This window comes from Vicia villosa, linkage group LG1 (genome assembly GCF_029867415.1).
Source record: "Vicia villosa cultivar HV-30 ecotype Madison, WI linkage group LG1, Vvil1.0, whole genome shotgun sequence".
Lineage (NCBI taxonomy): Eukaryota > Viridiplantae > Streptophyta > Magnoliopsida > Fabales > Fabaceae > Vicia > Vicia villosa.
In genome coordinates this window covers 114,966,413-115,038,501 of record NC_081180.1, presented here as the reverse complement: position 1 = coordinate 115,038,501, position 72,089 = coordinate 114,966,413, and the positions used below count along the sequence as shown (strand labels likewise).

Sequence of the window (72,089 nt, the reverse complement as noted above, 5' to 3'; positions counted from 1 at the left end):
AAAAACAATGTAACAATGTAACAAATTTTATTTTATTTTATTTGTATTTAGTTTTTGTGGAGATTTTTTCTAATTACACTTGCAACATCCTTCTTGCGCAACTGTAGGAGCTAATCCATCAAGTCGGGAGGATCAAAATAAGCGACAAAACTCGCTCTCAAGAGATTTAACGCTGCTACGTATTCAGAATAAGATTCAAACTCATGATATCTGATTAAACTGAAAGATGTCCTTTTATCTAATTGAAATGCTCTTGGATGGAATTGAGCTATTCACACACATTATGTATATTTTAAAAATTGTAGCAAATCATATGGAATTAGTTTTGCTTACAAATTTATGAAATCTGAGTCTCTTACAGTCACCAAAAAGCCGCAATCACACAGTCACGGTGTTTTTAGCCGTTAGATCTTACTCATACAGTTCGGTAAAAATAGATTTCTTTTTATTTTACAATTTAAAAATTACCAATTTTAAATTTGAATCGTCTGATTTTAACCAGACGGTTATCGGAGCTTGAATGCGTGACTACAAGGAACAACAATTGCAGTGAATCTCAGTCCCAAATTAATGAAACTATGTCAAGGACCTCATTCTGTATTGGCAGTCCCCACAAGTTTTGAACACCATGATTGTAGCCACAACCTTTCCGCCCTTACACTAACCATTTCATCCATGTCTATGTGTGAAAAGGAAAAAAAAATGTTATTTTGCTAAGGCCCTCACAATCATTGTATCACAGTTCTTTCTTTGCCTCTTTTTGCTCTGACATTAACTTATATCTACATTATTAATTTTCCATCTGGTGAGACTATACTTGGAAACAATTTGTGCAGCCTGTAAATACAATTCTAAACACATGATATTTTTTTAAATAGTGAAGGTAAAGTAAAGTAATGCCTCAAATTAATGTTGAGGATCAGGGGAGGAGCCAAGGCCCAGCTAGCCCGGGCAAGTGTCCGGGCTCAACCCCTATTTTCTATGTACTCTCCACAATTTAATAGTCGATTTTTAGATAAAATCAGGGACAAAATTAGTAAAAATAGAGTGTGAAAATTAAAACAGGTAAATAATTAATGGTGTAAAGTTTTTGCCCAGGCTGTATAAAATTTCTGGCTCCGCCACTGTTGAGATCAAACTATAAACAATTTATAGATGAAAGGCCTACAAGTGATTCTTCACACGACAGTTTCATAATTGATAAATAAAACTTTAACATAACTCTTCTTAATGATAGAGTTATAAATCATTACCCTACTCAGACATTATGTCCAATTTTATATTTGGCCAATTCAATAAAGAACGAAATAAAACCATTTAAATAATTTGGGATGAATATCTCTTTCCTTCGGCTAATGCTTAGAATGTGCATAATTTCTCATTAAATTTGAATTTTAGTGGACTTTTAGAGATGAATGAAAATTATAAAATAATTCAACTCCCAAACATAGCATCAGAGTTAAATGGAAATTATAAAATAATTCAACTTTGTATCCGGATCAAAATTTTACTCGCTATTTTCCGTCATTTTACATTCCAATTTATACTTCAATCTCCTCACAAAAGTTATAGGGTCTGTTTGTTTCAGCTTTAAAAAAATGGATTTTTTTTTTATATTTTTGAAAATAGATTTTGCAAAACCGTTTTTCAAAATATTATAAGTTTTTTTATATTCGTTTTTTCTAAAATGAAACACTAATTTTGACATCCTGGAACATAAACATAGTTAATTGAAGACCAAAACTTTATCAAAATTGCAATTCTTTCAAAAAGTTGTATTTCAAAATTGATTTTTATGAAAATCTATTTGAAATAGCTTCAAAATTAATTGATTTTTTGAAATTTTGATATCCAAATTTTTTTCTCATAAATAGATGAAATACCTAAAATCGCATTTTAAGAATAACTATTCAAACAAAATTTTCATTTAAAGCTTTTATAAAAAGTTTCTTTGTAAAATTTTTTTTCACAAAATTTTGTAACTCTATAAAAATCATTTTAAAAAAAAGACAAAACAAACGGGCCCATAATTTTGGAAGCGCTTTCATTTCCTGCTAATAAAGTAAGATAAAACAATATGGCCATTTCTACCTCAATAAAATATGACAAAGAAATATGACCATTTTCTATTTTCATGACTTTTTTTAATATAGCAGGACAAAAACAATATGATTATTTATACCACAATAGTTACATTTAGGTAAATTATATTTAGGGGTCATATTAGCTTGACAAATATTACTAAACGTCATAGCATTGTTTTGTTGATTCATAACTAGATCAACTTTATTATAGGTTTCTTATTTGTTACTTAAAATGAGTTTCAAGTTATCTCTCTTTGTTAAACTTATCAAGTGTGTTATGTAAGTCATGAATTTTATTTTCTAAAAGGTTGCCTTTTCACATATGATATGTTCGCCAGAATTTATATAAGAAGGGGAAGAAGAGTTTTGAATTAAAAAACTTTGTTTTTCTCTAAGACAATCTATTTCCTCTAACATATTTTTATTTTTCAAGAGAGGATATAGTTGAATTAGAGACAGAAACAATGTTATTTAATTTAGCTGAGTCACTATATAATTTAGCTGGAACTAATATGCGGTTAAAATAGAACTTAGGCATGTATAAAGCACTAGTTAAAAGGAAATTGGGGTAAAAGAATGGTCCCTGCAAAATTGGTAGTAACTAAAGAATCAATTGGAGATTTTAAGGTAATAGACTTAATGCAATTAAATAATTTTCTGGTAAAACATACATGGTCAGTTGTACCAATGTCTACAATAAAGGATTCAGGTCTAATTATGTTAGGAAAAGTGCATATAATACCTGTTTAGGGGCTGTATTTAGTTGTGATGTGCTTCACACTATTAGAAGTCAATTGTGATGATTGTTGAAGTAATGCTAATAAAGCTTTATTTAAATCTAGAGTTAAATCTAATAATCTTGTTCATTATGATGTTCCTTATTGATCTCAGAGTGAGAGCTATTATCTTGATTGTTGTAATGAGCTAAGTTGTTGAAAGTACCATGTTATTGCCAATGAGGTGGATAACCATGCTTCTTGAAGAGTGTATTTAAGATTTGATTAGTTATACCACAATGTGTGAAAATTCTTCTCACTCTTCCTCGACCACCGGACTGTCTACTTCCCTTAATACTTTTGCCATGAAAAGAATAACTGCCTCTACTATGAGATTCACTAGAAGGAAAGGCTTAGATCTTGGATTCATCTAGAAGAGTGGCAATATGTCTTTTTTGTTGAACAAGCAAAGAATACATTTTGTAAATGTTGGGAAGAGGATCCATTAATATAATATGAGATATAATAGTTGAATATTGCTCATTTAAACCCTTCAAGAATCTAATGGCTTGATTAGAATATTTGTAACCTCGAAGATTGTTAATTGCTAGGCAAGAAATGGCACATTCACAAACAGGAGTGTGACAAAAATTATCGAATTCTTGCCATAACATTTTCAATTTTGTGTAGTAAGAAGAGATGAAGCAATCGCCTTGTTTCAAAGTACAAATATCTTCTTGAATATCTGATATTCTTAATATGTCACCATGAAAATTTTTATCTTTCAACTTCTTCCCAATGTTGGATGCAATTTCCATCTACAAAATGCTTTGAGAAATTTTAGGTTCGAGTTAGCTGTTTAGCCATGATATGATCATAGTATTGCACCTATCCTAAGCTATCGAATCACGATCTTCATCCGGTAGTCTTGCCAAAGCTCAATTGATGATATGAAGTTTGTTCTTGGACCTTAAAGCCATTGTCATGAATCTGGACCAAGAGTGATAATTTCTAGCATTCAGTAGGGAATAACTAGAATAAGAGATGGATTTTCATTGAGATGCAGAAATAGGATTTTAAGGTATCATTTTGATAACCTTTATTAGGGTTTGAAGATTGAGGAACATCATTGTTATGGTGTGATGAAAAGTGACCATTGTTGGTGCTAGATGACCTTTGAACATACATTATTGAAATGCTTAGTGGAGATCAAATGAAAGAAAAAAAATAAGGAGATTTGTGAAGCAAAGCAAGAAAATGCAACATCGATGATGAATTCGAAACCATAAGTCGATGATACTATGTGAAAGCTCAAAACATGAACGCCATTATACAAGAAGAAAGAAATAATTCAAAGAAGATAAAAAAAGAATTCAATGAAACAAGAAATTACATTTCACAAATCTCAAATTTACAACGCTATTGACTATATATGGTGTAATGAGCTAGTTACATCCACTAACCAACTCTTAACCTTTGCATAACTAACTTGTAAGAGTTAGTTATAACTATCTAGCTAACAATTACAATGTATTGAGTTAACTTGGTACATAAGTAACTTCTCTAATCCTCTCATCTTCATGCTTGATAGAGAATAGAGTAGGAAAGGTCGATATACAAAAGTTATCTTCTTTTTTTTTTCTTTTTTCCGAATCCATGAAATAGTAAATTTTAGCAACAAACAAGATCAAGACAATATGAAACTCAACTTAAACCAAACTTGAACTAAACTAGAGATGAACCGAACCGGAATTAAAGATGAACCGATCCGTAACTAAAGTTGAACAAAAAAGAAATGGAATGAAACAAGTTAAATGGAACCAATAAACTCATGTAGGATCCATAATGAAACCCAAATCTGAATGAAATTTACATTAGGGGACAAGAATTCACCTTTACATTATAATTTGAAGTTATGTAATTTAATTTTTTCATGATTAACTATGTATTTAGTGTAAATTAAATTAAATATTTTATATACTTATAGTTTATAAAAAAATTTAATTTATTAACGAAACGTTTGGGCTCGAATGATAAATGAGACTATGCAAAGGACGATATTCGGGAAATACTAAATTTGATTCCTGACAGAAACAACGCTTGGTCAGTGCACGTGCCTCCGTAGCACGAACCAGATTAATCGATTTATTATGTAGGTCGGAATCAGTGCGAAAAAAAAATTAGTTTATTTTGGCGATCATCCCAAATTTTTTAGTTTGACTCTGATGGTGATCTTTATTCACAAAGAAAACAATACCATAAACCTCTTGGATCCTCTGAAGATGCATAAGCATATATCACTCTCAGCATAATCAATAAGATATGGAATTACTTCAATGATTTTGTTGTCAATGCAATTAATGGTAGAATTGTAGTATTATGTATTCCATGTCCCTACTAGTTTTGAGCAAGGAAAGTGGGGTCACGTGTTCTCTACACGCCATGATTGTAGCCACAATCTTTCCACCCTAACACTAATGATATCCATATTAACTTTCACTTCATCCCTATGTTTATGTGTGAAAGGTAGAGAATGCTCTTTTGCTAAGCCCCTCACAATCATAGTTTCCACAGTTCTATCTTTGCATCTTTTTGCTCCGACATGAATTTATGTCTACATTATTAGTTTTGTATCGTATGAGACTATAATTGAAGACAATTTGTGCAGCCTGTAAATACACCTCTAAAAACATGATCTTTTTAATAGTGAAGGCAGATTATATGACACTATAGCACCTTCACAACAAATATGATTTAAGAGAGTTGATAAGATGATTAACTTGAAGACAAACACTTCAGCTTTTCAAACTACTTTTCAAGTTTGTATGGGAAACAGTTGGAAGGCCATTTATGTTTTTGTTAAACTACTAAATCGATATTGCAGCCTTAAGGTCGGATACTAAAATTTCAAAAAAATAAATAAATATTGTGGTACAAGAAATCTCAAGAAGCAATATCAATAGACCTTCATGTTTGCCTCTACAATAGCCACACCCTCTCATCAATGAGATATTTTAATTTCAAGTGAATCGTCGAAGAGACGATTCTTAGATGGCTAGCCTTCGACATTCGGTAATCCACTTGTACATGGATTTACAATCGACTACTAAGAATTGGGTCTTCATTATTTTTCGGGTTTCATTTCTCCCAAAAGACATCATTAGCTTGATGTATTCCTATGGTCTCGTCGTCGACCTATTGAATCTTGGATGTCGCTTCCTTTGTAAGGGATGAGACTCAAACCTAATTTTTCTAAGAGATTGGTGTACATGATGTTACACAAATTTCTTTATTCCACCAAAATCCTTTGCACATTGAAATTGACCATAACGACCCTTATCAACAACGAGACACGAGAGATCGGAATTCCATTGACTAGCTCCTTATCATAGAAAGAGATGGACTTATGCTCATGCAACATCATTTCTCCTAATTTCATCTTTAGCGAGTTACATGAGAGTCTTTTGAAATGGATAACCCTTTTGATACTATCCCTATTGTGACTAGCGTGGTTTATTCTATGGACATTTGGCTCAGCTGGTCACTTCCATTATTTGTTTTCTATGGACATGTCTGAGTGTTGATAAGGAGTGTCTCCCATGGCTGTTCCAAATCTTCTTTGGTGTTCAATAGGATGGCTAGACGTTCCCATTCATTGAACAACGCTCTGCCCATGGTGTAAGCGATTGGCCATTTGTTTTCTTTTTTATCGTTAAAATGTTTCTCTTTTTTGCTACTAGCGTTATTTTGCTTCATCTTCTCAGCCAACTATCATCTGCCGACCTCTTCTTCTTGGATCTGACTTTTTCTCGACGGACAAATTTGGACAACCTTCCCTTCCTAATTAGATCTTCGATAGTATCTTTCATTTGAACGCACCCGTTAGTCTTATGATTGTTACACAAATGAAAGAAACAATATCTAGATTTGTCCACTCTGGAACATTCTCAAATAAGTTTCAGTGTTTTGTCTTTCTCTTTTTAGAGCTCCGAGTTGATGCATTCTTGTAGAATTTACTCGATCAATGTGTTCAACGGAGTGTAGTCATTGTATTTGGACGAGATTACCTATTTTCCTTCTCGGTTGGTTCAAGATTATTTTTTTAACTTCGCTTATGTTATAAGTTCCCTGCTTGCTTCATTTCCCCTTTTACTTGTCTCTTCTATCTCAACCCGTCATTTATATATTACCTTATTGGACGCTAATTCTTTCTCATATTGTACATACTTCTTAGCCCCCCATTAATAGGATGTTAAAGTTTTTGGCACCTTGATCCCAATGCTCTCATAGAATTTGGATCACGTTTGGAGTCTGAGACTTAGCAAGTGAAGGTTCAAGAAACACAAGAAAGGGGCTTTGAATTGGATTTATGATATAATACCTTTTTTGGAAAACCTAAAAACAAGAACAACACTGATAAAAACACACAATTATTTTTATATTGGTTCACTTTTAACTAAGTTAATCCAATCCACTTGTCAGAATGATTTCGCCTTCTCACAAGGACTTAATCAACTAATCAATCAAATTACAACCTCAAAGACCAATTGTCAAAGAATTCTCGAGGATACACACTAAACTTAATCCCTCAAGAAATATCAGATTACAAACTCAAAGACAATATGTCAATGAATTCTCAAGGCTATAGACTAAACTTAGTCCCTCAAGGAATTTAACCAAAGGTTAAGATACAAATAGTCTGTTTACAAGAATACTTCTAAACAAGCATATACACAAAAAAAAAAGAACTTTATACTTTACACTTAGGAAAATATACAAGAGATAGCTCTAAGTGTAGTGAGCGTTATAATTGTTGTTTCTCTTCTTTTTCTCGTTGTGTTATGTCACCGACACTATCTTAATTCTTCAAAATTTCATGTCCTCTTTAAATAGATGATGAATAGTATCATTAAGGATGTGTTGATGCTCAGTCTGTTCTGTATTATTGTCTAATGTTTGGCTAAAACATATAATAGCAGCAAATGGTCAAAATGTGAATCTTGCAAGTTTAAAATGAACAAAACAGGTATAAGCAAGATGTTAGATGGAATGTCATGACATTAACTCATGACATCGCGCCTGCAGAATTGGAAGGAAGATTCAGTTTGTATTTAACAGATACAGAATATTCTATGTGAATATTATGTAATCCTATGTGGCACATATTTAAAGCTCAAAAGAATAATTGAAGAATCAGATCAGAAGATTGAAGATTCAGGAAGAATCAGATCAGAAGATTGAAGATTCAGCAGTTATTAATTTAGGAGATAAATTAGGAAACTCATGATTGAAAGACCTTATTTGTAGCAGAATATTTTCTACATATTTGTAACAGCAAGAGTGCTGCGATTTGTAAGCCCAAATCCAATTTGGGATCAGGTTATAAATAGGAAACTTTGTAACCTAGTTTGAGATAGAAAACCTAGTTTTTAACGATGTAGTCATTAGGGTTTCTATAGGTAGACCACCCAGGTTGTGGGATGGCTGCCATGTCCTTCTCGAAACCTGTAGGTTAGAGAAGTGATTGTCCTCACTCAAAACCTGTAGGTAAGAGTTGAGTATTGTAAACTTGATTGAAGCTGTGAAGCAAGATCAAGTATGTGTTCATTGTTAATTGTGTAAATAGGTGTTGCAGGGTTGTAACAGTTAGGTATCACTAGGGAGTGAGCAGAGGTTCTCTTGTCTTGGATGGAGTTCTGAGATAAAGGTTGCATTGGGTAGTGACTAGGTAAACCAGAGGTTGTTTATCTGTAAACCAGAGGTTGTTTATATAAAATAGTACTACTGATAGTGGAATCTTCTTCCTGGCTTGGTAGCCCCTAGAGTAGGTAGTTAGATCGAACTGGGTTAACAATTAATTGTGTTATTTATCTTCTGCATTGTTTGTTCAGTTATGAATGTTATGACTTTGTTTATAACATCAGGTTCAGAAGTGTTAGCTGTTCCTAAACATAACCATGTAAAAAGTATAATCTGGTTATGTCTACTGAACGTGTGTGATCCCAGGTCTCATTGACTCTTATATAGGAGTAATTAAATAATGGGGGATCCTTCTATTCTGCTTGTGCTACATTAATAACAGATCAGATGTCTTGACATCGGGATTGACATCCGAGTCTGTCATACCAGAATTTTCAATTGGTATCAGAGCAAGCATCCTGTCTGTTTCTGGATGAGATCCATAAGGGATAAATTCTGGTTGTGGTAAAAGTAGAAGAGTGTTTGAACAAAGAATGTTCATATTGTATGGTCCCTTGAAGTGGAGGATGGACTTATATGATTAGACCAACCTGACCTAAGAGCTGTGATGCTGGAATAAGGAGTGCTAAATCCAAGGACTTCATGCGGGAGTGAAGAACTTGAATTTAAAAACAAATTCGACCGGTATCTATGAATAGAGAAGAAGCTCATCAAAACCTTCATGCGGGAGTGAAGATATTGATAAGGTAACCTCTGTTGTTTATGATTTTGTCGAGTCAGGATTTTGGTTTGGTCTAGTCAGTTGCTTGGTGCAGAAGCAAGCATTGTGCAAGGTTGAGTAACAATCAATCTGTAGTTGTCATGCTTACTACTAACACTTAAAGTAAGCATTGTGTGAATTCTGTTGAGGTATGACTATTTTCCGCTGCATAGTCTCTGAGAAACCCTAGGGTTATGAAGGTTCAACAGAATGTATGGCAGGTATTGACAGCGAAAATCAAAGTGTCAAAGATACTTGAGTAATCTCTCAAGTCCACTCATAATGACATGGTTTATTAGAGCTGATGAATGTCAACTGGTCAATGATAATCATAATTATCTACAAATGTGTACCTTGAAATCTTCAAGGTTGAAGTGTTCCTAAAAGGAGGAACAAATGTTCTACTAGACGTTAGGACATTAAAAAACTAGTATGCAGCTACCAGCTGAAGAACAGATGTTCTGGTGCTAAACTAATGTAGTGTGAGAACATTGGTTTGGAACCTACTCCTGGTCTGGAAGAGGAGACATCTGGCTAAGTTAATCAGGACACGATTAACATGTGCTCAGTTCCACTAAGAAAACTCATGAAGGTATTCCTTTCTAATCCTTTGTGTTGTACTTATAAAGAGCCTATATCTGTGAGTTTCCTCTGATCAACGAAACCAGATAAGTATTCATAACCATAGAGTAGTTGTAGGAGTCGAATACTGTGTCTCAATCACAGTGAAATATGGTTAAGAATTTGTGCTGCCCTAGTTATTATCCAGAAAGGGTAGTGTTATTTGAAATCAAGGAAGTCAGATGAATCTGACAAAAATAGTGTCATGCTATATCTAAGTCTGTTCCAGAAACCTAGTTGAGGGAATCTTCTCTATAGGTACAGACCATGGCATCCTTCATCTCAAAATCAGAATGAATGTCTGAAGAAAAGGTTATTGAGATGCTGGCTACTTTATCCCTTGATGTGTCTGGATACTGCTGATTATTGGATTATTCTGTTACTAACCTGAGTGTTGTCAACTGGACTTTAAAGATGTTAACCAAGAACCATGAAGGATGATGTCATATCTAATGTTACAACATCATCTCAAGATCTTCCGTCTTTTTGTTATTTGCCAAGAAAAGAAAGTATAAATGTGAAGAGGTAATCAGTCAGAATGACCTAGTGTGAGTAGCAAGTTCTAACTGAAAAGCTGGTAAGTACTTTGACGGGAGACTTAGTACTTATTAGGTTTGGAACCTGGATGCTGGACTGAGAAGAAGTTCTTCTAGCCATGAGTTCCCAATTATCTTCACACATCAAAGAAGAAGGCAAGAGTCTCTGATGTGGGATACTGATTCTGTTAAATATCTTGATGGGAGCTGGATATTTACAAGGTTTGTATAAAACAACTCAGACGTGTATATTGAAGATCAATTTATGGTTATACAATCATAGTTTCTTCTATTTCAAGTTACAGAGTGTGGCAATCTGGATCTTCTATAGCAAGCAAACTGAGGTTTCTAAACTTGGAAATTCCAAATGAAGGGAACTTCAAGGACGAACATCAAAGATGTCCTAAAGTTGTATATCTCAGGGGGAGTAAAAGAGTATGAAGATCAGTAAAGACAATGTTTTTCTACTTCTATCCTTTTGAAAAGTCTTTCAAAGACTAATCTTGAAGAAAGAAGAACAAAGTCACACAAAAAACTCAGAACATAACTCAAATCATGTCTATTATCAAAGACCAGCAAAGAATATTCTTTGCATTATCATCTGACGACATGAATTGATGGTGTGTATCACTTGTTCTGATCTAAGTGCATGATCCAACCTATGCACAAGTCTGCCTGGTGCAGTTCGTTCTCAAATAACATTTCTTGATGAAGACTTTGGTTGAAGTCCAGGTATGTTGTTTAAATTGCTCAGGATTATAAAGTCTTTTCGTTTTGTTTGAGTCTTGTTTGAGTCTCTCATGTTCTTCTTTCGAATATGAGAAGTGTCTAAAGTCTAGGTTATGATTGTCTAATTGAGTCAATCATAGGGATTAAGGGTAGTGTTCAGGCATTGTTAAGTCTGAGGTCATTCTTTACATCTGTTTGGTAAAGAATAAAGAGTCTTGTTTCGAGTCGTGAACACAATTTGTTTCTTGTGTTCCAAGTCCTCTATAGAGAAGTGTTATCTCTATGGATAGTCAGAGTTTGTTTGAGTTCAGATGAACTTATGTCTTAAGTGGTATCAACATCACAAGGTACATATTTCCTGGTAGAAGGACTGGGAATATATAGAAGTTTGAAAAAGTAACATTATTGTCTAGAGTGGCAGTTTGGGCATAATGTGGATTAGAATGGGTAGGTTATGATCTGGATATAAGTAATGTGTCCTGGCAATACATGATTACTTTCATGATGAAGACTTCACTTAGTGAAGATGACTATGAAGACAAAAGTTCTATGATCAGATCAACACAGCTAAGGATAAAGGAGAATCTCTTATGTTCAAGGAATATGTTAATCAATGTGTGAGATTGAAAAACACCTTATCAAGAAGGATTTCAAAGTGTCTTAAGCAGACCATGATCTGATTCAAACATGGTAGGGTTATACTCAACAAAATTCAGGGAGTGGCAGTTCTGTTTGTTGAGATTGTGGCAACCTCTCTGTGTGTGCTTCTAGTATCAAGAGGTCATCAGTTGATCGTTTCTGAAGGAGATAAGTTCTTAGGCAAGAGTCTGTTGAAAAAAAAAAGAGATGAAACTTGTGGATAATACTAGTAGTACAAATGTCAGACACAATGTTATGACATTCTACTTCTGGTGTAAGTATTTAGTGTAAGGAACAAATTTGCTATAGTGAGTGTGTTCAGCAGGATTGTTGAACAGAGGGTGCGGCTCTTGAAGATATGAAGATGAGTCATATATTTTCCATTCATCATTTCAAGCTTATTCCATTGGGGAATCTCAGACTATCTCAGATAGGGGGAGTAACTTCTTTTGTCAAGAAAAGTTTCTTGGTTAAAAATACTTTTACATCATGAAGAAAATGTGATACGTTCAAGCTAACCATGTGAAACTGGTAACCATTATTCCTTCTCTACACTATGAGGTAGCTGTGTCCTAACAGTCTCAAGGTGTCCAGAACAACAGAAGTCTTTGTCTATAACTAGTGAGTAAGTAGGGAGTCTGTTAATTGGTCCAAATGATGCTCTGTCTTAATCTTTTACGGAATCTTGGGCTATGTGCTTGAAGGAAAGAAAAGTGACAATGTCTGACATAATGTCATGACATGTTTAAAGACATTGAATCTTCAAAGTCAAACAAGGAAATCTGAATTGAAGTTTATCTACACATCAGCGGTCGGTGTAAAGTACAATCAATGACTATGCATGCACTTGTAATTCAAGATAACTCCTATCAGAAAAACAGTCAAAAACTGCTTTGGAAAGAGTAATAGCTTTTGGAACTGTTTCCTAATTAACCGTTTGACCTTGAACAAGACCAAAGACCATCGTTATTTCCTATAATCTCCATTTGCTATATAATAGCATCTCCGTGAATTGCAGAAATCAAACTCTCTCAAAATGTCGTTCGTATGCGTTCTTGTGAGTCGAGTCTGGGTTTGGTATTGTGATGGGTTGCTATACTAAAACCTCCTCAGAAAAAGAAAAACACGGGCTGGGGATGTTGATGGTCTCTACCATGGGTTGTTCTGCAATAACAACAAAGATGTTCCACTATATACAACCTTCAGTATAGGAATCATTTTTGTTGTGATTTGTGATCTGAGTTATAAACACAAATTGTGATTTGTGTTCTGAGTTACGAGTAATAACAGCGAGAATCCAGTCTTGGTTCCCTTGAGAACTTGAGCTAGGAGTGGATTTCTTGACATAGACAACAAGTATCTCCCAGGATTAATCGTTATATTCAATTGCAATATATGACATAGTGTCGATCTTTGTCATAATATGGCTAAAAAGGGGGAGAGATACTGATGCTAATTTTGCTAAAAAGGGGGAGAGATACTGATGCTAATATGGCTAGAAAGTTGAAGTTGCTGCTGACTGTTACAAGAATAGTTTTAGCCAAAATAAGCCAAAGGGGGAGATTGTTGATGCTCTGCCTGTTATGTATTATTGTCTAATGTTTGGCTAAAACATATAATAGCAGCAAATGGTCAAAATGTGAATCTTGCAAGTTTAAAATGAACAAAACAAGTATAAGCAAGATGTTAGTTGGAATGTCATGACATCAACTCATGACATCGCGCCTGCAGAACTGGAAGGAAGATTCAGTTTGTATTTAACAGATACAGAATATTCTATGTGAATATTATGTAATCCTATGTGGCGCATATTTAAAGGTCAAAAGAATAATTGAAGAATTAGATCAAAAGATTGAAGATTCAGGAAGAATCAGATCAGAAGATTGAAGATTCAGCAGTTTCTAATTTAGGAGATAAATTAGGAAACTCATGATTGAAAGACCTTATTTTTAGCAGAATATTTTATGCATATTTGTAACAGCAAGAGTGCTGCAATTTGTAAGCCCAAATCCAATTTGGGATCAGGTTATAAATAGGAAACTTTGTAACCTAGTTTGAGATAGAAAACCTAGTTTTTAACGATGTAGTCATTAGGGTTTCTATAGGTAGACCACCCAGGTTGTGGGATGGTTGCCATGTCCTTCTCGAAACCTGTAGGTTAGAGAAGTGATTGTCCTCACTTGAAACCTGTAGGTAAGAGTTGAGTATTGTAAAGTTGATTGAAGCTGTGAAGCAAGATCAAGTATATGTTCATTGTTAATTGTGTAAATAGCTGTTGCAGGGTTGTAACAGTTAGGTATCACTAGGGAGTGAGCAGAGGTTCTCTTGTCTTGGATCGAGTTCTGAGATAAAGGTTGCATTGGGTAGTGACTAGGTAAACCAGAGGTTGTTTATCTGTAAACCAGAGGTTGTTTATATAAAATAGTACTACTGCTAGTGGAATCTTCTTCCTGGCTTGGTGCCCCCAGAGTAGGTAGTTAGACCGAATTGGGTTAACAATTAACTGTGTTATTTATCTTCTGCATTATTTGTTCAGTTATGAATGTTATGACTTTGTTTATAACATCAAGTTCAGAAGTGTTAGCTGTTCCTAAATAGAACCATGTAAAAAGTATAATCTGGTTATGTCTACTGAACGTGTGTGATCCCAGGTCTCATTGACTCTTATATAGGAGTAATTAAATAATGGGGGATCCTTCTATTCTGCTTGTGCTACATTAATAACAGATAAGATGTCTTGACATCGGGATTGACATCCGAGTCTGTCATACCAGAATTTTCAAGATGAAATTGGAAACTTCTTCAATTTCATAGTTGTAATAACTATATGATGTTGAGTTGTAAATCGTCGAGTTCTGTTGGTAGTAGCATATTTGTCCTTTTATATGAACATTTGATTTTTCCGCTTGAATATACTATCTCCAATATTATTCTTTCAATTATTATTCTCTCGATCATTGACTTCGTATTTGAGATGATTTGAAGCTTGATTAGAGTTCAGAGCCATGAAGATTAGACTTTAGGGTCTGGTGAAAATTAGGCTTGAGTTATCAGAGTAAATCCAAATTGTTTGTTGCAGAGGCGTTGTCTTGGTTATTCAGATGATTGACTATCAAATGAACACTTCTTCATATTTCAACTTTGTTTGTCCAAAATTCAGAGTCTCTTTGTCCAATGTCTACTTTGTCTAGATTCTAGAGTATGCTTTGTCTAGCTTTGTCCAGAGTCCAGAGTCTGCTTTGATTATCTTAAGATTCTGCACACTTAATGAAACTATTAGTTTACAAAATTGTTCTTTATACTTTGTTATCATGAAAACTTAAGGATTGTAGATGTAGAACCAAACTTGTTCCAACAATCTCCCTCTTTTTCATGATGACAAACACAAGTATTTTGATGAACAATTTTTACTTAATAAATAATCAATTAAAACTCAGAATTAGGTTTGTAAGCCCCCCTGAGTTTTAGACCTTCAGAATTTTCTTAGCTTAAATATACAGAGTGAGGTTTGCAAGCTCCCTTTGAGTTTAAGACTAAGGAAAATTATGATTTTGCAGAAAATTCAATAAGCACAATAATCTTATAAACTAATCCGCAGAATTCTCAAATGTTTTGGGATTTATCATAGGATAAAAATGAACCAATATCATATCGTTTCTTTTTTTCTCCCCTTTTTTCATCAATAAAAAAATAGAAAGATAAGATTGAAAATTACTAATATTGATTGAGAATGAATAGAAACACTTCATTAATCAGTCAAAATTACACGATGTGTACTAAAAATATAACAGTATATGAGAAAAGATAGTTTAGAGGAAAAATTGGTGGAGATATGAAGGGAAAAGGAATTTCCTAGAGGAGAAAGTGATGGTGACAAGAAGGGAAAGGAACAAAAGCTAATGAGTAGAAGGTCCAGTTCCATAAGCAATATTTTTGGACTTCCACCTTTGACCATCAGAGCTTTAAGCACCACCAAGCTTCAAGTCCTAAGATGTTACAACAACATCAGGTAAGCCTGCTTATGTACCTTCTTAACTATTCCTTCCTAAGAGAGTAGTTCTGACAATAATGGGTTAAATGAGTTCATAGAGCATGTCAAAGTAGTTGTTCCACTGTTTATAGGAGATAATTCTTTGAAGATCAAACCCTTGTTCCTTCAGTTCTTCAAAGTTGGAAAAAACTTCATTAAGTGAACAAGAGGTTTGCATCGCCTTTGAAAAATCTGGAAGATATTTATGTGGTTTAGGGTTAACTAACTTGAAGGAGAAAATAAGAATTTTTAGAGAAGGCTTGAACAAATAAAAGAGTAGGATATGAGGAGTGAGTAATGGATATGTTGTTTAAATATATTGGAGAAGAGGAAGTGTAAGAGGTTTTGAATGAATCAAGGTTCGGAGTTGAAATGAAAAAGAACTCAATCATCACCCTGAAAATCAACAAAAATAACTTTTACAACACGGCACGTTTGATAGAAGTCAATGGCGGAGCCAGAAATTTTAGGCAATCTGGGCAAAGATTTTACACCATTGATTATTCATCTGTTTTAATTTTCACACCTTATTTCTATTAATTTTACCCCTAATTTTACCCCTGGTTTTATCTAAAAATCGGCTATAAAATTGGGGAGAATACAAAGAAAATAGGGGTTGAGCCCAGACGCGTGCCCGGGCTCGCTGGGCCTTAGAACCGCCCCTGATAGAAGTGATCATTGTTATTCTATGAATGAATGATGACACGTAATTACACCGTTTATTTGACTCGATTTGTGCATGTTTTATTGTCACTTTCTCTACATACTATGACTATTTATATACATCTCTGATTGGCCTTGAACTTACACAACTTGAATTATATTTGATATTATTAGATTATATTATATTTGATATTATATTAATAATATCAATCTCAATAATATCTCAACAAATCTCAATAATATCTCAACACTTACGAATACATGCGATTATATTTTTGACGCTGTTGCCGGAGACCAATTACGTAAAATATTGTAACTCCGTTGTTACACCGTCTTCACTACGGCACACCTCCTCTACGTACTTGGTGGTTATAATTATTCTGTAGAGTTAGAAAAGAATAGTTTTCAGTAACATAGGACCACTGCCTGAGCATGTTCTTTAGAAAGAGAAGCTGTAAAGTCTGTAAATTTGGTTTAGATAATCAATTGATTATTTTAAGAAACAAATATGATCATACTCATAATTATAGAATGAGATGAAGGACACTTTCAATTTCTCATTACCTGCTAAAACCAAAACAAATTGATGGTCTCATTATGACCACCATATCAATGCAATATATGATCATGATTGTCCCAACTGTTGTCGCATGTAATTGTGGTACTCATTAGTGTCTAAATCATGATCTGAAATTTATTTAATTCGTGTTAAATTTGGGATGACACAATGTGCTAGTTAGCCATCATCAATTGCTTTACACTATATTTAAGAGTTTATTTCTCTTTAAGCCCAGACACTTTTGAATAAATATGTGTTTAGTGTTATGTGTACCGGCCAACAGTAACACATGTGATTAAATTTTATTTATTTATTTTCTTAAATAGTCACAGATAATGATGTGTAGTGTTATGGTTCATAAATATATACTCCTTCAGTAATAATTTATAAGTAAAGAATACTACTCCCTCCGTTTTTTATTATAAGTCGTTTTAGACTTTTCACACAAATTAAGAAAAATAATAATTGTTGTATGAAAATTAGAAATTATGAAGGGCTCATTTATGAAGGTTTTTACAAAATTATCCTTCATTAATGACATGTGGAAGATAAATTTATATAATTGAAAGGAGAGAGAATAATAAATATTTAAGGATATAATAGGAAAAGTAGCATTAACTATTCATTGGAATTGTAAAACGACTTATATTTAAATACAATTTTTTTTTCAAAACGCCTTATAATAAAAAACGGAGGGAGTATCTTTTTATAAATTAAATAAAAATAATAATTTATTTTATTTGACGATTTTATTCTTAAAAATATATCTTTTCTAAGTTAAAATAAATACAAATTATATTTAATTTTGTTTCTCTTATTTTTTCTACGAACAACAACTAATTAATTTTTTTACATCTCCATATAAATTATTTAAAAATATTTAAATTTAAATTTTTTAATAAATATGAAATATTTATTTATTTTCTTATAAATTGATACAAATGGATATTTTAATAAAACTACAAAGTGTATATTTGTTTTCATGTTTAGAGTCTTGAGAATTAATTTGGGATGATGCGTAGAATTGGTTCTAACGTGTTTGGTTTTTCTAAAATAGAATGTACCAGCGAGAATTCATTTTACTTGAATATAAGTGTATGTTTGATTTAACTTTTGGAAAAATCAAAAATAATTTTAAAAGTGTAAAATAAATTTTGAAATGATTTTGAAGTATTTAATTAGTCTAAAATAGAATTGATTTTATCTCCAAAATTTATTCTACTTACTAGTTAGAATTTATAACTTTTTAGTTCAAACATAATTTTTACTTTTAAGTTTACAGTTCAAGTCAATTTTGTATAAAGTTGTCCAAACAAAAATTATTTTACATTCAACTCCCTTTTAGTTATAATTAATTTTATATGATCAATTATTCCATCATATAACCAATGTTTGGTTTACCATGGATAGGAGTGGGAATAGAGCAGACTAATTAACAGGACCTATAATCTAGCCTACACAGGCCAAAGATAAGTCTGACTTTTTTATAAGCCTATTTAGATAAATAGGTCAGGCCACAGGCCACATGTTATTGTACTTTTGATTTTTTAGTCTATTTAAACATTAATTGAATTGCTTATTTACATAAGTTCGTGTGGTATTAACTTTTTAAGTAGACTAATAGGCCAATCAAACTTTCAAAAAGGTTAAACTCAGGCCAAAAAATAAATCTTTAATATGCTACAAATCAGACTTAGACTTTAAATTTTTTAGAAGGTCGAGCTCAGGCTTGGTAAAACCTAGCTCGACCAGCCTATTCCCACCCCTACATATGGGAAGACTTAAAAATAATTTTAAAAGTGTAGAATTGATTTTGAAATAATTTTAAGGTGGTTGAATTTTATTTTTTTTAAATATAATTGATTATATCAGTAGATGCAATTTTATTTAAATTAGAATTTGTAGCTTTTGGGTTTAAACATAATATGTTTATATTACAATTTATTATTCAATTCATTTTTATATATATTTATCCAAACATAAATTATTTTATCTTCAACTCACTTTTAATTATAATTAATTTTACATACTCAATTCATTTAAAATTAATTTTTTTAACATAGATAGAACCAAACACACGCTATGTTTGATTGAATGTGTAGAATTGATTTTGAATTGAAATTGATTATGCTTTTTATAATTAATTTACTTCAAATTATGATTTTTACCCGGTCAAAATTACTTTTGTAAAAATTTATCTAAATTAAATTTATTTCAATTTATCTACTACCAAAATGATAATAATTAAATAAATTCATTCATTATTAATTTTTTAATATTAGCTAATTAAGTGAGTAGCTTCACTAGCTATAATTACAAATCCCAAAAGCACTGCAACCGTTCAGAATTCCAGCAATATCTTAAGCCATAAATTGATAAAAATATAAAAGAAATATAAAAAGTCTATTTACTCACACTACCTTTCACCGAAAAGTGAAAGCACATACACCTGTGTTTCCTTGACTTTAGATTAATAAATTTATACACACACTCATAAAGTATGTTTTCAGAATCAACTCAAATCCTATAGAACTGCATGAACTATGTGACTTTCAATTCTCCACAACTTTCCACAGATTGAGAAGAAAGAAGTGGTTCTCAATTCTCAATATAGAATCTACCAAGAGAATGACACATTAGTTTTCTTTTGGAATGAGTGGTTGACATATTCACTTACTTAAATTAGTGGGGTGCAAAGGTATCAAAATTTGCCAGATTTTGTGGAATTATGGGAGTTGTCAGTGTTGGAGAATTTAAGCCTAGCATTCCTGGGAAGAGGACCTTTCGTCCAAGTTCAAGCATAAGGCATGCCACTGAATGGTAATATCATGTTTCTTTTATGTGTTTTACTTTTCATTTTTGTATCTTTAAATTGACCGCGAGTTTGACAGAATCATAATATATTACTGTATTTTTTTTTTTGAAATTATGATGTCAAAAAAGATTTTGTCTAACTCACTCACTGTCAATTCGATTATGATTTTGTAATAGTTTAGACAAACCTGCATGGCCGTTGTTGTACACCTTCAAAGACGACAATAGATATCTAAGTAACATTTTATATACATTGGATGAAAAAAAATTTTGAGGTAAAGAAAATAATTTCAATGAGGATGGAATGAATAGAAATTAGCAAAATGAAGAAATTGATCTAATGACCCACCAAATAAACTTTAAAAACAAATTTTAATTTTATATTTTTTGTATTGTCTTTATCACATACCTAGAGGCTAGATTTTGATCTTAAGATTTGATCAAATAATTGGAATCAAGTTCTTTAAGGTTAATGCTTAGTGGTTTCATTTTTGTGGGTCTTACTCTTCATTTAATACAATCGTCCCATTCCTAGTTGATTCACAAGACACCAGCTGGAAAACTTTTTTTGTCTTGTTGTGTTGCTTATGTCTTAGTTGCATCATGTCTTGTCTACTACTCCATTTGTTTGAATTTTCCGACACAAATCGTACGAATGTTATATAAGTGTCAGACTATGATATGTGTCGGACAGCGAAACATATTCAATTGTAAAAGTCAACACATGTCAGACACTAAACACGTCTTTAAAGAGAAGTACTAGTGATACCGATAATTTTAAACTTTGTAATTTGCTAATAAGTTAAGATGGAACGTGTGACATTGACTTTCATGTACTCATGCACACTCTAGACAGAACCATATAGTACGGTGCTTCGTGGTAAATGTCAAATTCCAACATGTCTTTTGTCAAAATGCTTATTAACATTTGTCTGCAATTATTTGCATACTTTAATTATCTTTTGGAGTTGAACTCGCCTACTAAAAGAAAGTGTTTTGGATGTACATAGCCTTAAACATCAACATGACAATACTTGTGTGGCACAAATACTTTCCCTTTCTTATCTTTCATTGTAAATCATCAATGATTTGATTTATTGGGTTACAACGTTTCACTCTAGTGTCATAGTAACAAATAACCTATCAATCTTTTATACTTTACCTTTCTTATCTATCATGTAATAATCAATTATACTCAACCATAAAAACCATTTTGTCGAGTTAACTTGTCAAATGTATTGTTAAGAACTCCGCATCACACAATATCTAAACATATATTTGTAAGTGGAGGAGAAATCTCATCTTATAAGTCAGTTTTGTAAAAATAATTCAAGTCATCTGTAGCACAGACACTTTTAAACCACATATCCTAATATATACTAATATGGTATCAGAGCTTAATTTAAAAAATCTGTTGAGCCACATATCAGATTTTCGCTATTAGACCACCCACTATTTAGATCCACACTTCAAATATATGGCACTGAGATAATCTTAAGGAGTTAATGTAGTCACACTCAAATGATGTATTTAATGAATTGGGGCCATTCACATATACCTATTTGACCTTGCCAGGTTACATTGTTTTTCTGTTTGTGGTTAACAAAACACATACATAGACCACCATCTTATACATTAAATTGCATATACATTTTCTGCGTGAAAACACTCTTCCAAGCTCTCTACTATTATAATTTCATTTTTGTAATATCTATATATAGCTACTTAACTAGTTTCTACTCTACATAAAATTTTCCATGTCTAGCATATGCAATTACTCAGCTAGATTTGTCTCTTACAGGCCAATTTCTGATGTCTCTAGTGATCTCACCATTGAAATTGGAGCTTCAAGCTTTTCACTTCACAAGGTAAAGTATGCATGAGTAACCATTTTAATATTAAAATCATGCAAATAATGTTTTAATATTGAAGTACTAATAACTTTTTTTCAACTGTTTTTTCGACAGTTTCCTCTAGTTTCTCGTAGTGGAAGAATTCGAAAACTATTGTTAGAATCAAGAGATTCGAAGGTTTCGCGCATAAGTTTCCCAAGTATACCCGGCGGTGCAGAGGCATTTGAGCTAGCTGCGAAATTCTGTTATGGAATCAACATTGAATTCACTCTCTCCAATGTTTCTATGCTAAGATGCATAGCTCATTTTCTAGAAATGACAGAAGAGTTCGCCGAGAAAAACTTGTTGACGCGAGCCGAATCATATCTCAAAGAGACAGTACTCTCAAACACAGCAAACACAATATCTGTTCTTCACCGTTGCGAAACTCTGCTACCTATTGCAGAAGAGATTAACCTTGTTAACAGATTAGTCAGTTCAATTGCAAACAATGTATGCAAAGAGCAGCTTACGTCCGGTTTACAAAAACTCGATTATAGTTTCCCTTCTCGAAGCGTTGAACCTGAAACGCCTTCAGAATGGTGGGGAAAATCGCTTACTGTTCTTAATCTTGATTTCTTTAAACGAGTTTTATCAATGTTGAAGTCGAAGGGACTAAAACAAGAGATTATCAGCAAGATTCTGATAAACTACGCGAATAATTCTCTTCAAGTAGTCAAAGGAAGTTTACATGACTTGGAATTTTCGAAGAAACAACGGATCCTCGTTGAAACAATAACTAGTTTACTTCCAACTCAGTCGAGGAAAAGCCAGGTTCCGATAGCTTTTCTCGCAAGTTTGCTGAAATCGGCAATAGCAGCATCGGCATCAACTTCTTGTAAATCTGATTTGGAGAGAAGAATAGGTCTACAACTCGACCAAGCAATTCTCGAAGACATTCTGATTCCAACAAGTTCATATCAAAATAATAACCATTGCAGTACTATTTATGATACCGATTTAATCGTGAGAATTTTTTCGATTTTTCTTAACTTGGACGAGGAGGACGAGGATGATAGCCGGCTGAGAGACGAAAGTGAAATGGTTTATGAATTTGATAGCCCTGGATCTCCAAAACAAAGCTCGATTCTTAAGGTATCCAAATTGTTGGATAATTATCTTGCTGAAGTTGCATTAGACCCAAACTTGTTTCCATCAAAGTTCATTTCACTCGCTGAATTACTTCCCGATCACGCGCGTATCATAAGCGATGGACTCTATAGATCCGTCGATATCTTCCTTAAGGTAAGTCATTTCCACTCCACTTCTTAATTGTCCGGCCCTCAAAATAATCTAGGCCAGACAAATTGATCTCTAAAAATAATGAAATTGAAAATTCTCTATAATATTAGTCTCGGTCAGACAATTTCAAATACTTAATTGACCGACCAGAAGGACTAACATGGTCGTGAATTTTCAATTTCAAAGATTATTTTATAAACAGTGAAATTGAAAATTCTAGATCGTATTAGCCTAACCGAGACAATTTCAAATACTACATCGACTGACTCAGAAGGACTAGGATGATCGTGAATTTTTTAATTTCAAGGACTATTCTAAAAACAACGAAATTGGAAATTCTCGATCATATAGCCTCTATCATGCAATTTCAAATACTATATTCAGAAGGACTAACATGATCGCCAATTTTCAACTAGATTGACAGACTCAAAAGGACTAACACGGTCGCGAATTTTCAATTTCAAGGGCTATTCTAAAATATTAACAACTTTCTGTCAAACAGGTACATCCGAACATAAAGGAATCAGAGCGATACCGATTATGCAAAACCATCGATTGTCAAAAACTCTCACAAGAAGCATGCAGCCATGCAGCACAAAACGAGAGACTCCCGGTCCAAATGGCGGTACAAGTTCTCTACTTCGAACAAATCCGCCTCCGTAACGCGATGAGTGGAGGACATAACCAACTCCTCTTCGGCGGCCTTAACAGTCAATTCCCTCATCGTTCAGGTAGCGGTGCAGGAAGCGGAGGAATTTCGCCTAGAGATAACTACGCATCGGTTAGAAGAGAGAACCGAGAGTTGAAACTTGAAGTAACAAGAATGAGAATGAGGTTAACTGATTTGGAGAAAGATCATGTTTCTATGAAACAAGAGCTTGTTAAGTCGAATCCTGGTAATAAGCTTTTTAAGTCGTTTACGAAAAAGTTAAGTAAGCTTAATGCATTGTTTAGGATTAGTGGCGTTAAGGGGAGTAATGGTGTTGGTTCTGAGAGAAGGTTTCCGTTTCCAAAGAGAAGGCGTCACTCAGTTTCTTGATTACAAAAAAAAAAGTGTTAAGTGTATAATTTATATTGATGTATTAAGTTGAGTGATTGTGGCTATAGGTTTTATTTTCTGGTTGGTGATGGTTGCAATGCGTTACTGATAGCGTTAAAGATTCATTTTTAATCAAAAGATTATGAAAAATACGACTTCACTGGGGATCGAACCCAGAATCTCTGGTTCCGTAGACCAGCGCCTTATCCATTGGGCCATGAAGTCAATTATGAAGTTGTGGTTACGTTTTCGTGATTTAATAATATTTTATTTTATTCAAATATTATATAAACGAGAATACTTCCTTAAAAAACATAAAAAATAGGACATCAAAATTGAATATTGTTATTAGATCACATCAAAATTGTTATTGGATCAAGACTTCCTAAAATATAAGACAATTCTAACTTCTTCTTTGAGTATTCATAATTGGTTATTATAAAGTTCTTTTTAAAAATCAGTTGTGATTAGACATGATAAAGGAGTAGGCACGCTTTTTATTTTTCTCAAATCTAAATTTAAATTGTTTAATAGTTATTTTTTTCCGACGAGATTTTCAATAAAAATTGGAGAATTAAAACTTAAAATCATTATAAATGAGTTCGGATTAGATTTACATATCCCCGCCTTGTCACCGTCTTTAATGACATCAATTTTTAAAATAAAAATAGCTAATTTTTCAAACTCATTTAATATTACAAATAATAAAATAAAATGATCTCAAAATATTTCATGCATACATTTCAAATATTTAAAATAGAAAATTCAAATCAAAATATTAAAATACTGATTGCATATTTAAAAGGAAAATGCTTAACATTACGAAATGTTTTCCACAAGACTAACACGACCCCTTAATTTATAACCACCACCACCCATGATTTATGGCAAGCGCATATTAATTGTTTCTACTTTAATTGTAAAAATGCCACATACAAATTCTTGCCTTTCGTTGATTCCTTCGTACCATATAGCATAGCTCTATTTAAAATTCTAGATTATCAAAATTAAATATATAGAAATAACCGGTATGGGTTCAGAGGCAGACTCAAGATGGATACTAGTGTAGTGTGTCCTTACTTGATTCGTCCCCATATTTTTAAATAGAGAAGACCCAAAGTCAAACTAAGGACCCGTTTGTTTTGCCTTTTTAAAAAAATTATTTTTATAGTGTTACATCATTTTGTGTACAAAAATATTTTAAAAAAAAACTTTTCATAAAAGTTTCAAATGAAAATTTGGTTTGAATAATTATTCTTAAAATGTTAATTTAGTTATTTCATTTTTTTATTAAAAAATTTTTTGGATATCAAAATTTCAAAAAATCACTTAATTATAAAGATATTTCAAATAGATTTTTATAAAAATTATTTTTGAAATACCACATTTTAAAAAAAGTTGTGATTTTGACTATGTTTTAATTTTCAATAATGTTTGTTTATGTTATAGGATATCAAAGTAATGTTTCAATTAAAAAAAATAAATATAAAAAAACTTGTAATATTTTGAAAAATTATTTTTAAAAATACAAAAAGAAAATCTATTTTTTTAAAGTTGAAATAAACTAGCTCTAAAACTCAATCAAAATGGATTTTCCCTGTTAAAAGAAATGGAAGACTCCATTACTATAGTTTTGAGTATATAAAATTAAATAAATGTGAAATAAATGTCACATGTCATGAAAATACGTGTTATTTATATACAAAACTATAATAATGGAGAAAATGGAGAGAGAAAAAAATGGAGAGGATTTTGACCCTCTGCGCACACCCTCATTCTTATGTTATTTCTTTTAATTTATTTTATTTTAATTGTTTATATCTTAGTTTTGTTGTTTTAATAATTGTTTAACTTCTAACCTGACAACAAAAATACAATCGTTTTAATTATAGTTTTTTTCTTTTTTCATAAAATACAAAAAAATATTGTTATTAAGTTTTAAATTTTTAGGATTTAACATGTTTATTATCAATTTTGATTTATGTTGTCCATACTTTTTCGTTACCCATGTATCATTTTATGCTATGTTACTCCGCTAACATTCTCTTGATTTTTTGTGAGGTATTATCAATCGAGGCATTGAACTATCTTGTGAACATTATCATCTTATTCGCGCAATTTTTCAATATTATTGTAACTGCTCCTAGTTTGTAATAGTAATTAGGACATTTATCTTTCCGCACTCCCCAATAATTTTATTGTAATCCCCATCCCGAAACCTTGTAATAGCGTAGGAACTTTACTTTTCTGCATTTTAAGTTTCTGTATATATTTTAATTGTTAGTAACTAGGCATGTATGGCAAGACTAATTAACTGAACGTTAGCTAACCATAATCAAGATTAGAATAACTGAAATTAACACACTTCTCGCTCACTCACCTCTAGGGTACGCCTCTCTTGGTTGCCTTCGATTATAAGGTCGTGTCCCTCGAAATGTAGAGGTACTCATTAGCAAAGGTCCATCAATACAAAATTGTCACTAAGTCCCTCGATGACCCTCGATTGTTGCCTACGAAAAAGTGACGATCGTCCCTTCGAAATTGCTAAAGGTACCTCTGCTTGTTGCCTTCAACGACTATACGACGACCCTTCGATGACCCGCACGTCCAATATAAACAAGGACTACCTACTCCTATATAGTATGGATAGTCCTAGGAACCTTAAAAATTACAGAAAAAGACCAATTAGTTAGGGTAGTGCTCTTAACCTGCCTAGCTCAATAAAAAATATCTTTTCACTACTATTTCGAAAAACTAAGGCTACGCATTTACGCTAAAGTCCTTATGCCTCTTTTCAACTCAAAACAAACAAACATGAGCTAAGCAAGTTAAGAGCCCGTAGATAACTACAGATGAAAAGGGTGCTTGCACCTTCCCTTTTCATAACTTACCCCCCGAGCCCATTTCTTTTTAAAAGGTCTTTTTCTGTACTTTTTACCTTTCCTAACATTGGACAAAATAAAAGTTGGTGGCGACTCTTGCTATCCGCACATTTCGATAAAAAGTCAGTTCACCGTATTACACTAGCCCCCGGCCTGCTTCGATTCAAGCATACACAAGCACGACGAAAGTTGAATCACACAATACAATCAACCCCGAGTGTTCAACCGGAACAACGGGTAAAAGTAATCATTCATGATTCATCACATATAATTGTATCACATCGCAATTACGTCATTAGGCATAAGCAAATATTAATGAATAATTGAACTAACATTTAAAACATGTGTCAGGATACTATACAAGTCATAAGAGACTTTCGATTCTGATACGAAACGAAACTGCACTCATTCGGGAAGAAAACACAATTTCTGCATCAAACTAGTTCGCTACAGCGAACCCAAACAGAAGCAAAACCTCCTTCAGTCCAGGCCACTTCGCTACAACGAACTGCTAGCGAAGCCCCGATTCGCTACAACGAACGGTAGCAAGCTCCAGTGAATAAATCAAGTCAACTCCTAGACTTATTTGCTACTCAGTTCGCTACAGCAAACCAAAGTTCGCTACAGCGAACTCTGTTACGCACAGAAAATTCAGAAACCCAATTGGGGTTCCCAAGCCCCTAATCTTCACATGCATTCCTCTTTGATCGAATAATAAAACATAGTAACAGTGTATACACGAAAAACTACTGGAAAAGAATCCAAAACATGTTTGAACAAGGATGTTAATGCATTTACACTAAAAACCCTTGGTCCCAATAATGACATAAACCCATAAACATTTTTCCACAGTTCCTATCTAAAGGACTCACCTAGAAGATGGCGATGATGATACTGAAACGAGATTGGGGACGAAAATCAGAGCTTGAGGATGGATCTTGGTTCATGCAAGGCTTGAAGATGTTCTTGGTTCACTCTCCTCTTCTCACTTTCACGTTTCCTTCTTTCTCCACTTCTATTCCACAAAAATCTGATTTTTGCCAAGTAAAAGGGGAAAAGACCATATTGCCCTCTTATTACTTCAAATTGGTTTTTAAATGGGAAAAGATCATATTGCCCTCTTATTACTTCAAATTGGCTTATTCTCCAAATAAGCCCATTATAGTAACATGTATCATATTTGTCCACTATCTATACTAAAATGAATTAATAACAACTAGTGGATAGAAATACGATACCGGGTATTACAAAATCCATGTTTTGTAAATTATGAGGGACCTTTAATAAAAAATAAATTCAGGAGGTCTAAATCAAAACTCGTTATATTAGCAGGGAGTGTAATATATTTAATCTCAAAATAAAAATAATAAGTTCACTGTTAGACTAATCCAAATAATAAAAATTGTACACCTTTAAGCTCCGGTAATATTTCATATAATTATTATATTTAATGTCACTGTTTAAATTTATTCATAATTTAATTAATCAATTTCTTTTTTTTCTTCATATTCTCTTATTTTTAACAGTTTCAAAGCAATATATATATATATATATATATATATATATATATATATATATATATATATATATATATATATATATATATATATATATATATATATATAAAAGGTTAAAATGCATTGATATGATTTAAAAACACTTTTTTAAAGAACCAGGTTTTGTATATTTTTGCTATATTTTAGATTTAAAATGTGATGGTTCCCTAAATGTGATTGAAATTTTAGAGCAAATGTCCAAATCCAACTTTTCTCAACGAGACAAAAATCAAATTATTTTTATTCTGAACCTCTAAAACATATTATCATTTGAAGTTTCATAAAAACTATTTAAAATTCAATTGTTGGTATTCCAGTGCAGCTCTTGGCATCGCAGTGAATGGGGAATGTGGATTCCTCAATCGACATCTGTTATGTGAATTTTCATTTCATGCGCATATTTATTTCCTTTTCACCTTTCACTCTGTCCCTCATCATTCTTATCTTACGATTTTTCACGTGCAAATCGACGAATATATGTATCAAACAAGAAACTCTTCTATTGGCTCCTTTATATAAACCTCTCTTTTTGTAGGAGAACTAAATAAATAACCATTTTATACCTCTGATTTTTGTAGGAGAACAATATAAATAACAATTTTATTAAGGTAGATCATCAAGGCATCTTTGTATAGAAGCTGGCGAATATGGAACCATTTAAGATTAAGTTGATTTATTTTTCATCCATTTAACAGATAAATGGTTTGAGCTTGGTTCATTACTCTTTTATGTAGCATCGACATTCTAGTATAAGTTTTTTAGATGATTGAGGTTACGAGCTAATTCTATTTAGGAATTTAGTGTAGCATCGACACTATTGTCAACATTGCATCATAGTCAAAAAGAACCCCAAAACCTCCGGAGAGACATGGTTGTCGTCACCAAGGCCGCAAATCTCCTTTTCATGACTATCGAGACGGTGATAACTCCCACACTCTCTCGTGGATCATCGTCCCAAGAAATCTCCCTCACACCGTTTTCGAAGGGGAAACAAGCACGATGCTACTTGTTATACCCCAAAATTTGCCCGCGTCTTTTTTCAAAGAGAAGGCAACAGACTTCTGTCTAAAAATTAGGAGTTTTATATAATCTTGGATTTTGTTTCATAAATATCCTGATTTTATGAATACTCAGTTTTTTTAGAATATTTTATACGGTATTATGGTTCGCTGTTGAATTTATTCTTACACAAACGCCAAGTACTGTTTATCACTTCACACACGTTGTTTATTTGAGATTTATTTGCAGATAAATAGTACTGACGCAATTGGTACAGAATTAAATTTTGCAGGCGCAGAGTCCGGGGATTCAGACTGTACTGGTAACAATTAAATTATTATTGTTTTTGTTTCCCACTAATTTTTGTACTATATTATTGTTTTCAAATCTCTTTCTTTCTTTTCAAATCTCTTTCTTTCAAATCAAATCCTAACTCTAATTCCATACATCTTTCTTTTCAAACCCTACCATACACTTTCTTTCAAAACCTACTATCATTCAAACTTTCCTTTTTGTACGGTATCACTTCATTCCCCAACGTCTCCATCCTTCTTTTCACTCTATAAATACCCCTCATTTTTTCCATAAAATCTCACATCAAATTTCACTCATCCCCCAAATTTCTATCATACTATCTCATAATTATTTCTTCTTCTTCCCCGGCAAAAATGGCAAAGTGGGTGGATACGTTTTTTCTTATGGTCATCACTGTTTTTACGGTGATCGTGTCTTTCTTCTGTCTGCATAGTCCTGAGAAATGCGGACCTGGGATGCTTACACTTCCGTGCATCTATTTTCTGTTGTTTATAGCATGGTTCTTTAATCGTCATATTTAGAATTTGTCGTATCTTTCGCTTTCAAATAATGTACCGTTCATTATATTTGTCGTACTGTTCGTTACATTTTTTTTTGTAATATTTGTACTGTCAGTATTAAATATTATACTATCTGTTATACCGTCGTTTAATTATCAAGATAATATTATGTGTGTTTATTGCTAGTTAAATACTTATTTATGTGCATTAAATCTTTTTCAATTTTATTATCAGTAATTTCGTTCGCGTACGGTATATTTTAATTATTTATTATGTTTGTGTTTTTCTAACAACTCATGTAAATAATTTTCACCATTAACACAACAAAAACAAAAAAGAAAAAAAATTAACTTTAACTGTTAAGTTTTCACTTTAACTGTTACGTTAATACCCAGACAGCCAGTTAACAGTCAAACCCGCTGACATCACGATTCTCCGTGTTTTGTATCATCATTCAAATCAATCTTTCACATTTCAAAATTCCAAGATTTTTGTTCTAGAAGTCTTCTGATAATCACATGATCAGCAGAGACTCAACACTGCACAAAAATCAGGTACGCTTAACTGTCTCCTACACAAACAGTCTCTAACTAGGGTTTTTGTTTTTTTAGGAGAACAAGTTTTTTGAGACCTCAAATGGATTTCATGGATCTCCATATGTCTCAAAGTACCACCAGACAAATTTTCAAACTTCGATTCGCTCGGACGCATAGTCAACGGCTCAAACAGTCAACTGACGACCAGTTTGACCGAAAAGTCAACAGACAGTCAAAAATGCAATTTTTTGTCAACATCCATATTTTGTCAAAATATTTATCATTTGATCAATGGTTGATCATAATTCATCAAGAAAAGTTCAGAAATCGACAAAACTCCAAGTTTCAAAATTAGGGTTTTCTCCTAAAAAGTCAACTGAACTTTGACCGGCCATAACTCTCTCCTCGTTCATCAGAAAAATTCCAACCAAAGCTCATTTTGAAGGGAATTCAATTATCTTTCAAATAGAATTGGTATCATGATCATTGGGTTTACCATTTGGAAAATATGAGCCAAGACATTACAGGTCATTTTCAAAGTCAACAAAAAGTGGTTTTTTGTCAAAGCCCATAACATCAAGATAACTTCTCCAAATGCAAAAAAGCTTCCAAAGTAGCTTGTAGAGGACATCTTGAGGTTTCTAAAAAATACAAGAACTCCTTCATATGATCAAAATTGAGAGAGTTATGCCTTGTTGAAGTTGGCTATTTTTTTAGAAAAATGCATGAAACCAACAATGATCAAAAGTGTTTTTTTTCCAAAAGAGGCCAAGCATTCATGATCCAAACATGATTCTAATAATGTTAAAGGCCTCCCACGACCAACATAAGGCCCATGACATTTTTATTTCTTTTTTAATTTAATTTTATTACATTTAAAGTTAAATTAAAAAAGAAATGGTGCAAGACAATTATCCAAAACTTTTGTCCTTAGCTTGAGTCACCAAATTTGATCCCAACTCTGCAACATAGAGATGTACAGCAGGCCTATAGCAAGAGGGGTGAAGAAAATTGAAGCCATGGCCAAAGTATTCAAAGTTTTTATTATTTAAAATTCAAAAGTTCAAAAACAATCAATGCTTGTTAGCTTAAGTTTGCAGCACCTCTATTGCCTATAAAATGCTTAGAACACTTCAGCAACAAGAGAGACACAAAAATCCACCCAAAGAATAGCTAAGAAACTCACAAAATTCTCAAAAAAATCTCAAAACTTTGTAATTTTCGTTTTCTAGTTTCCAACCATTATCAATACAAACTAATTGTCCTAATCATCTTCTGAGACATAATATAGTAAGTTGGGATCAAAATCCATGGCTGAAAGTACCTGAAATGATCATACTCATGCTCTCCGGTTGGCTCTTATTTTCATGATCCATAACTCGAATTAATGCATGCATAAATGATTTCTAATGGTTCATATGAGTTTGTGATGTTGTTTAGAGCAGGTTAGAACCAAAGCATGTGAGCTTTAACGTATGGAACATGTAGCACCATTAATAACCGAGTTTATGTTAGAAGCTTCGTATCTCATGAACCAGGAACTTTCAGGCCACAAAACCATCACCAATGGAATCGCAGCCCTCGAATTATGGGGGTAGGGTTCCTCTTGAACGTTTATTGTGCTTATTTTTGCAGGTGGAAGGTTGAGGTCGCCGGAGAAGACGGCCGGAGGGTTGACTCCGGCGTCGCTGACTTCCTTGACTAGGTCAAGACTTGCGTGGCGAAGGAAAGGGCTCTGATTGGCTCTGGTTTGGATCCTGGTCCCACGTAAATTTTTTTTAAACTAATAGATCCAGTATTCTCAATCCCACGCACTTAGTATGCACTCTATCATTTGAAGCCCTCAAATCTCATTAATTCAAGATCCAACGTACCTGATAATGCCTTCCACACCATAGACCTTACTGTCAACCACATATGATCACTTAATTTATTTATTTTATTTTTATTTGATTTTCTTTGCAAAATTATTTTAAAATAGTTTAAAAAATCAGAAAATTATACTAAAAATATTTTTAAGTTGATAAAATATTATATTAATTTTTGATATAAAAATATTTTATTTTTCTTCATAATTAAAATATTTTGTTTAATTAATTAGATAATATTGTTATACTTATCTTTTAATTAATTTTTAACCTATCAAAAAAATCAAAAAAAATATTTTCTTTTATTTAAATTAGGTTTATATATAATAAACTAATTTTGTACATATTTAGAATATTTTTCTCTTTAAGTTTAATTTATGTGTATAATTATTTGTATAATTATATGTTAATTAGCTTAATCATCTCCAAAACAAATTTCAAAAATCACAAAAAAATTAATTTTATTTTTAAAATTAATTAACAAGCAACTTGGACATATTTTAGACTTAATTTTTTTAGGTTCAAATTTTATTTCTAATTTTTGATCTTTTAATTAAATTAATTATGCCTTAATTTTAATTAAAATCAACCATCCAAAAATCCAAAAATATTTTCCCTTTATCTTATTGCAATTTAAATTCATAGATAAGTGTATAGGTTGTCAAATTCATGTAAATAGCGTAGTTTACATTTCTCGCACAATCGATGTAATAGCGTAGATTTACTTTCTGCATTTTACATTCCCGCACTTTAAATTTCTGTACATATAAAACTGCGTGTATGGCAAGAATAATAACTGAAGCGCTAGATCACTAATTTCAAAGACAACAATATCTGAAACCAAACACAATCACACTTGCACCTCTTAGGGTAATCCCTCTGTTACTCTTTTCAAAATCAATTCTACTGTTCAAATGCAAAAGTTCAAATTATTTCTTTTTGTATCCATTCAAAGAAAACTTTCTAAAAGAAATGGGAAAGAACCTTATGAACTTAAGGTATACCTCCTAATTGCTTGCTCAATCAAAAACAACAAAAGCTTTTCCACATCACTGTTTTTCAAAACAAACTTTCAAAAGACTACACTTTGTATATATCCAAACAAGGATCATTACCAAGTTAAAAATCTTTTTCAAACCATCAAAATATCTTTCGAAAGATAAATACTTTGTATACATCCGCACAAGGATCATTACAAAGTTAACTCTTTACAAAATATTTAAAACCACATACAAGCATTTCAAAGCAAGACAAACGATTCAAACAAGTGAGCTAAGCAATTAAGAGCCCATGGATAACCATGGATACAAAGGGTGCTAACACCTTCCCTTTGTATAACCTACCCCCGAACCCAAAATCTCTTTAAGGTCTTTTTCTGTTTCTTTTATAAACCTTTCCTTAATTGGATAAAATAAAAGTCGGTGGCGACTCTTTGATTTTCACAATTCAAAAAATAAAAGAAGAGTCAGATCGCATCCCACAAAAAAACCAAGGACGACACTACTCATCATGCATTGTCTCACCATCGAAAGAAACTATGTATCAAACACATTAGTGACTGTAGGATCCTAAATTCTTGAAGAAGCCATCGAAACTGGATAATTACGATGGAATGGGGATTTAGACGAGCACATTGAGTATGTAGACACTGTGCTTGATTATCATTTGACCAAATGTGCAGTGAAATGCAAGCTAAATTGCATTGACTCTCAAGGGTATTGTTATGACGTGGTTCAAGACCTTAGAGAAGTGTTCCATCAACTCCTAGAGAAATTTATGTGATTAGTTCACATCATAATTTACCCACTTAAACGTCAGTCGAAGACAATCACAGTCATTAGTGGAATCCACCAGAAGAAGAATGAGACACAAAGGGAGTACATCGATAAATTCATGAAGCTAACTGTTGAGGTCAGAGGAACCTACGATGCCCTGAAGTGTTGGGTCTTTATAAAGGATTGAGGTTGAATGCTATATTCTTAAAGAAACTGGGCTTGGAAGGCTTCACAAGAATGAGTGATCTTCTCAATTGAGGCCAACCATACATCAACTACGAAGAGAAGTTGTTGGCCAAAGGCTTTGAAATAAACAAGACCTTATGAAGTGTTGGACCTGAGAAGCAAGGGGATAACAAGCATCACGTGCAAGCAGATAGAGATAGGCACAAAGGACTGCACGGTAGATTATACTAATAGGATGCACTAAATACTTCAAGAGAAATAATTCTACAAGAATCCGCAAGCACTAAGTTCAAGGAGGTCAGAGTGAAGTACCCCCACCCCGTGAAAGAGTCATGACAGACTAACAAGTCTAAATTCTACAAATTCCATAAGATCCATGGGCATAATTGATAGTGGGAATGAATTGAACATGTACTTGAACCGCAGGGTACATGGTTCAATTCCCACGGAAGGCAAAAACTTTACTAGAGAGGGAGGTAAAGAAGATCGTGAGGTGGAAGTATCGGGATTGCCTTGTGAGGGGCTCGAGCTATTTCAACAAATGCGAGGGGAAAATTCCTAGATAGTTCATAACCCCGACTTAAAAATAATCGTATGGGAGCCTAAACCTCATCCTAGAAAACATACGTTCATGTAAAAGAAGCTGAAACCCATCAAACTTAGTACAATTTTTTTGATGGGACCGAGGTGAAGCATTGGCTTATCTAGGGAAAATCCTATATCCAAGTATGTATTGTCCATCCGATATTCATCAATGAAAGCAGATGCAGTCCCCCAAATTTCTTGATCCATCCAAGGTAACAATAATAATCATTAGGGATCTCAAAGTCCTGTTGTCCCCTAAGCACCATTTCCTCCTCTATGTAAACTAATAATAAGTTACAACCATGAGTACGAGCGTGCGACCGTGCTTGTATCCATCACCTAATTTCAGTGCAGCAAGATCGCAACCAAAGGAATTATCTATGGGATTTAATTTTAGGTCTTCTATCCACCACCTAACTTAGATACCCTCTTACTTCAACAATGTTCCTATCTGGGTTTCTCACCTCAACATACTACATAACCTTAACAATGCTCACTTCTGGATGTTTTCCTTCTAAAGATGACACCTCTAATTTCACCGAGTTTATCACTTCAGCTTCATTCCTAGACAAAGCATCGATGATTTCATCATTGCTACTTAAATTTAAGAATGTGATGTTTGGGTTTCCTACATTAACCATGAATAAAAGCGAATGCAAACAAGTGAATGAGAAAAGTGAGAGATTGATACCTTGAATATTTATACAAGTTTTGAAGATTGAAGTACAAAGAAACAAGAATAAATCGCTATATACCCAGAAAGTATTAGGCTTTGAATGATGAATATCAAGCAACTAAGAATGAATAATGTAAAACATAGAAAGGTTGTAGTGGGAATCAATGAAATTGCAAGAAGACAAATAAGTTTATAGCGCTCGGAAGTATACGATAATACGAAAAAGAAAAACTAACTCCATTTTCCAAATTTATAGGCATCGATGACGCTGAGATCAACAACTAAGAGTCTAAGAAGTACCAAAGGTCATTATCAATAGTCATGATGAGACCTCGACATTGGCAAAACACTTAAGTGCACTAAAGTATCATAATTGCATTTCCTCCCTACCCTAGACGCATGGAGCCACATTGAAACCTCCTCCAAAGCAACGTTTCATCGATGTGATGGTCATTTAATGCGCATATTCTCAATGCCACCAACTCCCACTTAACTTCTAAAATTTGTTTCCTTTCCTCGAAACATTCGTCGAACAATATTTCACTCTCTCAATAGAACTCTCATAAGGACCAGTCTTAAAGATTTCACATCAATAATCCTTGCTTGATAAGTGATAGCAAGGGCTTGGTGAGAAACTATTGGAGAAAGACATAAAAAGACCGGTCCAATCCAACCACAAACACCCATTGGCTTGGTGAACAGGACATTCACGCCAAAGAACTATTGTGAAGCGAGGCCCCTGTCGCGGGCGAAAAATCGTTTTGTTCCTCTTTTTTGTGGATGAGACACCTGATGCCTTCTTTGGGCTCGAGTGCTCAAGAAAATGATTTTTCTTTTGTACCGACCAAACTTTTTATTGTTTCCAAAGTAGGAAAAGGAAAAAAGCTGCAATAACCTAAAAAGTGGGGGAGAGATTCCGGGTAAGAGGGTTGGTTATACGAAGGGAAGGTATTAGCACCCAACGTATCTATAGTACTCTATAGGTTTCTTTATTTTGTTTTATTCCATTCTTGTTGTGGTGGAGGTTCTTGTGAAATAGGTGGGACCTAAGGTGTTTGTTTGATTATGCTCGCAAAGATCATCGCGATCCTCTGCATACATATCCCTTAGAGGGAATCAGAGCATCTGTAGCTCGGGGTCTACGGGTGCTAAGGTTTGAGTGGTTTTTTTTGTTTTGTTTTGCTCGCCAAGGATCGACCTTGTGCCTACGTATTCTCAAAGGGATGTTGAGAAAGTCAGAGCAATCGTAGTTCCCACTTATGCTAGTGGAAGCAAAGGAAAATAGACAAATGTCGTCTAAATGCTAGATGTATCTAATCTATATCATCACATACATCTGTTTGTTTTTGAAAATCTTTTCATTATAAGCCCGGGGCCATGCCACTTAGGGTGCTTAGAATGATAAAGATGTTTTTGTGTTTAACCAGCCTTGTGGCAAAAGTTTCAATGAAGTCAGCCTTGTGACAAAAAGTTTTGATTAATCAGCCAGCCTTGTGGCAAAAGTTTCAATGAAGTCAGCCTTGTGACAAAAACTTTGATTAATCAGCCAGTACGGTGGCAAAACGGTTTGATTGATTAGCCAGCCTTGTGGCAAAAGAAGATTGATTGATTAGCCAGACTTGTGGCAAAAAAGTTTGATTGATTGATTGTTTGTGATGATATATAAGAGATACTCCTAGCATAGAGATGAAAAATGTCTAATCTCCTAGGGTATTTGTTTTGGATATTGGGGATGCTTATAAGAAGCCCGTGGGTCCTTGTACGAAGCCCAAGAGGAGGCTATCCGAGGGTCCTTGCATTGTAAGCCCAAGAGGAGGCTATGGGAGGGACAATCCAGGGTCCTTGCATTGTAAGCCCAAGAGGAGGCTATGGGAGGGACACTCGTTTGTACAAAGCCCAAGGGGAGGCATGGTATAGTTGGTTTGAGCTCTTAGAGCGATTTCACCGGGAAACCATACTCTATGTCCTAACCTAAACTAGTGGAGATTCTTTGCACGAAGCCCAATAGGAGGCTATGGGGAACCTAGTGTTGTACTAAGTTGAACAAGCATATAACACAATCACAAGTATGAACAAGTACGAACAAATATGAACAAGTACATGAACAAATATGAACAGTTATACATATATGACAAAGTGTGTGTATATAATGGAGTTTATGAAGGAAATATACCTGTAAGCATGATCCATTTGTATACACGGGGGCTCGGGACTCACACTCGGGGATAGGTCCACTTGAGTTTATTCAAAGCTTATGTAAACAGGTATTTATAAAAGGGCTTGGGACTTATACCTACATGGAGGCCCATGGTATATTTTTGGGAAGATTTAAAGAAACCTTCATTTTTGGTTTGTTATTCAAAGTTAAAAACAAATTGATTGAGATATGTACAAAAGGCGTACAATGAAATACCTAATTTCATGTACTGGAATGGGTATGTACAAAAGGGCTTGGGGCTTATACCTACATGGAGGCCCATGGTATATTGAAAAGTTTTGTTTCTTTGGAGTTTTATTGTTTTGAAAATTGTTTTGAAAATTGTTCGAAAAGATTTTATTTTGAAAAAAGTTTTATTGTTTAAAACAAACTGTACAAAAAGAAAAAGGAGTGGGTCTTATACTCTCTAATATTCGAGAGGCCCCACATCATTTTGAAAACCAATTGATCAATTAAAAGATTTAATCAAAAGTTTCAAAAAGAAATGGTTTATTGTTTTTGAAAAGAATCGCGATCGCTCGTTTTAAAACGATTTGAATTTTGAAAGAAGTCAATTTAATCAAAAGATCATCCTCAATTAACACTTAGATAATTAGGATTTGCTTCAAAAAATATTTACAAGTTACTAAGTTTGAAAATCAAATGAAAAACAATATTTAAAAGTATTAAAAAAACACTTAAAATATGTTATTTTAAACTTAATTAAAAATGTATTAAACAAATATATTTTTGTGATTTTTTTTGATATTCATAAAATACATATATAAAATAATAAGTGTGTAAAAAATGAAGTAAAAATAATTAATTTTGATTGGTTAAAATGATTAATGAAATTGTGAAGAAATGAAAGAAAATAGGTTGCAAAAAAAATGGTTTTGTCTCCACTAGGACTTGAACCCACGCCCTGAGGTTCACTACTCAAAACAACAACCAACTGAGCTGCGCGCGCAGCTTGTTTATGATACATGCTCATTTAATTATATTCAAAAACGAGTGTTTGAAATCTCTGAACAAAAAATGGCGCCAAGAACACATCCCTATTTTGATTTTGAATTTCTCTAAAACTGGATTGTTTTGATCAAGTAGATAGTCTATCTTGCTCGGTTTTGGACGAGAAACATGATGGTGCCCTCATAATTCATTTATATTTGCTCTAAGGTGATCAATTTTGTGATGAACACCAAGAACCCTAATTCTGAATTTGAACATGGAATCGTGTAGGATTGATGAATTGTGAAATTGATTGAGGGCTATTGATCAGTGATAGTGCAGAAACAAGATATCAATTCAATTTTTCATTTATGATGCATGTATGTATGAGTTTGGAGTTCATGAGGCTTACCTTCAAAAATGGCCAAACTGGGAATCGAATTCTGCAAATGAGAGGTTCCAGATGTTGTTTCTTGATCTGGACAGCTTCAGTGGACCTTATGGAACATGTTTGGATGATTGGAATGAACTGAAAACCTCTGGACCAGTTGGTGATGCTCGATCTGCAGTAGGGCTCAAGTGAGGATCAAGCTTGGTGATTTTGGAGTTACAGGTCAGGGATGATGATTGGAATAGTTCATATATGGTACATGGATGGTGTTTGGATGGTTAGATTGGACAGAGTTGAGCTTGAATGAAAATTGGCATGATAAGGCTTAAGTTATGCATATTTGAGAAGTGAGGTAGTGATTCTGAGTTCTTGGTGTTTTTGGGGTGTATGGATGGTTCAAACACATCACATTTGATGTTTATGAGATGTTAGAACCCTCACTTTGCTCAGAAATTGCAAGAGATGGAAATTGCAATTCTTCCTCTTTGAAACTTATGAAACTTGCAAATCAAGAAAGAAGAGAGAAAACCTATGATTATGAGGTTTTGGTGTGATTTGAAGAGTGATTTGAACCTCTATTTATAGGGCAAGGATTCTGAATGCAAAGCTCTTGCAAGTTGATCAAGAAGTGATGATTTGGCTTAAGAGATAAAATGGAATCTTTCACATTAAATGCAAATGGTTAAAAGTGACTTAACCATGGTTATTTTGCCAAGCTTCTTATCTCTTCCATTCTGATCTTCAAATCAGAAAATATCTTCAATCATTGCATCTATGCATCATTATTTGGATCATTTGGCAATTTGGTTCATAACTTTGGCAAAATGACTTGAAATTTCAAATGAAAAGTTCACTAATGGCAAAATTCAAAACCATGGCTACACTCCATATTTTTTCATGCTCTTAGACATTTTGGAAAGCTCATATTACACACTTCAAAACCCTAGTTGAAAGTTTCTTCCAGACCTTTAAGGAAATGGGTGAAAAAGATCCATGAACTTTGAAGAAAATGAAGTTTTAAGTGAAATTTTCAAAAGATACCAACTTTGAAGCTTCATATCTCTTAAATGGTTGATCTTATGGAAAAAAATTATATGTGTCAAAGTTGTTTATTGGATCAAAATCTACAACTTTCATGTTGGAAGTTTTTTTCAGTTTGTAGTTGAAATTTTGAGTTATTCCCTTTCAAAGTTTGGAAAAAAACCATGAAAAACACTTAGAAAAATTTTCTAAGTATGAAAGTCAAACTTTTGACTTTTTGATTCTTGATTGATTTTCTTGATTTTTCTTGATCAAATGACTTCTCATATCATATATTGATGATTTAAAACTTCAAAAGTCATGGTTGACCAAAATTCCCCAAAAGTCAATGGCAATCTTGTACAGTTGACTTTTTTCAGACGAATCGCGTTTCTGGAGATTTCAAATGAAACAGGCTACCCTCACCAAATGAATGGTATGAATGGATCATATTGAAGCATTAGAGGATATTGAGCCGTGGTTTGAGTTGTGGCACCATGTCCTGATTAAAAAGTCAGCTATTCAATGAATTAGGTCAAAAATCCTAATTGTCGACCAGATGAAATTGATGATTGTGGATCTTGAATTGAGATGTAATTTCCATTGGATGTTGTCATAGGGATTATTTGAAGATGATTGAAACCTTTGATTGACTCCCCGGGGATTTTTAGGGTTTCCCAAATGTGATCCCTGATTTCAGTCCCTGATAGTTCAAAATCCTAATTATGATGATTTGAAATTTCACTGTTGATCAATCCTTGTGTAGGAGATGTCTTGAGCCAATGGATTAGGTCAAAGTGATGTACTTGGGGTCTTGAGGTCATGTCCCAAGTCATTAGGTCAAATCCTGAGCAAAAGTCAGGAGTATACTATCTTCAGTCAAAACCCTAATCTGGTTGGTTCAGAGCCTTTGAGCTTGTTGAAATGAATCTCTGAGGACCAAATGTTGATTGTTGATGAAGATGATTCATTTGAGATGAAGGGAGAACAAAACCCTAATTGATTGTTACTTGTACTGATGAGTGATTTCCTGATCAAATCCTGCTGAGTCACAAATAGCAAACACAAGCTATGCAATTTGTTAGAGATGCAAATGATGCATATGCTATGATATGAGGTGGTATCTTAGGTCAAAAATTGGGGTATGACAGATGCCCCTATTTAAGTTTCTTCAACCTGAGACATGAAGATTGAAAATCTTCGTTTTGATAGGGTGGAAGAGACTTAAATATCAGAAGACGCGAATTTTGGACCTAAGATACCAAAATTGCGAATGATGCAAGGACATCTTTACCGAGGGGATATCGAGAACTGACTCCACTGGGGAAAAGTGATCGGGAAGGATGTCTCAATCCGTTTTAGGAAGAGAATCCGTTTTATCTTTTCGGGAAAGCAAGTGTATGCTTCACTGGGAATGATAGCTTTGTAAGAAAAGCTTACCTATCGACATTATCGACTATCAACATGGGGATAGACTTGTTTAATAATGCGAAGGTGAAAGGTATGAAACTATATTACCGACTATCAGCATGGTGATAGACTTGACATGGTAAAAAAAGTTTCAAAGGTTCGGTTAATATTACCGACTATCAGCCTTGTGATAGACATGTTTAATAATATAACCAGAACAAAAGGTTACCGACTACCAGCCTCGTGATAGTGGTTCTGAAGACATGATCAATTATCAGCCGAGTGATAAAATGATTCTGGAGACTTTGCTAGGGAAATTACTGGTTATTCAGCCTTGTGAACAGTAATAAGGCCCTGATTGTCAAATGGTCTTCATGATTGATTTCCTTGAGAGGAAAAGTCTTTTGGAAGAGACATAAGTTGCTCAGATGATGAGGCTATTGCTTATTGTCTGTTTTTTCACGACTCGATTTGAGGAATCGGAATTTGAATTTTTGGTAAAGACAAGGCTCTATCCATGAATGAATTTGGAAAGAAACAGTCAAACAAGACTTTGTACCCAATGAGGAATGAACTCGACTGGGGATTTTCTCCTTCGTTTTGAGAGGAGAAAACTAAAGCAACCTTCTTCCAAGAGGAATGATCTCAGTGGGGGAACTGGAGAAAGAATATGTTCTTTTCTGCTTATGGGTGACAACCTACTTGGAGAGATGACACGCCCATATCTGTTTCTTTTTCCTTTTTTTTCTCTTTTTCTTTCGGAATAGATATATCCTGAACAAGTGATTTCGAAGCAAACATTGAAAAATGTAATGATGCATAAATGATGCAAATATGTATGAATGATGAATGTCATGAATGTAGCATGCATACTGACAATACTGACAGACAATGAAGTGTATACTGGAGAGGGACCGACGTTGCAATACAACCAGATACTTGGCAAATGTTCTTCAACATGGTGTAGATAACACAGGTGATGAATGGTGTTGTGTGCTTTAAACTTCTCTGGGGAAGATGAGTATCTTTTCTTACTGAGATGGAAGAACTTCTTCACTGGAGATGGGAAATCTTCGACACTGGGGATAGAAGACCTTCTTCACTGGGGATAGAAGAGCTTTTCCTATCATAATCCTTGATTCGTCCTATGGAGATAGCTGTTGATGTTCCTTCTGTTGTTCACAACTCAAAGGAAAATTTCGCTTTTATTTTGAAAAAGGAAAGTAAATTCATTTAAAAACTTTTTTTTCTTTTTTTTCAAAAATGAATAACACAATTAAAGCGTCATTTTGCGAGCTAAAAGAAATTAGAGATTGCAAACAAGTGGGCACAAGGCTCAAATTTATTTAATAGGATGGTAATCAGCTAAAGGCGTGATCCCATAGAGTATTTACAAAAGTTGGAAATGGTAATTATGCGGAAAAGGCTACATTGAAAGTAATAACCACTATTCCCCCCAACAACTTTGAGTTCCAACTGTGCTTGTCGCTTCAGATTGGCAATGATTTGTTTGAAGATCCTTTGATGAAGTACAGACTCCTCAGGTGACGAAGTACAGACTGATGCAGTTACTTTGTCACAAATCCCTAATTTTTGCCTAGATTGCCCTTTCAGGTTTTCAATCTACCAGGATGAACTTTTTCTGTTTATTGTCTCTAATTTTTGCCTGGACCGCCCTTTCGGGTTTTCAGTCCACCGAGACGCTCATTTTTGCCTAAGTCGCCCTTTGCGGGTTTTCGACTTACCGAGCTGTTCTTTTGTATTTTTTAGACAAAGTATTTCTTGACTGCATCAACATTCACAGGATGTGGGAGTTCATCACCATCCATGGTTGTAAGAATCATGGCGCCGCCAGAAAATGTTCTTTTGACAACATACGGGCCTTCGTAATTAGGAGACCATTTGCCCCTAGAATCTGGTTGAAAAGACAAGATCTTTTTAAGCACGAGGTCGCCTTCTTGAAATTCACGAGGTCGAACCTTTTTGTTGAAAGCTTGTTTCATCCTTGCTTGGTATAACTGTCCATGGCATAGAGCAGTCATACGTTTTTCTTCGATTAAGTTCAATTGATCGTATCTGCTTTGACACCATTCAGCCTCTGATAACTTAGTCTCCATGAGGACTCTCATTGATGGGATTTCAACTTCTACGGGGAGCACAGCTTCCATGCCGTATACTAGAGAAAAGGGAGTTGCCCCTGTTGAAGTACGCACTGAAGTACGGTATCCATGTAAAGCAAATGGCAGCATTTCATGCCAATCTTTGTAAGTGACGACCATTTTCTGGACGATCTTCTTAATGTTCTTGTTAGCAGCTTCGACGGCGCCGTTCATTTTGGGTCTGTAAGGAGAAGAGTTATGATGCTCAATCTTGAATTCCTCACATAATTCTTTCATCATCTTATTGTTCAAGTTTGAACCATTGTCAGTAATGATCTTGCTGGGAACACCATATCGGCAAATGATGTTATTCTTGATAAACCTCACAACCACTTGTCTTGTAACATTGGCGTAAGATGCTGCTTCGACCCATTTGGTGAAGTAATCAATGGCCACTAGGATGAAACGATGACCGTTTGAAGCTTTCGGTTCGATCATTCCAATCATGTCAATACCCCACATGGAGAAAGGCCATGGAGATGAGAGAACGTTGAGTAGAGTCGGTGGCACATGGATCTTATCTGCGTAGATCTGGCACTTGTGACATCTCTTCACGTGTTTGTAACAGTCAGATTCCATTGTCAACCAATAGTATCCTGCTCTTAAGATCTTTTTGGACATTGCATGCCCATTTGAATGAGTTCCAAAGGACCCTTCATGCACTTCATGCATTAACATGTCTGCTTCGTGTCTGTCCACGCATCTGAGCAAAACCATGTCGAAATTTCTTTTGTATAGCACATCCCCGTTCAGGAAGAAACTGCCAGAAAGTCTCCTTAGAGTTTTCTTATCTTTGTTTGATGCCCCAAGCGGGTATTCTTGAGTTTGAAGGAAGCGTTTGATGTCGTGGAACCACGGTTTATCATCGATGACTGCTTCAGTTGCAAACACATAGGCAGGCCTTTCAAGGCGTGTAATTCTGACTGTAGGCATATCATTCCAATGATTGACTTTGAACATGGAAGATAGAGTAGCCAAGGCGTCTGCCATTCCATTCTGATCTCGAGGTATATGATGCAATTCCACCTTGTTGAAGAAAGTCAACAGACGTCTTGCATAATCTCTGTATGGAATCAAGCCAGGGTGGTAAGTTTCCCACTTGTCTTTGATTTGGTTGATCACGAGAGCGGAATCTCCATATATGTCGAGGATCTTGATCCTTAAGTCAATGGCTTCTTCGAGACCCATGATACAAGCTTCATATTCTGCGATGTTGTTGGTACAATCAAATAGCAATCTGGCAGAGAATGGGATATGAGTACCCTTGGGAGTGATGATGATTGCCCCAATTCCATTGCCAAAAGCGTTTACTGCTCCATCAAAAATTAGGCCCCATCTTGATCCAGGCTCAGGACCTTCCTCAGGTAACGGTTCATCACAATCTTTCATCTTCAAGTACAAGACATCTTCGTCAGGAAAGTCAAACTTGAGAGATTGATATTCATTAATTGGTTGATGCGCCAAATGATCGGCGAGAATGCTTCCCTTGACCGCTTTTTGAGCACGGTATTCAATGTCATATTCGGATAACAACATTTGCCATCGGGCGATCCTTCCTGTTAATGCAGGCTTTTCAAAGACGTACTTGATCGGATCCATTTTGGAGATTAACCAAGTAGTATTGTTGATCATGTATTGGCGGAGACGTTTTGAAGCCCAAGCCAAAGCACAACATGTTTTCTCGAGCATGGAGTAACGAGACTCACAGTCTGTGAATTTCTTACTCAAATAATAGATGGCATGCTCCTTCTTACCAGTTTCATCTTGCTGTCCAAGCATACAGCCCATGGATTCCTCTAACACGGTAAGGTACATGATTAATGGTCTCCCTTCAACTGGAGGAATCAATATTGGTGGTTCTAACAGGTACTCTTTGATACTGTCGAACGCTTTCTGGCAATCTTCAGTCCATACAACCCCTTGATCTTTGCGGAGAAGCTTGAAAATTGGCCCACAAGTAGCAGTCATTTGAGAGATAAATCTGGAGATGTAGTTCAATCGTCCGAGAATTCCTCTTACTTGCTTTTCAGTTTTTGGTGCAGGCATCTCTTGAATAGCTCTGACTTTGTCGGGATCTACTTCAATACCTCTTTGGCTGACAATGAAACCCAAGAGTTTTCCAGATCTAACCCCAAAAGTACATTTGTTAGGATTCAAGCGAAGCTGATATTTCCTTAGTCGTTGAAACAACTTCAAAAGGTATTCAATGTGTTCTTCTTCTGTGCTGGACTTGGCTATCATGTCGTCCACATAAACTTCAATTTCTTTATGCATCATGTCATGAAAGAGAGTAGTCATTGCTCTTTGGTAAGTTGCGCCTGCATTTTTTAATCCAAACGGCATCACTTTGTAGCAAAATGTACCCCATGGGGTGATGAAAGATGTCTTCTCCATGTCTTCGGGAGCCATCTTGATCTGATTATAACCGGAGAACCCGTCCATGAAGGAAAAGACATTGAACTTAGCGGTGTTATCAACCAGCATGTCGATATGTGGTAATGGAAAATCATCTTTTGGACTGGCCTTGTTCAGGTCACGGTAGTCAACACACATTCTGACCTTTCCATCTTTCTTCGGAACTGGCACTATGTTGGCCAACCATTAAGGATATTCTGAGGTGACAAGAAAACCTGCGTCGAGTTGCTTTTGAACTTCCACTTTGATCTTGTTAGCCATATCAGGGTGAGTCCTTCGCAATTTCTGCTTAACTGGCGGACATTCTGGCTTCAATGGCAAGTAATGCTGAACAATATTGGTATCCAACCCAGGCATGTCTTGGTAGGACCAGGCAAACACGTCAACATATTCTTTGAGAAGGTCTGTCAACTTACTCTTGACATCAGCATCAAGCAGCGATCCAATGGTCACTTCTTTTTTGTCTTCTTCAGAACCCAAGTTGATCTTTTCTAAAGGCTCTTTGTGAGGCAGAATGGCTCTTTCCTCGTGCTTAAGTAATCGAGAGATCTCGTCCGGGATCTCCTCTTCTTCCTCTTCTTCGGCTTCGAACACAGGAAACTCAAAGTTGGGAGAGGGCATAGGGTTATTGCATTCAATGGGTTTATCAATAGTAAATCTGCACATGTGATTTATATCTATTTCAGAAAATTTATGAATGCAAGAGTGTATGCAGATTTTTTTGAAAAGTTTTTTTTTTATTTTGGTTTTTTAGGATTACCATTTCCAGAAAAAAGCAAAAATAAAACATATAATGTAGGGAATTCAAAATGACACTTTATTTATGATTCATTTTTGAAACAAAGCCCTAAACACAAACTCATTTGTCTTGGGCAGGACAAAGAGGGAAACTTTTAAAACAAAGCCCTATACACAAAGTTATTTGGGCGGAACATTTAAAAGAAAAACCCTATAAAACATCTCTCTGCTTTGGGCAAGGCAGGAGGTCAAAATAACAACGAGGTGATTACTTTGAGCGGCGAACAACATTCGGAACGTCGACAGCCTTCCAGTAGCAACGAACTCCTCTGTGCATTATGTATTCAGGAAAATTCTCCCCAGAATTATCTTCAGTGATGACATTGACCGCTGGTCGAGCAGGATTTGAAGGCCCTGGTTTGTCACCCTTGTTCTTTGTAGAGTTGAAACGGTCTTCTTCTATTTCTTGAAGAGCATAAGACGAGTCGCAATCTTCAGAATTTTCAGGATGTATTTCCCAGTCTTCAGGATGAAGAGACTCATTGTCAGCGACACTTTCCGAGTCAGTTGCGGGACCATCTTCCCCTTCATCTTCAAAAATGTCATTTATGTGATAGTAACCATCTTCAGGATTATGAACCTTGGCAGATGCATTGAAGCTGAAATTTTCAGTAATTTCAGGCTGCTGAGAAAATTGACAGGGCTGATAAGCCTCTTCTGGTTGACTATCATATTCAAAGGAATCTCCCCATCCAGTTGGTTGGATATCTTCAATCGCAATCTTTGAACTTTCGGGTGCAGTATATTTCACCATATAATCAAATTTTCCACTTGACTGTCCCAAGGTGTCCCAAACCTCTGCAGGAATAGGCGGAATTTCTTTAGCACTTGTTTTCTCTGAAGGAGGATATGGTTCTTCCTGAGATATATATCCCGAGTCATTGAGATAACATTTCCATTCTTCTTCAGTATCGGAGAGACCTTCTTCGATACATTCTTCGATAAGGACATTAACCTCTTGAGGAATTGGATTAAGGAACCCTCCACTATGGAACGTTTCTTTGATCGGACGAAGGGTTTCATCCTTCTTGGTGCAGTTTGAGAATGTTGGTGAACATCCGAGACCTGCTCTGGTTTCATTCTTGGTCGGGATCACAACTTGCCCCCAGCCAGTGGTAGTACCATCTTTTACTACTTTCACTGCCTCTTTGTAAGAAGAGATTGATGCTTTCTTTTTGGAAGACTCGTCTTCTAAAGAGAGGCCTTGGAACTGAGTTCCTTCCATATCATCAGCACCAATGAAGGAGAAATTGGATAAATGACTCACCATTAAGGCTTGCTCCCCACTTATTGTTACCAATTTTCCATTTGTTACAAATTTTAACTTTTGGTGGAGCGTAGAAGTTACTGCCCCTGCTTCATGGATCCATGGTCGTCCTAATAGACAGCTATAAGCAGCTTGAATGTCCATGACCTGGAAGGTGATTTGAAATGTATGTGGACCAATTTTCATGGGAAGGTTGACTTCGCCGATAACAGATTTTCGCGATCCATCAAATGCTTTGACAACTACACCACTGAACTTCATAGGCATTCCTTGGTAAGACAAGCGAGCAAGAGTCGTCTTTGGCATCACATTCAAGGAAGATCCGGTGTCTACCAACACATTGGACAAAGAGTCTGACTGACAGTTCATAGAAATGTGCAAAGCAAGATTGTGATTTCTGCCCTCCTCGGGGAGTTCTTCATCACAGAAGCTTAAATTGTTGCAAGCTGTTATGTTGGCTATTATCCCATCAAAGTGATCAACAGTCACATCATGATCTACAAAAGCTTGATCCAAAACTCTCATCAGGGCTTCCCTGTGGGCTTCTGAGTTTAACAGCAATGAAAGTATTGAGATTTTTGAAGGAGTCTGCATAAGCTGATCCACAATCTTGTATTCACTTCTTTTGATAAGCTTCAAAATTTCGTCAAAATCTGGATTGACATTGGTTCCACTGGATTGTCCAATATCAGTGTTTGTATTACTGACAGGAGTTTCCACAGGATTCCCCACTGGTATATTAACAGGATTTTGCCCAGTTACAGGAGCAACAGGCTGCTTTGGAGGTAGTGGAGTATACACACGTCCACTTCTTGTTACTCGACTCACATCAGCGATGTTCACGACAGATGAAAGAGTTGGTAAAGGAACTTCTTGTCCATCCTTTATCATTGTTGCATTGTAGTTGTATGGAACTGCCTTGTCAGAGTCATAAGGAACAGGTCCAGGTAGACAAATGATCAAAGGAGCAATAGGAACCTTTGGCTTGTTGTAAGTAACTTCTATGCGTTCGGGCATGTTGAAATGAGGAACGATGACGTTAACTGTAGGCATTTCCGAGTTGATATCTGAGACTAAAAGCTCATGCGGATAACATCCTATCATGTTAACTTCATTTTCATCCCTATTTCTGTAGATCTCAATAGTACCATTATCTAGCAAAACTTGGAGATCTCTTCTCACAATCGAACACCCGTGAGGATCCACACAACATATTCTACAGGAACCGTATTGATGCTGGCGAAAATTCTGCCCCCGACAAAGAGTAGCGTGCATTTGTACCAAATCTGCTCTTGAGAAGTTGATATTATAGACTCGGTATTGGCCAGGACATCCATACACCATGTTTACAACATGCCCTCCATGATTGGGCAGCGGATTTGCTTGCACATTAGGGTTCAAATTTCTGAAAGAGAGAAGATTAGATCTAACCAACCTCTGAACTTCATATTTCAAAGCTATGCAATGCTCAAGATCATGTCCAGGTGCTCCTTGATGATAAGGGCATGAGACCTCAGCTTTGTACCACCATGGGAGTCTCTCAGGTACTGGTGGTGGTGCTCTAGTTTGAACGAGACCTTTTTCAATCAAAGCAGGGTACAACTCTGTGTAGGTCATTGGAATCGGATCAAACTGTGGAGCTCTTTGCACACGATTCTGATTGTTGTTAAGTTGTTGAGCCTGTTGTCGAGGCTGTTGTTGTTGAAACTGCGGGGTAAATCCCGGATTTGGCGCTGTATTAACGACTGGCGCAATAGCAGAAACCTGTTGTTGACGACTGACATTTCCTCTTGGCCTCCCTTGGGATACCATGTCAACACTTTGTTCTTTCTTCTTTGGGAAACCACTTCCGAACTTTTTGGTTCCGCTTGAAGATCCACCTTCTTTAGTTAGACGTCCGGTTCGGACCCCTTCTTCTAGACGCATTCCCATGTTTACCATTTCGGTGAAATCACTTGGAGCACTAGCAATCATGCGTTCATAATAAAACGGACTGAGAGTATTCAAGAAGATCTTTGTCATCTCTTTCTCTTTTAACGGTGGATTAATCTGAGCAGCGGTTTCTCTCCAACGTTGGGCATATTCTTTGAAAGCTTCATGATCTTTCTGAGCCATGGATCGAAGCTGATCTCTGTCTGGAGCCATATCCGAGTTATACTTGTATTGTCGGACAAAGGCCTCGCCTAGGTCGTTGAAAGTTCGAATATTAGTGCTATCCAAGCCTGTGTACCACTTCAGTGCGGCACCAGTCAAACTGTCTTGAAAGTAATGGATAAGCAACTGATGATTATCTGCATAAGTAGACATCTTTCTGGCATACATCACAAGATGACTTTGTGGACAAGAACTTCCTTTGTACTTCTCAAAGTCAGGGACCTTGAACTTAGCCGGTATTTGTACACTGGGAACCAAACATAGCTCCTGGGCATTCTTTCCAAACAAATCTTTGCCATGAATAGCTTTGACTTCCAGTTGAATCTTGTTGAACTGTTCTTGGAGATCTTCCACAAGGTTACGCTGATTTGTGCTATCACCTTGATCATGATAAATCTCATTGCCATCATAAGGAACAGTGTGAACCGTAGGGGTCGGAACTGTCATAGTGGGTTGAGACAGTGCCATAGTGATTTGGGAAAAAGTTACCCCTGAATGTGGAATAAATGCTGAACCTTGTGCAGCAGGTGCTTCAGTTGTAGCTGTTTGAACCCCAGAGAAATTATGGCGGAAACCTGTACCAAAACTGAAAGGCGGGCCCCAACCTTCTGGCATGGAGAAAGATGGAATGTTGAATGCAACTGTAGAAACTGGAGTAGTGACTTCAGATGTTACCGTTGCTTGACTGTTGGGTGGCGGCGGCTGATTCCGTGCGGCCATTAAAGAGTCAACCAGAGTAGCGAGACTTTCCAATTTTTCCTGAAGGGTGGTCACTGTACCACGGAGCTCAATATTCTCTTGTTCAGAGTGTTCCATTACTCTTCTTCTGCTTGAACGAGTATTGTATCTGTGATCTGATTGCGAACGCGGTCGAGAAACTTTGAGACGCGACAGCTTGACGATCTATTGGAGAAAGATCCAAAAGATGAGACTCTATACAACAGACTCGATATGCAGAATGATGTATGCAAAAAGAAATTTATGATTTTTCCAAACATTTTAAAGATTATTTCCTTGCAAACATTTGAACACAAACAATTCTTTTATTGAAATAATGGGAAATGTTACAACATTGGAGCGTAGCTCCTTACAGAAGCAAATGATAAATGAAAATCTAAACAAATCCTAAACATCCTCATCGGACGAAGAACCAAATGCGTTGTGCAGCTTGAGCTTCATGATTTCTTTCCCATAGTAAGCTTTCAATTTGGCCTTTTCAGCCCTCAGTTTGTTGACAACATTCTTCCAATCATCAGGAGTCGGAGCGTTGCTTGTCGAGGCTTCAAGATTCTTCTTGCTTTCTTTGATGTACCTCTTGATTGCAGCATCTTTCTGACGAATCTTCTCATCTTTACTCATGAGCCATCCATCTTGATAATAGAGAGTTTCTTCGTGATCTTTCACTCTTTTCTTCAACTTTCTATTTTCCTCATCAGTTTTACGAAACTTTTCTTCCCAAGAGTCCTTTTCTAACCTCATCTTGGCTAAGATCTCCTGGTACTCCTCCACCTTGTTAATGGGAACATTGGGTAGTTGATACACCACAGGGAACATGGGTTTTTCATAATCATAAGGCATTTGAAACTCCTTTGCTCTTTTCTTCACCCAGCTGGTGTAGGCGTTCGTAGCAATGCAGTTCCTTATCTCACCTTTTCCTTTCCATCGGACGTCGTACCAAGCTCTCACCATTCTTGTTTTCAACCCTTGAGGATCCTCCCCTTCTTGGTAGAAGTAGCTTTCCACTGCGAGACCAACAGGCTTAACTGAATTTGCATACCCGAGTTGTCGTCGGGCTAGGACCGGATTGTAGTTAATTCCTCCTTGTGTACCAATGAGGGGTACATTGGCGAATTCTCCACAACTATCAATGATTTCTGTGCCGCAGCGAGCCAGAGCATACCAATGGATATCATTATTAGTAAGGGACATAAGTCTTCGAGGCCAATGCAAACCTTCTCGGTTTTCCGTGAAAATAGGAGACTTAGGTAAGTGTGAAACAATCCATTTGTACAAAAGAGGTGCACAACATACAATGATTCCACCACCTTGGCGATTTTTGTGATGAATAGAGAAATACATGTCCCCAAGCAAAGTCGGAACAGGATTTCCATTCAGAAAGATCTTTATGGCGTTGATATCAACAAAGTCGTTGATGTTGGGAAACAGAACCAACCCATAGATGAGCAAGGCTAATACAGCTTCAAATGCTATCATGCTACCAGTTTCAATGAAATCAAAGGCTTTCTTTATTAGAAACTGCGAAGTCAAACCCGGAAGGTTTCCTTTGGTAGTCCAATTACTTTCTACTTCAGATTTCTTCAAGTGGATACCTGCTGCAATGGCTGGTGACTTAGGAATGGCTTCCAAACCATTGAAAGGTATTTTGTCAGACACAGGAATACCCAAAAGATTGGCATATTCTTCCAAGGTTGGTACCAACTGATAGTCTGGAAAGGTGAAACACCGGTAGACGGGATCATAGAACTGAACCAGAGTTTTGAGAAGTCCTTCATCAACATGAGTGTTCAAGATAGGCAAAAGCTTTCCATGGCTTTTCCTAAAATCAGAAGGATCTTGTACAAAAGATGCTAACTCTTTCAGTCTTTCCATATTAGGCGCTTTGAAACCGTACTTCTTGGTATGCCTTTTTACCCACTCCATAACTTAATCCTATAATGTTTGCAAGGAAAATTTCTAAATTTTTTTTGGAAAAATCATGTTTTTATGGAAAAAGATGGATTTTTTAATGGATGTATGAATGCATGGATGCATGGATGCCACATATTCAAACATGGTAAAGCAAACATGGTGCGACAAACATGGTAGCGCAAACATGGTAATTCAAACATAGTTTTACAAACATGGTAATTCAAACATAGTACACACAGGTTCAAAGGTCCAGCGTCACGAGCATGAGGTCAGAGAACCAAACATGGGATAGTACTAGGGTTTATCACCTGCAAAACATGTTCTACTGATACGTCAGAGTCCACATTTTTCTTTCGGATATTACCGGCTTGCACAACTGAACTTGTGAGCCAGCAATATTCTCAAGAAAAACTCGTCTGAGTGTGGTTCTCCGCATGACAACTAATCCAAGTCTACACCTGAATAGTTTCTGCACCACAACCTAATAAGGCCAGGATGGGTTGGGGTTCTACAGCCAACTCAGCTTCTACAGTTCAATGAAAGCAATAATGTCTTCGCAACTGAACTTGCTAAACATATACTACAAACAAGGAACCTCCACTGAGCGGAAGGATTCTCATGCTGACTTTTTAAGGACTGAACTCCTTGTATGCCATACATGACTATACCCTCCACCTAATTCTTATGTGTACTTAATCCGGGTTAGGATTTGTCCATAATGTATCACTTGTAACAGAACCACACAAGTAACAGAACCAAGGAACCACACATGTAACAAAAATAAAATAAAAACAAAATAAATAGAAATAACCCTTTCTTTGGAAACAATAAAAAGTTTAGTCCCCAGTGAAGTCGCCATTTTTCTGTCGCGGGCGAAAAATCGTTTTGTTCCTCTTTTTTGTGGATGAGACACCTGATGCCTTCTTTGGGCTCGAGTGCTCAAGAAAATGATTTTTCTTTTGTACCGACCAAACTTTTTATTGTTTCCAAAGCAGGAAAAGGAAAAAAGCTGCAATAACCTAAAAATTGGGGGAGAGATTCCGGGTAAGAGGGTTGGTTATACGAAGGGAAGGTATTAGCACCCAACGTATCTATAGTACTCTATAGGTTTCTTTATTTTGTTTTATTCCATTCTTGTTGTGGTGGAGGTTCTTGTGAAATAGGTGGGACCTAAGGTGTTTGTTTGATTATGCTCGCAAAGATCATCGCGATCCTCTGCATACATATCCCTTAGAGGGAATCAGAGCATCTGTAGCTCGGGGTCTACGGGTGCTAAGGTTTGAGTGGTTTTTTTTGTTTTGTTTTGCTCGCCAAGGATCGACCTTGTGCCTACGTATTCTCAAAGGGATGTTGAGAAAGTCAGAGCAATCGTAGTTCCCACTTATGCTAGTGGAAGCAAAGGAAAATAGACAAATGTCGTCTAAATGCTAGATGTATCTAATCTATATCATCACATACATCTGTTTGTTTTTGAAAATCTTTTCATTATAAGCCCGGGGCCATGCCACTTAGGGTGCTTAGAATGATAAAGATGTTTTTGTGTTTAACCAGCCTTGTGGCAAAAGTTTCAATGAAGTCAGCCTTGTGACAAAAAGTTTTGATTAATCAGCCAGCCTTGTGGCAAAAGTTTCAATGAAGTCAGCCTTGTGACAAAAACTTTGATTAATCAGCCAGTACGGTGGCAAAACGGTTTGATTGATTAGCCAGCCTTGTGGCAAAAGAAGATTGATTGATTAGCCAGACTTGTGGCAAAAAAGTTTGATTGATTGATTGTTTGTGATGATATATAAGAGATACTCCTAGCATAGAGATGAAAAATGTCTAATCTCCTAGGGTATTTGTTTTGGATATTGGGGATGCTTATAAGAAGCCCGTGGGTCCTTGTACGAAGCCCAAGAGGAGGCTATCCGAGGGTCCTTGCATTGTAAGCCCAAGAGGAGGCTATGGGAGGGACAATCCAGGGTCCTTGCATTGTAAGCCCAAGAGGAGGCTATGGGAGGGACACTCGTTTGTACAAAGCCCAAGGGGAGGCATGGTATAGTTGGTTTGAGCTCTTAGAGCGATTTCACCGGGAAACCATACTCTATGTCCTAACCTAAACTAGTGGAGATTCTTTGCACGAAGCCCAATAGGAGGCTATGGGGAACCTAGTGTTGTACTAAGTTGAACAAGCATATAACACAATCACAAGTATGAACAAGTACGAACAAATATGAACAAGTACATGAACAAATATGAACAGTTATACATATATGACAAAGTGTGTGTATATAATGGAGTTTATGAAGGAAATATACCTGTAAGCATGATCCATTTGTATACACGGGGGCTCGGGACTCACACTCGGGGATAGGTCCACTTGAGTTTATTCAAAGCTTATGTAAACAGGTATTTATAAAAGGGCTTGGGACTTATACCTACATGGAGGCCCATGGTATATTTTTGGGAAGATTTAAAGAAACCTTCATTTTTGGTTTGTTATTCAAAGTTAAAAACAAATTGATTGAGATATGTACAAAAGGCGTACAATGAAATACCTAATTTCATGTACTGGAATGGGTATGTACAAAAGGGCTTGGGGCTTATACCTACATGGAGGCCCATGGTATATTGAAAAGTTTTGTTTCTTTGGAGTTTTATTGTTTTGAAAATTGTTTTGAAAATTGTTCGAAAAGATTTTATTTTGAAAAAAGTTTTATTGTTTAAAACAAACTGTACAAAAAGAAAAAGGAGTGGGTCTTATACTCTCTAATATTCGAGAGGCCCCACATCATTTTGAAAACCAATTGATCAATTAAAAGATTTAATCAAAAGTTTCAAAAAGAAATGGTTTATTGTTTTTGAAAAGAATCGCGATCGCTCGTTTTAAAACGATTTGAATTTTGAAAGAAGTCAATTTAATCAAAAGATCATCCTCAATTAACACTTAGATAATTAGGATTTGCTTCAAAAAATATTTACAAGTTACTAAGTTTGAAAATCAAATGAAAAACAATATTTAAAAGTATTAAAAAAACACTTAAAATATGTTATTTTAAACTTAATTAAAAATGTATTAAACAAATATATTTTTGTGATTTTTTTTTATATTCATAAAATACATATATAAAATAATAAGTGTGTAAAAAATGAAGTAAAAATAATTAATTTTGATTGGTTAAAATGATTAATGAAATTGTGAAGAAATGAAAGAAAATAGGTTGCAAAAAAAATGGTTTTGTCTCCACTAGGACTTGAACCCACGCCCTGAGGTTCACTACTCAAAACAACAACCAACTGAGTTGCGCGCGCAGCTTGTTTATGATACATGCTCATTTAATTATATTCAAAAACGAGTGTTTGAAATCTCTGAACAAAAAATGGCGCCAAGAACACATCCCTATTTTGATTTTGAATTTCTCTAAAACTGGATTGTTTTGATCAAGTAGATAGTCTATCTTGCTCGGTTTTGGACGAGAAACATGATGGTGCCCTCATAATTCATTTATATTTGCTCTAAGGTGATCAATTTTGTGATGAACACCAAGAACCCTAATTCTGAATTTGAACATGGAATCGTGTAGGATTGATGAATTGTGAAATTGATTGAGGGCTATTGATCAGTGATAGTGCAGAAACAAGATAGCAATTCAATTTTTCATTTATGATGCATGTATGTATGAGTTTGGAGTTCATGAGGCTTACCTTCAAAAATGGCCAAACTGGGAATCGAATTCTGCAAATGAGAGGTTCCAGATGTTGTTTCTTGATCTGGACAGCTTCAGTGGACCTTATGGAACATGTTTGGATGATTGGAATGAACTGAAAACCTCTGGACCAGTTGGTGATGCTCGATCTGCAGTAGGGCTCAAGTGAGGATCAAGCTTGGTGATTTTGGAGTTACAGGTCAGGGATGATGATTGGAATAGTTCATATATGGTACATGGATGGTGTTTGGATGGTTAGATTGGACAGAGTTGAGCTTGAATGAAAATTGGCATGATAAGGCTTAAGTTATGCATATTTGAGAAGTGAGGTAGTGATTCTGAGTTCTTGGTGTTTTTGGGGTGTATGGATGGTTCAAACACATCACATTTGATGTTTATGAGATGTTAGAACCCTCACTTTGCTCAGAAATTGCAAGAGATGGAAATTGCAATTGAAACTTATGAAACTTGCAAATCAAGAAAGAAGAGAGAAAACCTATGATTATGAGGTTTTGGTGTGATTTGAAGAGTGATTTGAACCTCTATTTATAGGGCAAGGATTCTGAATGCAAAGCTCTTGCAAGTTGATCAAGAAGTGATGATTTGGCTTAAGAGATAAAATGGAATCTTTCACTTTAAATGCAAATGGTTAAAAGTGACTTAACCATGGTTATTTTGCCAAGCTTCTTATCTCTTCCATTCTGATCTTCAAATCAGAAAATATCTTCAATCATTGCATCTATGCATCATTATTTGGATCATTTGGCAATTTGGTTCATAACTTTGGCAAAATGACTTGAAATTTCAAATGAAAAGTTCACTAATGGCAAAATTCAAAACCATGGCTACACTCCATATTTTTTCATGCTCTTAGACATTTTGGAAAGCTCATCTTACACACTTCAAAACCCTAGTTGAAAGTTTCTTCAAGACCTTTAAGGAAATGGGTGAAAAAGATCCATGAACTTTGAAGAAAATGAAGTTTTAAGTGAAATTTTCAAAAGATACCAACTTTGAAGCTTCATATCTCTTAAATGGTTGATCTTATGGAAAAAAATTATATGTGTCAAAGTTGTTTATTGGATCAAAATCTACAACTTTCATGTTGGAAGTTTTTTTCAGTTTGTAGGTGAAATTTTGAGTTATTCCCTTTCAAAGTTTGGAAAAAAACCATGAAAAACACTTAGAAAAATTTTCTAAGTATGAAAGTCAAACTTTTGACTTTTTGATTCTTGATTGATTTTCTTGATTTTTCTTGATCAAATGACTTCTCATATCATATATTGATGATTTAAAACTTCAAAAGTCATGGTTGACCAAAATTCCCCAAAAGTCAATGGCAATCTTGTACAGTTGACTTTTTTCAGACGAATCGCGTTTCTGGAGATTTCAAATGAAACAGGCTACCCTCACCAAATGAATGGTATGAATGGATCATATTGAAGCATTAGAGGATATTGAGCCATGGTTTGAGTTGTGGCACCATGTCCTGATTAAAAAGTCAGCTATTCAATGAATTAGGTCAAAAATCCTAATTGTCGACCAGATGAAATTGATGACTGTGGATCTTGAATTGAGATGTAATTTCCATTGGATGTTGTCATAGGGATTATTTGAAGATGATTGAAACCTTTGATTGACTCCCTGGGGATTTTTAGGGTTTCCCAAATGTGATCCCTGATTTCAGTCCCTGATAGTTCAAAATCCTAATTATGATGATTTGAAATTTCACTGTTGATCAATCCTTGTGTAGGAGATGTCTTGAGCCAATGGATTAGGTCAAAGTGATGTACTTGGGGTCTTGAGGTCATGTCCCAAGTCATTAGGTCAAATCCTGAGCAAAAGTCAGGAGTATACTATCTTCAGTCAAAACCCTAATCTGGTTGGTTCAGAGCCTTTGAGCTTGTTGAAATGAATCTCTGAGGACCAAATGTTGATTGTTGATGAAGATGATTCATTTGAGATGAAGGGAGAACAAAACCCTAATTGATTGTTACTTGTACTGATGAGTGATTTCCTGATCAAATCCTGCTGAGTCACAAGTAGCAAACACAAGCTATGCAATTTGTTAGAGATGCAAATGATGCATATGCTATGATATGAGGTGGTATCTTAGGTCAAAAATTGGGGTATGACAGCCCCATCTTCATCTCGTCTTATGATACTCATCCAATGACCTTCTTCATCTCATGCCGAAACAACCGCTGACGATTCTAGTTATCACCCCTATATAAGCGTGACTTTGAATCACACCCAAATATTCATTCATTCGCAAACTTGCAAATTCAACCTCTCTCATTTGCTAATTTAAGTGCTAGAGTGCTAACTTTCAAGATATACCCCCTCTTTCAAATCGCCGGAGACCTCTACCACCATATTGAAAGACCTTGCACGGTAGTCATCTTCAACCTACTATCATTTTCTATTCGACTACAAGATATTTAGGACTATTGGTTCTTCGTCCAGAGTTAGGGCGAAGTTGACCTTGGTTTAACATTATGTGATGTGAGTCTAGTGGAATTTCATAAATGACTTTATCTTCTCGGGTCTGACACTATCTATAGAGGAATTGGTGGGAAAAGTTTCCCTTTCAACTTAAAAGTGGTTTCACGGGATATCTTGCTCACATTTATGTTTCTCACGCGAGTAGTTGACACACCATTTTTTGGATATGAACTTGTTGTGAAAAACGATACCAATAACAAAGTATAATAGGGAATTAGGGAAGAGAATAAGAACACAAGAATTGGTTATAACTGCTATTCTTTTACTTTCTCTTAAAACAAGATTACAAGTTTACAAGAATAACAAATAACCTCTCTCACCCTAAATTAGGATTTGCAGCTTAGCAATGATGAGAGACTAGTATGCTATTTATAATAAAACCTAACATACTAACTAATGGGCTTTTTCAGCAAGGCCCATTACACAAGCCAACTTAATAAACAAGCTAACTTAACAAATTAGGGTTTAAACACTAAAACCTAATTTAACATGCTAACAACTCTAGCATCTTCGACATCTGCATGCTAGACCCATCTTCGACTATAGCATGCACACTTCGACACCAGCATGTGAACAATCCTTCGACTTCATGCTTAACCCTGTCGAACTGTCGAACCAAGAAGCTACCCTTCGACAATACTAGAGTTCGATCCAATATCTCACAAATCTCCACCTTGGACCTAACTCTACAACGTCAAGGAACAAACTAGCTTTCTTCATGCAGCTTTATCAACTGCATACAGTGGAAAAACTTGCAACTCGGCAATGTCTTGGTGATCATATCAGCAGCATTGTCTTCAGTCGAAACCTTCAGCACTTGGACTTCTCCACGCTCGATTACTCCTCTGACGAAATGCAGCCTCACATCAATGTGCTTAGTTCGCTCATGATAGGCTGAATTCTTCGACAGGTGTATTGCACTTTGACTATCACATTTAACAGTGATACCTCGACCTTGAAGTTTCAGCTCATTCGCAAAACCTTCAAGCCACAATGCTTCTTTCACAGCTTCAGTTAGGGCAATATACTCCGCTTCAGTGGTTGATAGAGCAACAACCTTCTGAAGTGTTGCTTTCCAACTAATTGCTGTGCCAAACATAGTGAAAACATATCCAGAAATAGATTTTCTGGAATCCATACAACCTGCATAATCAGAGTCGACATATCCTTCTATTATTGCTTTACTATCTTCACCCAAGGCTCCACCATAAATTAGGACTCTATTCAGAGACCCATTTATGTACCTTAAAATCCACTTCAATGCTTGCCAGTGAGCCTTTCCAGGATTCGCCATGTACCTGCTTACAAGACTTACTGCATATGCTATGTCGGGTCTAGTACAGACCATAGCATACATCAAAGAACCGACTATATTAGCATATGGGATGCTATTCATATAGGCTCTTTCGACATCAGTACTGGGACACTGATCAATACTCAGCTTGAATTGAGGGTTTGTTGGAGTCACAACTGGCTTCGAATTCGACATACCAAACTTTTCAAGAATCTTCCGTAGATATGCCTCTTGAGATAGGCATAACTTCGACTTCTTTCTATCTCTTCGAATGTCAATTCCAAGAATCCTGGAAGCAGCTCCCAGATCCTTCATATCGAACTCCTTATTGAGTTCAGCCTTCACCCTCATCACATCTTCGACACTGTTGCTTGCTATGAGAATATCATCCACATAAAGCAACAAAATAACAAATGAATTACCAGGTCGAAATCTGAAGTAAACACAGTGGTCGAACTGACTTCTAATGAAACTTATGTGTGTCATGAACTTGTCGAATCTCCTATTCCACTGTCGAGGAGATTGTTTCAGCCCATATAAAGATCTTTTTAGCTTGCACACATAATCTTCCTTTCCCTTTTCGACATACCCTTCAGGTTGCCTCATCAGGATCGTTTCATCTAGATCACCATACAAGAACGCAGTCTTCACATCCATCTGTTCCAGTTCAAGATCGAACTGTGCCACCATGGCAAGCAACATTCGAATGGACCTATGCTTCACAACAGGAGAAAACACATCATTGAAGTCGACACCTTCTTTCTGAGTGAAACCCCTTGCAACTAACCTTGCCTTGTATCTTTTCGACGTCACTCCTTCAATTCCTTCCTTAACTTTGAAAATCCATTTACAGCTGACTAACCTTGCCCCAGCAGGTTTCTTGATCAGTTCCCAGGTATGATTATCATGAAGAGATTTTATCTCATCATCCATGGCCTTCAGCCATTCAGTCTTATTTCGACTCCTCATAACTTCCTTATAGTCTCTAGGTTCTTCGTCTAGAACCTCACTTGCAGAGATTAAGGCATAAGCTATAAGATCTGCATATCCAAGTCTCTGAGGTGGCTTGATGACTCTTCTCGACCTATCTCTCGACAATAGGTAGTCATCGTCAGTTTCCTCAACTTCAGCATCTTCTGCTTCTTCTTCGACTTCATCTGGGATATGCAATTCAGCATCAACATGCTCCACCTCAACAGGAATCTCTACCTGTTCCAGCTCTTCGTCAGATGTTTCTGTACTTCGACCAACATCATTAGTTTTCTTAAAAGCCATTTCAGCTTCATTGAAAACTACATCTCGACTGGTGATACACCTCCTGTGACCTGGCTCTAGGCACCATAGCCTATAAGCTTTGACTCCTTCAGGGTATCCCATGAACAAGCATTTCAGAGCTCTAGGTTCGACCTTGTCTTGCCTAATGTGAGCATAGGCTACGCAGCCAAATACTCTCAGTTTGTCGAGATCTGGTGGATGTCCCGACCAAACTTCTTCAGGTGTCTTCATATCTAACGCTGTCGAAGGACATCTGTTTATCAGATATGTTGCTGTCGAAACAGCCTCAGCCCAGAACACCTTTGTTAACCCTGCACTAGTCAACATGCATCTGACTCTCTCCAAAATAGTTCGATTAAACCTTTCAGCCAAACCATTTTGCTGTGGAGTACCTGCAGTAGTTCTATGCCTTGCAATACCAGAGGCAGCACAAAAACTGTCGAATGCCTCATTGCAAAATTCAAGGCCATTGTCGGTTCTCAACCTCTTGACCTTTCTGCCAGTCTGATTTTCAACCAGAGTCTTCCAACTTTTGAAATTCTCAAAAGTTTCATCCTTAGTCTTCTGGATGAATACCCATAATTTTCTGGAATAATCATCTACTATGGATAGAAAATACCTTGCTCCTGAATGTGATGGACACCTTGCAGGCCCCCAAAGATCAGCATGAATGTAATCAAGGGATCCATGTGTTCTTTGTTTGCCTTTGTTGAACTTCACTCTGCAAGATTTTCCAAGTACACAGGGTTCACAAAACTTCAGCTTTTCGACTTTGTCTCCACCAAGCAGATTTTGTTTCCCTAATTCGACCAGACCCCTTTCACTGACATGGCCCAATCTCATGTGCCAGATTTCTGTTTTCGACAACGGTTTCGTGGATGCAACATTTGTCGAACCACTTACAACTTCAGCCTCAAGGGTATACAAGCCTTGTTTCTTCACGCCTCTCAAGACTTCCTTCGAACCCTTCATGACTCTTAGGATACTTTTCTCTCCTTGGAAAACATATCCTTTCTTGTCGAATTCACCAAGAGAAAGCAGATTTCTCTTCAAATCAGGAACATACCTGACTTCAGTCAACAACCTTATTGACTCATCATGGAGCTTGAATCTCACAGATCCAACACCTGCAATCTTGCAAGCCTTGTTGTTTCCCAGCAATACTGATCCACCATCTTGATGACATAATTCCTCGAACAAGTCTTTGTTTGGAGTCATGTGCCAAGTGCAACCTGAATCCATAATCCACTCCTTCTTAGAGTCACTGCTTGAAACCACAAGAACATCAGATGATTCGAAATCATCTTGAACAATGGCAGCGTTGCCATTATCCTTACCTCCATGATATTTCAAGCGTTCAGGGCACACCTTTCTTGTGTGACCCTCCTTCTTACAATGGTAGCATCGAATGCCAGATGCTTCGCCACTGTAAGTCTTCGACTGGCTTTTGCCTTTCTTCTTGTCGAACTTACCATCCTTTCGTAAGAGTTTTCCTTTAACGGCCAAACCTTCGCCAACGGTCAAAGGTTTATGCTCCTTTCGTTCATTCAAGTCCTTAGAGTACAAGGCTGATTGAACTTCTTCAAACGTCAGGGACTCCCTTCCATACAAGAGAGTTTCTTTGAAGTGAGCATGTGATCGAGGCAAAGAACACAATAGTAACAGCGCTTGATCTTCATCATCGATCTTCACATCAATATTTTCAAGATCAAGAATTAGCTTGTTGAACATATCCAACTGCTCAGCCAATACTTTGTCTTCAATCATCTTGAATGAATACAAAGCTTGCTTCAGGTAGAGTCGATTTACCAGCGATTTGGTCATATACAAACTTTCAAGTTTCACCCATAACCCTGATGCCGTCGTCTCCTTTGATACCTGCCGGAGAACCTTATCACCAAGGCTCAACAGAATTGCGCTGTGTGCTTTCTCGATCATAGTTGTCTTCTCCGCTGCCGTTAATGCAGCATTCATGGCTGCCTCTCCCTTCAACGCTTCCAAACAACCCTGCTGAACCAGTAGGGCTTTCATCTTCAAGCGCCACAGACCGAAATCATTCACTCCGGTGAACTTTTCAATCTCATACTTTGTTGAAGGCATCTTCTCCACGCTCACCGCACCAATTTGTTGTGAAAAACGATACCAATAACAAAGTATAATAGGGAATTAGGGAAGAGAATAAGAACACAAGAATTGGTTATAACTGCTATTCTTTTACTTTCTCTTAAAACAAGATTACAAGTTTACAAGAATAACAAATAACCTCTCTCACCCTAAATTAGGATTTGCAGCTTAGCAATGATGAGAGACTAGTATGCTATTTATAATAAAACCTAACATACTAACTAATGGGCTTTTTCAGCAAGGCCCATTACACAAGCCAACTTAATAAACAAGCTAACTTAATAAATTAGGGTTTAAACACTAAAACCTAATTTAACATGCTAACAACTCTAGCATCTTCGACATTTGCATGCTAGACCCATCTTCGACTACAGCATGCACACTTCGACACCAGCATGTGAACAATCCTTCGACTTCATGCTTAACCCTGTCGAACTGTCGAACCAAGAAGCTACCCTTCGACAATACTAGAGTTCGATCCAATATCTCACAGAACTAATTAGTTATTTGTAACCATGTTTTTACCCCATATGCGGTAGCATAGATTGGAAGGCGATTTGGTGTATAAATTTACAAAGATCAAAGATAAGTGAAGCATACAACATATCAATAGTATCACATATCAAAATTACATTGTTGATATAAATTCCATAACTAAATTTTATGAAAACCTCAATAATACACACGCATTATAAATGAGCTATATATGTGTTTGATAACACATGCATGCGAACATGGCTATTTTAGTACATATTAGCTAGTGCATTTCTAAACCACTAAAATTAAAGAGTACATGTAGCTAGGAAAAAATAAACTCTATCACCACACCAAATAAAAAGTTGCCAATGCATGACAATTTATTCATGAAGCTATTGGACCCCATATGAAAATAGCTCTAGCCTTTAAAAGCAACTGAGCAAGCTTGTTTTGGACATTCAGGCTTATCACTTGATTAACACCACCTATATATTGTTGTCCTATGAAAACTGCTGGCACACTTGGTCTACAACCAAGTTGAATCAATGACCTCTCTATTTCATCACCATTTACCATTTTGTCAATCTCAATAACTATAGGGTTGGCACCAAAGCTGCTTATCAGAGCTTTCGCCGAATGCGCCATGCAACAACTGCTCTTGCTGAATATCACCACTGGCTTATCAGCTGTCAATGCTGCTACTGTATCCATTGCTACAAATTAACTCAAATTTGTATGATTTTTTGTTAGTTAATATTATGAGAATGGCTATTTATATATTCTTGTTTCAGCTGTTTTTTTTTTTTGGGAATAATATCTAAGAGAGAACAAAGTTTTTTGAAGTTATGTGATTGGTGGATTAATTCCCAATATTCTCTTTGTGATTGTTTGATAGTAACCACAAACATTATGCTTTTTTTACATAATGAATGAATAAAGAGTAACTTATGGGTGCATGTGCTTCTTTGTATTCAACCCAACATCTTGGCTATGTTAAGATTGGCTTTGTATTTGCTCTATTGCAAATTTTATTAAATGTAATTAATGTTACTAAGGTCATTTTAGAATTGCATTGTGAAAATCAGTTTAGGATAAGGCTATGTTATCTCACTCATATTGTTATAAAGTAAGGGTAGGAGCATTTGGTATACATTCTCTGTTATTCCTATTGGAGAAAGTTAAATACGCTACACCACATAACAGTGTTTTAGTAGTGTTGAATGAGAATTTGAAGGAAGAAAGAGTAATTGTCTCTCACATAACATAATTGTTAAGTGAGACAGGGGCGGGGAGTCGAGGTAGATCTTAATATTGTATATATAATTTGTAACAATGAAATCTAAATTCATTCTAGTGATAATACAATTCCTACTAAAATAAAGACAAAAGTAAAACCGACATAACATTTCATGGATTTGGATCATGGGTAGCCCAGACCGGACCCGACCCCACAAGAGAAGAACTGTGTAAACCATAAAAATATAGAAATTGGTGATGAAGGTGATGTCATGACAAGGACGTAACGAGTATGTCATCAATCACTACAACACGGAAGGGCTTCTAAAGCGCTTTTTTTGGCCTTTAACAGCGCTTTAAAGCGCTCTCATAGCCAGCGCTGGCGTAGGTAACGAAAGCGCTTTTAAAAGCGCTCTGGTAGACCCCCCTATAAGAACGCTTTTTACAAAAAAAGCGCTCTGGTAGACCCCCCCTATAAGAGCGCTTTTTTTGGAAAAAGCGCTCTGGTAGACCCCCTATAAGAGCGCTTTTGCTGGAAAAAGCGCTCTGGTAGCCCCCCCTACTAGAGCGCTTTTCCAAAAGAACTTTGGTAGGTTGCGTATTTTTTTTCTTCTTATTTTTAATCTTTGGCAGCGCTTTTTGTAACAAAGCGCTTTCGTATGTGGACCTTTAAGAGCGCTTTTTAAAAGCGCTGTCGTTGCTAAATGAGATATTTTAAAGTGCAGCCTATAATTTCAGCCTCCCAGATCGACCTGTAATATTTTCGACCTGTAATATATTTTCAACATGTAATATTTTCGACCTGTAATATATTTTCGACGATATATTTTTAACCATAGGTAGGTCTATATATATACTAATATAATACCATTATAATAATATCCAAAATTATATATATACATCATTATGTCAATCAAACTAAATCTCTAACATCAACAATATTATACTTCAAATATTAATTGGCAACAATATGAACAAAGTTAGTAACCATATATCCTAGAGTACTATAATATTCTCTTCAAATCGACACAAATCCTACTACATGAATAGCTGATGAATATAAAATTGACACAATTCCTCTTTGATTTCTTCCAACTTAAGTCTCGTGTAAGTAGCAGCACGGAATTCGTCAAAGTACTACAGAATAAAAACATAATATGAATGATTTAGTTAAATGTAATAAATTATAAGAAGTTATCTAATTAAGTTATAAATCCATACCGTGGTTGGAATCTCTAATTGATTCATTTGAAGGATTTCTTTCATAAACCTCAAAACAAAGTATCCGTAGTCTGAACTGTTCCGCTGTATCGGACACTACATAGAAAAAGCAAATAAGATTTTATAGTTGTCTTATTTTATCAAGTAGCATAAATATTATAAGCAAAATTGTGAAAAATAATGTACATGCACTTTGATCCAAGTAATGTTGTTTGATTTAGTCCGGGATACCTGTGAGTCTCGTTGACTTTGGAACACTTGTATTGATCTAACAAATATATAAAAGCATATGTTTAGATCAATCTCACAAATAATTAAATATACACGAATATTTAGAACGATCCCACTTACAAATCAATGATTTCCTTCATAGCCGGATAATTGGTCCAGTCACCATTTACCGAATTCAGATAATACACCACTTCTCTTATAGGGTTGATAGCAAGCAACAACCAGTGTGCTCTATAAATTAAAACAATAGGTTATATGAAAATTTTGCTATACACAAAAGAAACAGAGATTAGATGAACCAAGAATGAGAAACTAACCCTACTGGTCGGGTATTATACGCCCAAAGAATCAGACTTTCTGTATTGCCGGATGACATGAATCTATCGACTAAGCGCTGTCTAACTGATTCCGGTTCCGAAGCAATTGTCATTCCGCTGCAATGGGCGGAAGACACAAAACGGAATCTGTTTGACAATGCAGTCCCGCGCAACACTTTGTCATGCAACAACCTTAAATAAAAACATTATAAACATATTAGCGGATGAGTGAATAACCGGATGTATGAGTGCATATTAGTGTATATTACCAGATGAGTGAAAAACATAATAAACATAATGTGTAAATAAATTGTTCGACTAATTAAATAATATATCGGATGAGTGAATATTACCGGATGTACGAGTGCATATTAGCGACGCCTAGTTGTTCTTGCGTAAAAATCTCTTCCAAGTCATCTATTGCAATATGTGACATGAATTCAACACCAAAGATACCTTCCTCCATATTGATTTGACGGAGAGCACCTTCCTTCAAATCGGACATATCAACAAGTGTTCCGAGAGTCGTCCGGTATCGAGCCACAAAAGCACCACCTTTTTTTGCCGCTTGCTTCGGAGGACCCTTAGGTGGTACGCTACGAACTTCCTGTGTCACTTGTTGTGACCCCCGAGCAGATGCCTAAAAATCATATAACGATCGATAAAATATAAAATCATGCAATTTAGATTCAAATTATATATTAACTCCTTAAATGTACCTCTTTTAGTGATGCAACAGACTCCTCCTCCTGTAAAATCCCTTTGCCCTTAATTGCGGGTTTTTTAGGAGCAGTCTAAAATTAAAATGTAAAAAATAATTAACGTAACGGTGCAGAATTGACATTCGAAAACTAAATGATTCATAATGGTTTTGAATATACCTCATCACCAATGATAATGAGCTCCGAGGGCCATGCAACAAATGACCCTATTGCATCTCGCATCAATGTTGTCTCTGAGACCATGTCAGGTACCGGTAGCACCGCATCATGATCTAATACAACATCAACTGATACTTTCAGGTGTCCATCCGGGAGCGGTCTATGGTGAAGTAAATCTCCCACAGTGTTGTGCACTTTTCCCTTGCCAACTAGGCGATAATACGGTGCCGATAAGTATAGTTGGCAAGAAGAAATGCCCTAAACCAATAGTAAATATAAAGTCATTATCGTTAATAAAATAGAACAATTTGTAAGGAAAAGAAATTTATAATTACCTCAGGAAGTTTTCTTTGACAGTTGAAACTAGCTTTATCACTAGTTTCTTTCACTGATGCAGTATTGCACTTTTCTCTCATATACATATCTTTATCTCTTTGCAATTCAGAGACTTGTGCTTGCAATTCCTGCAATTTTTGCAACACTTCTTGATCGGTAGGATTTCTTCTCCTAGGATGCTTGTAAAAAGAGGTTGGAGTCACACCATGACCCTTACCCCTCACCCGACCGGGGTACTCAGGAGCATCTAGTGCTCTACTAAGTACGCTCCTATCATCCTGGTCCTCACCGGTGGACACCGATTGCGACAAGGTCTCCTGTAATTCATTTACATTTCAATAATGATTAGTGGAGATAAAAAATCATTTATATATTAAAAAACATTTGATTTAATTAAAGACACAGTATTATACTTACACATTCAGTATAAACTCTCTGAACATCGGGATCGACAGCTTGATTCTTGCCCACACGAGCTTCCTTCCACAACACATGTACAGGAAGTGAAGTTTCCTCACTTTTAGTCTCCTCTAACTATGCATTGACACAAATGATAAAATCGTCAAATAAAACACATTTAGACAATTAATTAAAACGCATTTCTATTTACTTACAATTTTATCCTCTAAGCGTGCATATCCCAAACGCCCTTTTTTGTATGGATACGTGGGTTTGGATGCTCTCGCACTATTCGTGGCACTCCTTTTCCGAAAATCTTCATCTCTTTGATTTACAAACTCAACCCAATCTTTTTCATCAATGAAGATCTCATACTTTTTTGGCCGTCCCGGTGCCTCTTCAAGAAAGTTTCCATCTTTATCCTTAAGATAGGTGTTTGTCAAAAAAGCTTTCCACCCTCTATATCTTTTTCCGGCCAAACTAAGTATGTAGCGTCTACGATCATCTGGTATCTCAAAAGTCCTCTGCAAAAAAACATACGCATAGTGTGTTAGTATAAGTAATTTAAACAATTTATCGTCAAGATAATAACAACAACCATATATGATATATACCTGAAGCTCGTCCCAAATCGCTTTTTTTTCGCATCCAACTCTTCGCTTTTCAGATTCCATTTAGCTACGGAGACTGGAATATGCATACGAACAAGTGTACCAATATAGCTTGTCAACTTTGTAGAATTAGGACCAATTGGTTGGTTTTCAGAATTCCATTCCAAATGGTATACTAATCCTTGGTCTCTATGTCGAATGATTCCCTTCATAATGGTGATGCCTCGTGCAACTTCTTTTGCTTCAGTATCAGGTGGAGCATTTGTATCCGGAGCATCTCTTTCTTGAGCATCTCTTTCTTGTGAGTTTTCTTGTGAGTTTTCAGGTGGAGCATCTCTATCCGGAGCCATTGAACCTGTATCAAACAAACTAAAGCACATTAGTACACTATTAATAAGCTAACAATCTATACAAGTCAAATGGAAGTCAAACCATGCATGTACAAGTAAATCGGTAACGAAATCGGTACAAAACAAAATAAGCGTCAAAAAAGAAAGTTGTCGGAATTGAACGAAATTTACATGGCTATTGTAAAACGTCCCCACGGACTCAAAAATAAAGTCGGTTTTCCGAAATCCAGACCCTAAGCCCGACTTTTGATTACGGGCAGAAGCAAAACTGATAAAAAAACAGTCCCGAAATGTAAAGATAAGTGCATGAGCAGCTCCGGAATCGTCAAAATAGTATAGTTACATGTAAAGAAGTCGACAAACGGATACATGGTTCAAAAGTTATGTACAAAACGAGAATATGCACCAAAATTGAATAAGTACTATACTATTGAATAAAACAATCGGTACAAATTGAATAAAGCAAATTAGTCGGAATATGTATACTATTACCTTTATCACTAACGTCTCCTTCTTTTCTTGGTAGGATTGTGTTCTACGCGTCTCTTAACAACGCGGACGGTTGGATTGATCCAAATACCCTCATTATGATCATTTTTAGTACAAGATTCATTCTCATTTTGATCGTTTCTTGTACAAGATTCAATGCCAACACCAATATCACCTTGATCTTCAATGTTTTCATCAACTATTTTGTTAGATAAAAGCACTATAGACCATTTCGTACTTGTCGGATCATTGACATAGAACACTTGTTTAGCTTGAGAGGCTAGAATGAAAGGCTCATCTTTGTACCCTACCCTATTGAGATCCACTTGCAAAAATCCTGACTTATCCATTCGTATGCCACTATTATTTTCAACCCACTTGCAACCAAATACAGGAATCTGAAACTTCGCGTAATCAAACACCAAAATACGCTCGATAACCCCAAAATATGACAAATTTGCAAATTTCGGATTTAAGTCATTCGCACTTGATATGTGCATTGCTTCAGCTACCATGGTAACACCACTATTTTGCATAGTACTTTTATCATCCTGTTCTTTGGTATAAAATGTGTATCCATTAATTGCGTATGCGCTATAAGAAAGCACAATTACACTTGGACCATAGGCTAAACATCTCAACCTTTCTGTTACTGAAGCAGGATCTGAACGATACTTTGAATAAATATGATCCCTAAACCACGGTATGAAACTTCGATTGTGCTCTCGTACTATCCAGTTCTCATTTCTATTTGGATTTAAATCTCGGAGAACAACCTTGTGCATTTCAACATACGGCTCAACCTCAATCTCATTGTGCAGAACATACAAGTGCGCTTGATCCCGTTCGACCATTGATACTGTCACAACTTTATTTCCAATTAGCCTTTTTCCTTCTTTTTTTCGACAATATGAGATTTGGGGAGTCCAATTGATTGAACATTTGACAGATATTCAGTACAAAACTCAACCGCTTCTTCAACAACGTATCGTTCGGCAATACAACCCTCCGGTCGACTTCTATTTTTCACGTACCCTTTTAATATTTTCATATAACGTTCAGCAGGGTACATCCAGCTCATATAAGCTGGTCCACACAATTGTGTCTCTTTCACAAGATGAACGACTAGATGAACCATTATGTCAAAAAACGAGGGAGGAAAACACATTTCAAGATCACATAAAGTAACAACTATCTCTTTTTGCAATGTTGGTAAGATCGCGGGATCGACCACCTTACTGCAAATTGACCTGAAGAAGAAACACAGCTTAGTTATTGCGCTTCTTACTTTTTTGGCAGAATAGAACGTATACCTATTGGTAAAAAATGTTCCATTATAACATG

The 72,089-nt window shown here is 35.7% G+C and overlaps 2 protein-coding genes and 1 non-coding gene across 3 annotated transcripts; 1 reads left to right on the top strand and 2 right to left on the bottom strand.

The window, feature by feature from the left end:
- Nucleotides 1-19,495: 19,495 nt before the first annotated feature.
- Nucleotides 19,496-24,259, top strand: LOC131643915 (BTB/POZ domain-containing protein At1g03010-like). The gene is made up of 4 exons (XM_058914271.1): nucleotides 19,496-19,857; nucleotides 21,653-21,719; nucleotides 21,819-22,988; nucleotides 23,488-24,259. Exons 1-4 carry the CDS (start codon nucleotides 19,766-19,768, stop codon nucleotides 24,022-24,024), a joined length of 1,866 nt encoding a protein of 621 aa, XP_058770254.1. The 5' UTR covers nucleotides 19,496-19,765; the 3' UTR covers nucleotides 24,025-24,259.
- On the bottom strand, nucleotides 24,177-24,249 carry TRNAR-ACG (transfer RNA arginine (anticodon ACG)). Its single transcript has one exon. It is a non-coding gene; the product is annotated as a tRNA-Arg (tRNA).
- A 40,799-nt stretch (nucleotides 24,260-65,058) lies between the features above and the next one.
- On the bottom strand, nucleotides 65,059-65,385 carry LOC131652184 (monothiol glutaredoxin-S6-like). Its single transcript, XM_058921981.1, has one exon. It carries the CDS (start codon nucleotides 65,383-65,385, stop codon nucleotides 65,059-65,061), a length of 327 nt encoding a protein of 108 aa, XP_058777964.1.
- Nucleotides 65,386-72,089: the final 6,704 nt, after the last annotated feature.

Coding starts and splice junctions, on each gene's coding strand:
- LOC131643915 (XM_058914271.1), top strand. CDS start 19,766: ATGGGAGTTGTCAGTGTTGGAGAATTTAAGCCTAGCATTCCTGGGAAG. Junction 21,720..21,818: donor CAAGCTTTTCACTTCACAAG/GTAAAGTATGCA, acceptor TTTTTTCGACAG/TTTCCTCTAGTTTCTCGTAG. Junction 22,989..23,487: donor CCGTCGATATCTTCCTTAAG/GTAAGTCATTTC, acceptor TCTGTCAAACAG/GTACATCCGAACATAAAGGA.
- LOC131652184 (XM_058921981.1), bottom strand. CDS start 65,385: ATGGATACAGTAGCAGCATTGACAGCTGATAAGCCAGTGGTGATATTC.